This window comes from Oncorhynchus clarkii, chromosome 1 (assembly GCF_045791955.1).
Source record: "Oncorhynchus clarkii lewisi isolate Uvic-CL-2024 chromosome 1, UVic_Ocla_1.0, whole genome shotgun sequence".
Classification (NCBI taxonomy): domain Eukaryota; kingdom Metazoa; phylum Chordata; class Actinopteri; order Salmoniformes; family Salmonidae; genus Oncorhynchus; species Oncorhynchus clarkii.
Window position 1 is genome coordinate 19114901 of NC_092147.1, and position 70768 is coordinate 19185668.

At 42.4% G+C, this 70768-nt stretch overlaps 5 protein-coding genes across 12 annotated transcripts in view; 1 reads left to right on the forward strand and 4 right to left on the reverse strand.

Annotated features, from left to right (window-relative positions):
* Nucleotides 1-1469: 1469 nt before the first annotated feature.
* LOC139379644 (heterogeneous nuclear ribonucleoprotein M-like) lies at nt 1470-8237 on the reverse strand. Of its 2 annotated transcripts, XM_071122496.1 has the most exons (15): nt 7986-8237; nt 7028-7203; nt 5319-5371; nt 4648-4655; nt 4463-4556; nt 4086-4346; nt 3776-3979; nt 3612-3672; nt 3358-3462; nt 3231-3275; nt 3031-3099; nt 2845-2946; nt 2178-2743; nt 2023-2074; nt 1470-1854 (listed from the first exon to the last, which is right to left on the reverse strand). In XM_071122496.1, exons 1-15 carry the CDS (start codon nt 8024-8026, stop codon nt 1691-1693), a joined length of 2001 nt encoding a protein of 666 aa, XP_070978597.1. In that variant the 5' UTR covers nt 8027-8237; the 3' UTR covers nt 1470-1690. The 2 variants fall into 2 exon arrangements, with proteins under 2 accessions (XP_070978597.1, XP_070978588.1); XM_071122487.1 differs by lacking the exons at nt 3231-3275; nt 5319-5371; nt 7028-7203; nt 7986-8237 and having other exon boundaries at nt 4648-4921.
* A 23-nt stretch (nt 8238-8260) lies between these two features.
* On the forward strand, nt 8261-16931 carry LOC139379883 (ras-related protein Rab-11B-like). Of its 4 annotated transcripts, none has more exons than XM_071122508.1 (5): nt 8261-8320; nt 14997-15192; nt 15330-15523; nt 15625-15705; nt 15818-16931. In XM_071122508.1, the coding sequence occupies exons 1-5, from the start codon at nt 8275-8277 to the stop codon at nt 15958-15960; spliced, it is 660 nt and encodes a 219-aa protein (XP_070978609.1). In that variant the 5' UTR covers nt 8261-8274; the 3' UTR covers nt 15961-16931. The 4 variants fall into 4 exon arrangements, with proteins under 4 accessions (XP_070978609.1, XP_070978724.1, XP_070978665.1 ...); XM_071122623.1 differs by lacking the exon at nt 8261-8320 and adding an exon at nt 8508-8525; XM_071122564.1 differs by lacking the exon at nt 8261-8320 and adding an exon at nt 8646-8845.
* An 810-nt stretch (nt 16932-17741) lies between these two features.
* Nucleotides 17742-30181, reverse strand: LOC139380938 (E3 ubiquitin-protein ligase MARCHF2-like). Its single transcript, XM_071124152.1, has 5 exons — nt 29843-30181; nt 24197-24465; nt 23692-23887; nt 22940-23149; nt 17742-22817 (listed from the first exon to the last, which is right to left on the reverse strand). The coding sequence occupies exons 2-5, from the start codon at nt 24370-24372 to the stop codon at nt 22659-22661; spliced, it is 741 nt and encodes a 246-aa protein (XP_070980253.1). The 5' UTR covers nt 24373-24465; nt 29843-30181; the 3' UTR covers nt 17742-22658.
* A 2474-nt stretch (nt 30182-32655) lies between these two features.
* Nucleotides 32656-35113, reverse strand: LOC139380215 (ras-related protein Rab-11B-like). The gene is made up of 5 exons (XM_071122758.1): nt 34966-35113; nt 34038-34233; nt 33707-33900; nt 33518-33598; nt 32656-33376 (listed from the first exon to the last, which is right to left on the reverse strand). Exons 1-5 carry the CDS (start codon nt 35003-35005, stop codon nt 33234-33236), a joined length of 654 nt encoding a protein of 217 aa, XP_070978859.1. The 5' UTR covers nt 35006-35113; the 3' UTR covers nt 32656-33233.
* A 13165-nt stretch (nt 35114-48278) lies between these two features.
* The window catches only part of LOC139380279 (phosphatidylinositol 4-phosphate 5-kinase type-1 gamma-like), an 87675-nt gene continuing 65185 nt past the window's right edge, over nt 48279-70768 (reverse strand). The window contains exons 11-18 of one of the 4 annotated variants that reach the window (XM_071122964.1): nt 68857-68941; nt 68396-68557; nt 68077-68221; nt 67787-67819; nt 65902-66015; nt 63865-64102; nt 59552-59638; nt 49338-49421 (exon numbers count right to left, since the gene is read on the reverse strand). In XM_071122964.1, coding sequence (XP_070979065.1) covers nt 49419-49421; nt 59552-59638; nt 63865-64102; nt 65902-66015; nt 67787-67819; nt 68077-68221; nt 68396-68557; nt 68857-68941 — 867 coding nt within the window. In that variant the 3' untranslated portion in view covers nt 49338-49418. Of the gene's footprint in view, nt 49422-59551; nt 59639-63864; nt 64103-65901; nt 66016-67786; nt 67820-68049; nt 68222-68395; nt 68558-68856; nt 68942-70768 lie in introns of all 4 variants that reach the window. The other 3 variants (XM_071122885.1, XM_071123130.1, XM_071123047.1) reach the window with 3 other exon arrangements.

The window sequence follows — 70768 nt, forward strand, 5'->3', positions numbered from 1 at the left end:
TGTCTTGGCCCAAGCAAGTCATCTTATTGGTGTCCTTAGGTAGTGGTTTCTTTGCAGCAAATCGAGGCATGAAGGCCTGATTCACACAGTCTTCTCTGAACAATCAAATGTATTTATAAAGCCCTTCTTACATCAATGTCACAAAGTGCTGTACAGAAACCCAGCCTAAAACCCCAAACAGCAAATAATGCAGGTGTAGAAGCACGGTGGCTAGGAAAACCCCCCTAGAAGGCCAGAACCTAGGAAGAAACCTAGAGGAACCAGGCTCTGAGGGGTAGCCTGTCCTCTTCTGGCTGTGCCGGGTGAAGATAACAGAACATGGCCAAGACGTTCATAGAAGACCAGCAGGGTCAGATAATCAGTGGTTGTAGAGGGTGCAACAGGTCAGCACCTGAGGAGTAAATGTCAGTTGGCTTTTCATTCAGAGTATCTCTACCGCTCCAGCGGTCTCTAGAGTTGAAAACAGCAGTCAAGCAAGCACCAGGACCATATCCTAAAGTTGATTCAGCTGCAGATCAGGGCACCACCAGTACAGAGCTTGCTCAGGAATGGCAGTAGGCAGGTGTGAGTGCATCTGCACGCACAGTGAGGCGAAGACTTTGATAGCCTGGTGTCAAGGGCAGCAAAGAAACCACTTCTCTCCAGGAAAAACATCAGGGACAGACTGATATTATGCAAAGGGTACAGGGATTGGACTGCTGAGGACAAGTCATTTTCTCTGATGAATCCCCTTTCCGATTGTTTGGGGCATCCGTAAAAAAGCTTGTCCGGAGAAGACAAGGTGAACGCCACCATCAGTCTTGTCATGCCAACAGTAAAGCATCCTGAGACCATTCATGTGTGGGGTTGCTTCTCAGCCAAGGGAGTGGGCTCACTCACAATTCTGCCTAAGAACACAGCCATGGTACCAACACATCCTCCGAGAGCAACTTCTCCCAACCATCCAGGAACAGTTGTGACAAATAATGACTGTTCCAGCATGTAGCACCTTGCCAATAGGCAATCGTGATAAGTGACTCGGGGAACAAAACATCGATATTTTGGGTACATAGCCAGGAAACTCCCCAGACCTTAATCCCATTGAGAACTTGTGGTCAATCCTCAAGAGGCGGGTGGACAAACAAACCCACAAACCCTGACAAACTCCCAAGCATTGATTACGCAAGAATGGGCTGCCATCAGTCAGGATGTGGCCCAGAAGTTAATTGACAGCATGCCAGGGTGGATTGCAGAGGTCTTGAAAAAGGATCAACACTGCAAATATTGACTCTTTGCATCAATGTCATGTAATTGTCAATAAAAGCCTTTGACACTTACGAAATGCTTGTTATTATACTCCAGTATTCCATAGTAACATCTGACAAAAATATCCAGACACTGAAGCAGCAAACTTTGTGGAAATTAATGTGTCATTCTCAACTTTTGGCCACGACTGTACATGTCAGTGGCAAGGAAGACAGAAAACAAAATTCCAATGGTGATATTTATTATCAAAACACCTTATAGAGCAAAGGCAATGAAGTGAAGCATTACAGGTAAAATATAAAGAAATTTAAATTTGGTCACAAATTATGCAGGGACGAGAACTAACTAAAAATACACTTGCGCAGTTACAATTGCCTAAAAAACAAGACATGTGGAAAGGTCGATACAGGGCTGCAAATATCAGGGCCATAATGACACCGGACGATTACGCATTTCTGTCGATTCTGACATCGATCTCTCTTCCATTCAGCCTGTAGCCATTCATGGTGCGACAGGCTCTCTCTGCAGTCTCCGGGTTGTCAAAGCGAACCACGCCACAGCCCTTGGACTTGCCATTCTCCATCTTGATGTCAGCATATTGGACAATACCTACAGTAGAAAGCACATTAAAGCTGTTAGCCAAAATATTTTGGCTGAAGTGCCAATTTAATTTTGGGTCAGAAAGACTTCCATGAATTAATGAATTTAAAACATTCTATTTTTGATAAGTTTGTGGGAAATCCCCACATCAATGAAATGAGTGGGTTATGTTCTTACCGCATGTATTGAAGTTATCCTTCAGCATTTTCCAGGTGAAGTCAAAGGGCAGCTACAAAGAGAGTCAAATCAATAAGTTTACAATAGTCTGTGTTGAATACAACCGCCAACCACACATTTGGGGACAGTTGATCATTATTTATATAAAAGCTTACATTTCTGACAAAGATCTGGCAGCCCTTCCTGGCGTTGGCTCCAGGACCTCCGGCCCCCCCAAAGCCATTTCCTCCAAAGCCCCCACGCTCCATCTCAGCTGGCCGGTCAAACTGGCCACCAACACCGACAGCGCCCATGCGGTCCATGGAGGAGCCCATGCGGTCAAGCCCGGTGGCCGGGAAGCGGTCAATACCGGCTGACCCCATGCGGTCAAAGTTGGTTCCCATCCTCTCCATGCGGTCCGCCATGCCCATGGGAGAGGGGAAGTCCAGGCCAGCAGGCATACGTTCCAAACTGGACGGACCTAGGCGGTCAAACCCAGCTGGGCCCAGGCGGTCCACACTGGAGCTCATACGGTCCAGCCCAGAACCAAGCCTGTCCATACTGGGCCCCAGCCGGTCCAGCCCAGAGCCCATCCTGTCAAAGCCAGACCCCCCTAGCCTGTCCAGATCAGACACGCGGTCCATCCTCTCCATCCCCATGCGCTCCATTCCACCCAGACGGTCCATTCCACCACCCAAGCGATCCATGCCAGAGCTCATGCGGTCCATGCCCAGTGAGCTACCTGTAAGTCAAGGAAAAACAACTAGTGAGACATTTCAGGTCCTGTGAGAAATCAGCGTCAGACGTGTTAGGAAGAATTGCGCAAATCCTAAAAGTACTAACCCATTCCTCTTTCAAAGGATTCTCCAAAATTATTGCGAGACATGCCCATATCATTTCGACCAAACTCCCGGTCAAAAGAACCACCAAGCCCACGGTCCATGTCTGACAACGCAAGAGATTAAACTATTAGAAGACAAACTAATGTTTCACGAACACGTGAATCTGGTGTGAATCTAATTTCCTTACCATTCATCCTGCCCATTCCAGATGGTCCAAAACGCTCCATGTTGTTCATTCCACCAAAGTTATCCATGCCTGGGAGAAAATTATGGCAAGAAAGTTAAATCTACAATATAGTGTATTAGAGAAAAAAGGGCAGGAAAAACACGATGCAAAAATATGTTAAACTATACCCATTCAATGGACGCTGTACAAAAAGTACATACCTCCCATTCTACCCATGCCACCACCAAAGCCCATGCCATCCATGCCTACAAACCAAACAAACAGTGAGTGACTGAACCAAGCCAAATGAAATTTCCACTGCAGAGGATCACAAAGACAGCTCCATACCCCCAGGTCCCATGTTGCCCATTCCTCCACCTCCTCTGTTCAGTGCGGTGGCGTCAATGGGTTGGCCACCAGGCCCAAGTCCAAGCCCGATGCCACTAAGGCCACCTGAGGGAAAAGAAATGGACGATTGAGAGAAAGAAACACAACAGACCCTATTGAAGATTTTGTGGAAGCTAGCCTTGAACATCAAAATGTGTTGGACAGACTTCTCTTTACATTTGGGGGGGGGGGGGGGGGGGGGGAATTGTACATACGGGGTAGTGCTGGGGGTCTCTCGGGTGGTGCAAAGTCTCCTTTTGGCAAGGACTTCTCATCCTGAAATATCCAACAAGTATCAGTTAAAATACATTCAAAAATGTGTACAAGGAATATACCATTTGTTAATATTAGTGTGCGCACACACTAATATGTTGCTCACCAGCTTGACATGCATGACCCGGTTGAAAAGCAGTTGACCGTTGAACATACTGACGGCTTGGACAGCTTCAATAGGCATGTCAAAGGTGACGGTGCCCATGCCCCTGCTATTCCCATCTTTGTCCTCCAGGATGTCAGTGCGCACCACCACACCTGCCATGCCAAACACCTCCTTCAGCTTCTTCCAGCCAACCTTGTAGTCCAGCTGGACACAAAACAGTGTTAACTTGGTTAAAATACTTGCAATATCATAATTTAAAATGATACCAAAAACGATGTATATTGGGCATACTGGACTACAATCAACTTACATTAGCTACAAAGACAGTGCTTCCAATCTTGCCAGCCTGCAGCCCGTGGATGATCTCATTGGGGATGTTGGAGTTGTTCATGAGGCTGGGGGGGATGTTGACCATGGGTGGCGCGCCCGGTCCTGGGCCCATGCGGTCCATGTTCATTCGCTCCATATTCATGCGATCCATGCCCATGTTCATTCCACCATGGCCACCGGGGGGTCCACCACCCCCCTGGGACCTGTGGGCATCCCTCTGGGCAATCACACCATCTGGGTCCTGAGGAAGAGAGACATGGACAACATCACTAAACAAGGGAAAAAAGGCTTAGTGGTAGATTTTTGTTCTTCTGGTGGTAACAAGTGCCAGTAGCATCTTAAAAACAGACTGCTCACCTCTTTGACCTTCAGGGGCCGCCCATTCAGGTTGTGCTTGTTGACCTTCTCCACAGCCTTCTTCATCAGTTCCTCAGTCCTGAACTCAACAACCCTGTTCACACAAACATCGTGATGACCACCAGGAACTTAGAATAACCTTCAGACACCTATTAGAATCAAGACAGAATGACGAAAATACTTACGCGCAACCCTTGGTTGATTGAAGACCACACAGCAGCATCATTGAAGTAGAAAAACAACATTCAAGTTAGTAATCAGTTGTGGCACTGTAGAGAACAATGGTATTCAGGGGGCTGAATTACTCTTATGAAAGGGCCAAACACATTCTACTCACTTGTATGGCCATAGCCTTGAACAGTCAGTTACTCTTCCAAAATTATTAGACCGCTTAAAAGCTGGTCACCAGACAATATAGCAAATACAGAGGTTGTCTGGTGAATCTAAACCCTTAACATTGTACACAAAGGCAGAAGTCCCAGACAAAATGCACTCCTTTGAAGGAAATATCTGTTCCACAAAAACAATTACATGGGCTCAAATCTATTACATGTAACAGCCATGTTACAACCTCTTGGGGGGCTGGGCCCCATTTTAGATTAAGTCCCAGATGAACAAATCCACAGCAAAAGGGGACTTTCCCAGCTACTGCAATCACATGGGATTGGCTACAGAAACCCGAATTCCCAATCAGACACCAAGATGACCTCTTTCAGTGCCACAGACTGCACCATGTTTTCTGTCCAGTGTCACCCACTTGACACGTTCATCAAAACTCATCCAGGTTTGAACATCCCCCACAATGAAAGAAAAGATAACTCAAGCTGACAAACACAGGTTCGTCTATTGCACTTACCCTCGATTTGCCTTCTCCGTCCATTAAGTGTTCCACGTACGTTACCTCACCCACTACAAATCAGATTCCAGACGACACACACCAGGGGAGAGAAGCCGAGAAAACAATGGGGGTTTAGAGCAGACAAGCGGTTGGTGACCGTGAGCTCGGCCTGCTACTCCAGAGCCTCCCCCCCAGCACCTCAATTCTGGTACAGGTCTACAAAAGACAAGCTCTAACTGGATCTTAAAATGACTTCTTAGCCTGTCCTTGTAGAGTCCCCAAACACCAAGAGCAATAGATTGAAGAGAACAATCGTCAAATAGCTAACAACATCTAAATCGGATGAGTTATCATAAAGGAACCATTTTCGAAGTGAGGATAAAGTTGACAGAATGACAGTTACGTTTGCAGAGTCATTTGAAACCCTGAGTCCACCCTTCCAAAATACATGTTCCTTGTTAAATGTATTTGGAACCACTGACTGATACAACTGTTCGGACGCACCTTTGAACATAAACTACACTAAAAACGAAATTGTACCAACTCAACTAACGCCAATGTCTGAAGAACATTGACGTTTTTGGAAAGCTGTACAGACATTGGACCTGGAGAGGCACAACAGTGTCCAAATGTGTTTTTAACTAACAGAGGGACAACCATGGCTAATTCCAGCAAATGAGTGCGCCATAAATGGACAGGAACCAATCCTCAGCTGAAACAAGGACAGCCGCGAGAAGCTGCTTCATTTTGTAGACCTGTACCCCAAGAAATCCCAAGCACACATCTGTAATTGGTACAACATGGAGATCTGCGGAAACGACAAACCTAAAAAAGAGAATGCAATTTAACGCCACATTCAATTATTATATCCAAACACTAAAAACTGTTTCTGAAAGGCATTGGTAACCTCTCAGAACACCCATGCTTTATCATGATTAAAAGCAGGTGCTATTTATTACATTAGTGCTAACTTATATTATAGCTTTGCCAAAGCCATGTAAACCACCATTTAAACTTCGATAAACAGTACACCGTTCCTTTTGTTGCAGGACTCAATTTGAAGACAAAAAGAAGTCGAGGACAACTAGCCTATGCTGCAAATTAACATTAAATAGAACCAATTAAACATTTCTTATTTTGACATAATTTCCAAGAAAATGATAACGCAAAGAACATAAGACCAGCTTTAATAATTGTAGTATGGGCACCTGAGAGAAATTCAGTATGTCTCAAGGCAATGCGGACCGTTTTCCTTTTTCAGCTATATACACACACAAACCACAAGACCCAACACAACGGTGCAATTGATGGCCCATACACTATAAGCCATGTACCTAATTTGAAGACCTCCCTTTAGGTTGTATAGTCCCATTGTTCAAGCAAGTGTAGCTGCAGTGATCAAGGACTCCAAAATGAAGTACAAATTCATAATGCTATTCACAGCACTATAAAAAAATGACTAGCCGAAGGCAGAAATCACAGAGAACTATTCTGAAATCTAAACCATCCAAGATTTAGGACACAGGCCAATCCATGGAAAGGCCACCCAGTCTGTATACCAAGAACCTCATAGCTATGAATTGCAACCTAGGCCCTTTACAGATTTGCCAGATGCCTTCCAGTGAACAAGGTGAAGTGGTTCAACGCAAATGACCTGTTATGGGAGGTTTTATTAGCCTTGATGGACTCCATATCTATAACGGATCTAACTTAATTTAACACCATACCTTTTTCTTTCATTAGGTCTTTGAGTGCCTGCCATTTCACATCATATGGAATGTTGCTGACAAACACACGGTATCTCTTTGATGGGTTTCCATAGGGTTCAAAGCGACCACCTCCACGCTTCTGGGGCCTTTCCTTCCTGACACTGGGTTCATGCTTGGCCTTGCCGTTAATTTCCCTTAGGGAAAAAAGAACGGGAAGTGATTAATGGAGTAACGATAATACGCCGGTCTGATGAAAAAAAGGTTGACGTCCACTAACAAAAAAAAAATACGTAGGCAAGTAAACGTTACATTTTTAGACCGCAGTACAAAAGGGCAACTAGTTGTAAATTACTAGCTAGCTTCGTTCTGTAACTAACTTTAGGCATGTATGTTAACGATTCTAACTTTTATTTTGTTTACAGATCGTTTAATATAGCTAAATGTTAACTAATACAAATGCTTAGTTACCGGACGAAGCTACACCAATCAAGAGTTTGGCTAAGACTAAGACTCCCATATTACAAGCCAACTTGTATTAGCTAACGTTAACTTCCCTTTCTCCCATTTTCAGACACGCGATATATCATATAAAAAGGTAACTAACTAACGTTATTCCGTATTTTGTGAATAGTTGGCCAGTACACGAGCTTAGTTAACCAAAACAGCAAGTGATGGCGTACTAAACAAAAAAATGGGGGGAGAGGACAGGTTAGGTAACGTTAGCAGACTAGCTAATTTGCTAATCTCATGCGGTGTGGTGGCACTGGTGCACGCACGTAGCTCACATTGTGGCTAGCATAGCAAGAATAATCCATTGTTTAGCTATTTTAGTGATTAGCTAGGTAGGTTATCAATTTAGCTGTTAACTTCTCAAAACAATAGACTAAAAATATACGAGAACTTGGCGAGTGGAAAATGTAAAGAAAGGTTACTGCCAGCCAAAAAAAAGAATTCATGAAATAAATCAAAACGTTACCCCTGGCCTGGTTTCTCCGGAGCAGCGGCCTCGGTCGACATCTTCTTGCGCAGTTAGCTAATCCTGTTTCGTTACGGAATAAATTTTTGGTCAATAGAATACCTCAACAACGCTGATAAAATATTGTCTAAATTTGACAGTGTTCCTTCACTTTAGCAGTATTGAATAAATAACTGTTTTAATGTATTTTTGGAGCGACGGGCTGCAAGTCAACAAGCTAACGTTGGTGAAATGGCGGATGAATACACCCGTTTCAATTTATTCGCTGGGTTGCCAAGGAGAGTGAAGCATGCTGGGAATTTGGCTCTGGCGACCGACGACAGCTCAGAATCAAAGTACAATTATATATATATTTTTTGATTGAATATATATAAATCCGTTACCAGTTCGAAACATGGAAAAATGTTTCAATTTCAATTTTGTTTACACTGTTTTTTTTTATCATGGCAAAGAAACGGAGTTTCTAAACCCAGAGACAACATCACGAGACTTCCGAGAACGCGTTTGAAACAGACCAGGCCGGGGTTTGGAGTTTGAGAAGTGAAAAACATTTTTTGTTGCTGTTCATTTGCTCGACATCTAAAAGGTATAACCTAGATTAGAGCCAATGTCTTAAGTAGTTGAACATGTTACTACTCTAACCTTGGAAAAGTGGTAAACTGACAGGTTTTTCACATTTTCGTCAAAAAACAACATTACATAGGAGTGCCTTTGCTTTAAAGGGATGCACATGCGCAGTTTGGTGCGATAGACCCGATGACGTGTATGCGGATGACTCAACACTATACATGTCAGCTACTACAGCAACTGAAATGACTGCAACACTTAACAAAGAGCTGCAGTTAGTTTCAGAATGGGTGGTAAGGAATAAGTTAATCCTAAATATTACAAAAACTAAAAGCATTGTATTTGGGACAAATCATTCACCAGACCCTAAACCTCAACTAAAACTTGTAATGAATACTGTGGAAATTGAGCAAGTTGAGTAGACTAATCTGCTTGGAGTAACCCTGGATTGTAAACTGTCATGGTCAAAGCATGTTGATTCAACAGTAGCTAAAATGGGTAAAAGTCTGTCCATAATAAAGCACTACTCTCAACACTCAACAAGGCAGGTCCTACAGGCCCTAGTTTTTTTCGCACCTGTACTACTGTTCAGTTGTTTGGTCAGGTGCCACAAAGAGGGTCTAGGAAAATTACAATTGGCTCAGAACAGGGCAGCACGGCTGGCCCTTAAATGTACACAGAGAGCTAACATTAATGATCTTTTTTATTTTTTATTTCACCTTTATTTAACCAGGTAGGCAAGTTGAGAACAAGTTCTCATTTACAATTGAGACCTGGCCAAGATAAAGCAAAGCAGTTTGACACATACAACAACACAGAGTTACACATGGAGTAAAACAAACATACAGTCAATAATACAGTAGAAAAACAAGTCTATATATAAATCTGCATGCAGTAGTGATTTTAGCATGTACATCTGTATGGAAGAAAAGTCATAACACTAAACAATACATTAATTGCACTATAACGGTGTTAACCGGTGCCCACAAACTGTTAGCGCCTACATAATGCTGTCCCAACACCTTACCACTGCTCCACCTGGCTATCAGCGGAGCCTTGTCTGGCAGTGAAATAGTTCATTCAGCCTCATTTACTGCCTTAAAAAAACATAACTAGTATGACTGACTTGCTTAAACAAATGTGGTTTCTACTGACAATTGAGATGTACAAATATGGCATAAGGGCGGATAAGAGGCAATCCGTGATTTCGACTAAGACATTAATGAGCGAGTGACGACGGACATAATCAATATAACTAACTATATGTTCAGCACTTTTGAAATGTACAGCGACAGAATTTAGACAATGAAAGCTCTTACAATATTCAATGATTACATTTCTCTAAAACAGGTTATAGGCTACATGTGCACCACCAAGTTAGAACAGTAGGCAAAATTAAGAGGTGAAAATAGACCAAATTATTAGGTGAGGCACATTGAACATAGTTTGGGTCTTTGCGTGTCAAAAAAGATACACGTCAAATAACACTTTGATGCATTAAATGAGCTTTTAATTTGACACGTCAGATAACACAATTCTATTATAGAATGTTGTGTGTGCTGAATTTGCACATGCAAGCCAAGTGCCACCACTACTATCAGTAGCATTGTCAAAGCTGTACAAAAAAAAGTCTGCAAACAAGCACACACCGGCCACGAACAATGTGTTTACAATACCGCGTTGGTGAAAATAGACCAAATTATTAGGGTGAGGCACATGTGCTACTAACAGCTTACTACACAGCATACACTTAGCATTACTTTCTTAGCTACAGTATACAGTGGCAAGAACAAGTATGTGAACCCTTTGGAATTACCTGGATTTCTGCATAAATTTGACATAAAAGTCACAACAATAGACAAACACAGTGTGCTTAAACTAATAACACACAAATTATTGTATTTTTCTTGTCTATATTGAATACATACTTTTTCCAACCTACACTGAATGTTTAAAGTATGTGTACCCATATGCTAATGACTTCTCCAAAAGCTAATTGGAGTCAGGAGTCAACTAACCTGGAGTTGAATCAATGAGACGAGATTGGAGATTTTGGTTAGAGCTACCCTGCCCCATAAAAAAACACTTGAGTTTGCTATTCACAAGAATCATTGCCTGATGTGAACCATGCCTCCTTGAACAAAAGAGATCTCAGAAGACCTAAGATTAAGAATTGTTGCCTTGCATAAAGCTGGAAAGGGTTACAAAAGTATCTCTAAAAATCAGTCCACGGTAAGACAAATTGTCTATAAATGGAGAAATTTCAGCACTTGTTGCTTCTCTCCCTAGGAGTGGCCGTCCTGCAAAGATGACTGCAAGAGCACAGCGCAGAATGCTCAATGAGGTTAAGAACAATCCTAGAGTGTCAGCTAAACCTACAGAAATCTCTGGAACATGCTAACATCTCTGTTGACGAGTCTACAATACGTAAAACACTTAACAAGAATGGTGTTCATGGGAGGACACCATGGAAGAAGCCACTGCTGTCCAAAAAAAACATTGCTGCACGTCTGAAGTTGGCAAAAGAGTATCTGGATGTTCCACAGTGATACTGGCAAAATATTCTGTGGACAGATGAAACTAAAGTTGTGTTGTTTGGAAGGAACACACAACACTATGTGTGGAGAAAAAAAGGCACAGCACACCAACATCAAAACCTCATCCCAACTGTAAACTATGATGGAGGGAGCATCATGGTTTGGGTCTGCTTTGCTGCCTCAGGGCCTGGACAGCTTGCTATCATCGACGGAAAAATGAATTCCCAAGTTTATCAAGACATTTTGCAGGCGAACGTAAGGCTATCTGTCTGCCAATTAAAGCTCAACAGAAATTAGTTGATGCAGCAGGACAACAACCCAAAAGACAGAAGTAAATCAACAACAGAATGGCTTGAACAGAAGAAAATATGCCTTCTGGAGTGGTCCAGTCAGTCCTGACCTCAACCCAATTGAGATGCTGTGGCATGACCTCAAGAGAACGGTTCACACCAGACAGCCCAAGAATATTGCGGAACTGAAACAGTTTTGTAAAGAGGAATGGGCCAAAATTCCTCCTGACCGTTGTGCAGTCTGATCCGCAACTACAGAAAACTTTGTTTGAGGTTATTGCTTCCAAAGGAGGGTCAACATGTTATTAAATCCAAGGGTTCAAATACTTTTCCCAATCTGCACTGTGAATGTTTACACCGTGTATTCAATAAAGACATGAACAATTATAATTGTTTGTGTGTTATTAGTTTAAGCAGACTATATTTGTCTATTGTTGTGATTTAGAGGAAGATCAGATAACATTTTATGACCAATTTATGCAGAACTCCAGGTAATTCTAAAGGCTTCACATACTTTTTCTTCCCACTGTACATATCTCCCTTGCATATTACATCATTTATGCAGCAGCATAACGTTACAAGACATGTTTGGACTCACCTTGCGCTGTGCTCACTTAAACAGGAAGGTGGTGCGGCGGTCCTTTTTCGGCAAATTTTGTCATCAAAGCATTCTCTGGAAGCACACAGCCACTCCTCTGAATAGCAGGCTAGTGGTTGCTTTGCAATGCTTGCAGTTAGCCACTGATTCCTTCCATACCACTCATTGTTGAATTTTCAGTTTCCAACTTGTTGTGTAATGTTAAAGTCCAATAGCCGATGAGCACCGATACGTTTTATCTATATTTTTTCTTTATTATTTATTTCATATGACAAGCATTAAAAAGGATTTGCCAGTAGATTGTCGACTTGATTGATGATGATGACTGCTAGCTAAGATTTTGAAAGTAAAACGTTGACATGATCAGTCCAATCAAAGCTACTGTACATATAACGCGATTTGACGCCATTTTATTTGTGGCCAATGACCTTGAGCCTTCTTCGAAGGGCTCTTCTAAATGTAACTCTATGGCAGGACCCGAAGGGCTTAAATGTTTGATGTCTACTCTTACTAAGGATTTACACTTGACCTGTGACATAGTGTCCCCATGAGTGACAGAACACTGAGCCAATCGCGGCGCAATGCTCCTATTTTCTGCTGGTTTGCCCCACCACCACAGAAAGCACTGAGCTAGGCTGAAACACCTGCATTTTGGAGCTGCCTTACTCAAGAAAACAAAAAAGAGACCATGTTTGTATGCAGCTTTATTAACTCTCCACTATATGCATGTCAATCTCTCCTGGCTCAAAGCGGAGGAGAGATTGACTTAATCCTTACGTGTTTTTGTAAGAAGTGTTGACATCCTGAATGCACCGAGCTGTCTGTTTAAACTTCTAGCACACAGCTCGGACTCCCATGTATACCCCACAAGACATGCATAAATTCCCAATCTGGCCCTCAAACCATCACGGTCACCTAATAATCCCCAGTTTACAATTGGCTCTTTCACCCCCCTCCTCTCCTCTGTAACTATTCCCCAAGTCGTTGCTGTAAATGAGAACGTGTTCTCAGTCAATATACCTGGTAAAATAACGGATAAATAAAACAAATGCCACCAGAGGTCTCTTCGAAATCCCCAAGTTCGGAACAGACTATGGGAGGTGCATTGTACTACATAGAGCCATGACTACATGGAACTATATTCCACATCAGGTAACAGATGCAAGCAGTAGAATCAGATTTAATAAACGGATAAAAATACACCTTATGGACCAGCGTGGACTTTGAAGAGGCACACACAGGGCTAGCACACGAACTCTACCCACGTACATTGTGGTATTGTTGTATGGTGGTATCATGCATTTTGTGTTGTTGATATGTAGTAGTGTAGTGATGTTATATAATGTACTGTTTTATAATATGTGTAGTGTAAGTGTCTTGATGCGTTTGGACCCCAGGAAGAGTAGGCATTTGCTAATGGGGATCCCTAATAAAATACAGTTTACATGGGCGCCAGTGAACTCCTCCCCTTCTGCAGAGTCAGGAAGATTCCGTTTTCCTGCGGTCAGTTGGGGACTGAAAAAACAGCGCATTGTCTCACACATTGGGTTATAGAGAAAACACTGCAACTAACTTCAGAAACGCTAGACCAAGAATATATCGCAATTAAATTGGAATTGGACTATTTTTAAGACATGGGCAACAGAGATGATGAATACGATTTCTTGTTCAAAGGTAAAATAACTATCCATCTAGCTGTAGCCAGCTGCCTCTTGGTGGTAGCTACAACAAATATGATTTGTGTCTCATTCTGTCAATTATGAAGGTACCTTGTGAAGCTCCCACAATGTATTTTATTCTAAGATCACTTTAGAATGTCCAGCTACATTAGGAATTGATAGCCTCCATCTGATCTGGTGACTTGCTAAATATAATGATGAGTTTAAGGGGTTTGTCGCATTGTGTTGAGCAATGCCCAGCTCTAACTTAGCTAACAACAGAGGTTTTCTTAGGTTGCTTTATAACACCAATACCATAATCCTCAAAGGTCCTGGTTTATAGCCAGCAACATGTCGGGTTTTATACAATTAATATAGCTAGGAGGATCCTTCAAACAAGTGTACCAAAGGGTCAAATCTGAAATGATTCACAGTAATTTTTAATTAGTTGTAGCCTACAATTAGCCTGCTATGATTCATAGGTAGACCTAATACTCATACAGAATTAGCCTAATATACATACTCAATCATAAACAGTTGTTTACATTATAATGTGACTTGCTTTATGATCAATAGTAGCTGAACATGCTCATAAAATACTGTCCTAATTGTATCAGATAAGGATGGGATAATGAGCAGGAAGGAAGTTCCCAGTGGGTCACCCTCTTGATAGTCTGACGCTCTGACCATTCCATAATCGATTCCACTCAATATAGCACAAGAAAACACATTTGTCAAAATCTTACAGATCCCAATTTATAACCCTATTGATGAGCTACTGTTAGATGTTGTGTTTCAAATCAATCCCACAGAAGCACACCTCACCCGTTACCCAATCTAGTTTAGTGTACAGCAGTCTATAAAATACATTCCAAATGACACTTCAAACATAACAGAAAATGTGAAAAAGGGGCAGTGTGAGAACAAAGAGGATTTCCAAGGGAGAATGACTGAAGGAGACGATAGGAAGGGAAGCCCTCTGAAAAGTGTCAACTCAGGATTCGCAGCAGGAGCTGGTTCTCAGCTTCCTGCACCATGACTCCAGAAGGACAAAGTTCAAATCCTTTTCCCCCTCTGAAGAGGCAGGGCAGCACTTTGTACTCATATAGCCACTTTATTTCTGAGTGTTTTTCTGTTGTCTCAGTCTTCAGCAGTATTCAATCAATGAAAATATTGTCTTTCCAAAGCTTTAAAAAAAGTCAGACATGCAAACCTCAGGTTATGATAAGTAATCCACTTGGTATAACTGTAATTGGTTGACTGTACTATATGTGATCTCATATTTTTGACTGTACTGAACTGCACATACAATGGCAGCCTGTCATTGCAGTGCTAATGTTGTCTGTGTGTTTTGTTGCCAGTGGTGCTGATCGGAGACTCTGGTGTGGGGAAGAGTAACCTGCTGTCCCGTTTCACACGGAATGAGTTCAACCTGGAGAGCAAAAGCACCATCGGTGTGGAGTTTGCCACCCGCAGCATCCAGGTGGATGGCAAGACAATAAAGGCCCAGATCTGGGATACAGCTGGACAGGAGCGTTACAGAGCCATCACTTCAGCGTGAGTGGAGGAGGGTGCTCGTCTTCCTGTAACCTGCCCTTTACGGAACCAACGCATTTGGATAGTGTTGAAACCATCCTGAAAAAATGCTTCTGTGAATCGCACAACCTTTGACCTGCTTGCTCTGTCCCAATCAGGTACTACCGGGGGGCAGTGGGGGCTCTCCTAGTGTATGACATCGCCAAGCATCTCACCTATGAAAATGTGGAGCGCTGGCTGAAGGAGCTCCGGGATCATGCTGATAACAACATCGTTATCATGCTGGTGGGCAACAAGAGTGACCTGCGCCACCTCAGGGCAGTGCCCACAGACGAGGCTCGTGCCTTTGCAGGTAAACAACAACCACTGCAACAAGCTCACTCGGGGGACAGAGATGGTTAAATATTCACCCATGTTTGTCTCAATTCAATATTTTCTCTTTTTCTCCCTCAGAGAAGAATACGCTATCATTTATTGAAACATCAGCTTTGGATTCCACTAATGTGGAAGAGGCATTCAAGAACATCCTCACAGGTAAGAAGAGGGATCCACGACACACCTCACAATACTGGAAACTAGCTGGTCTATAAATGATGTATTATTGGCACATTTTCTTTTCAGTAACTGTCTCTTCCTTTTCCTACAGAAATCCACCGAATCGTATCACAAAAGCAGATAGCTGACAGATCAGCACATGACGAGTCTCCAGGCAACAATGTAGTGGACATCAGTGTCCCCCCCACCACCGATGGGCAAAAAAACAAACTACCGTGCTGTCAAAGCCTGTGACTCTTACAACTCCTGTGACTCCCTTCACCCAACCCCACTCCACTTCCACCATCACTCTGTGTTATCCTGTACCGCCCATTCTGTCTTTGTTCCCATATGTGACGACGCCCTGCTTTCCCCTCCCTGTCTGTATACAAAACATCCTTTTTATTACATGTGCTCTTCTGCCATGAAGTGAAACTTTAAAAAGCCTTTCTGTCACTTTGTCAGTCATTCATGGAGTCAATATTGAGGTTCCTGCATTGTAGGAACAGGGCAGTTTTATTTTAAATGGATTGAGCTATACAGGTGTAGGATCTTAATTTGACTTATATTGTCATAGCAAAACAATGTTTAGTCCATAATCTGGTCTAAAGTAGGCTACATGAAAAGTGCAATACTGTTAATACAACCGTGTTTTAGTGTGGGTTTTCAGTGAATTTATGTAAATCACAAAGCTCATCTGCGTTTCCTGCGATGCAGGAAAATTCTCAGCAACATAAGAGTGATCAAATTAAGATCCTACACCTGTACTTGAAGTGCTATAGAGCAGGGTTTCCCAAACTCGGTCCTGAGGTCCCCCCTGGGTGCACGTTTACTTTTTTGCCCTAGGACGACACAGCCGATTGAAATAACTAACTCATCATCAAGCTTTTGGCAAAACCAAAACGTGCACCCAGGGGAGGGGGGGCACCATGACTGAGTTTGGGAAACCCTGCTATAGTGTGCTTGACTAGTATATTTGAACAATGACCAATAGATGGTGCTGTGTAAATAGCCACTCACAGTTGCTCATGAATAAGGCAGTATTATGACATTGGTATATGTATGCATTTGTCTTTTAAGTGGCTCTTACTTTTCATCCAGGCAGTTATCATGCCCAGAATTAACCTTATTGTGTATTTATTCAAATATATTTGGCTCACCTTTTCATTGTTTTATTTTCCATAAGCACTGTAAGACTTTTCAATAAACTCCTTTAAACACAGTAATACGTAAGTAATTCATTCATCATTAACATATCATTTCTCAGGGCACTACACAGTATTGAAATTGAAATTGCTCAACCATAGATGTATGTGGGTAGAATATGTGAGATGTCTCCTGTGTACCTGTTCGGAGGTTATGGGGGCTTGCTGTGGTAGAGGCAGGGGTCTAGAAAGATTGTTCTTGCTCTTCCATGCCCAGCCCTGTTCCTCTGACCCAGGACAGCACCACACCCCATGAGAGCTAGCCTAGTGGTGCAAAATGTGGTGCTGAATCAGCATATGGAAAATATTTCACCAGTGTTTATTCTAAGCCTCGTATAGGTCTATCTGCCAGTCATTGGGTGTGAGTGAGACATTCTTTAGGTCCAGGAACTGTTACATTCAATATGTCCCCCCTCCCATTAGTTGTTTAGTTTGGTGTAGCCAAGAGAGAAATATAGGCCAGTGGTGGAAAATAATTATCGCATGACATGACCCTCTCATCTTTGGTGGTCTATTTTAAGTGGATTTAGAAACAAGCCTAATCTTAGATGGAGATGATGGGTTTTATAAATTGAGAATGTAACCAGTAAATTAACATGAGACATTTTGACATTTAATACATTACCTTGTGTTGATGGGTCCACTCCCCTCTTGTTGAAAGGTGAGTGACTGAAAACGACTTTTAAGGCCAAGCAACATTTTGTAAAAAATAGATTTTTGACCGAACGTGATAAGTGATACAGACAACCGTAAAGTCTGAAAGAACATTCAATGAGGGGCCAGTGTAGTACATGCAAGAGTCCGCATAATTAAGAAAACAAAAAGGAGTGATTGATGTTTATCCATACTGTGGCTTCATTTATTATTTTCTTTGCACACTTTCGTGGCTGATTGCAAGCACCAACATATTTTGGGTTTAGACATCTTTCTTTTTCCACTGCACAACATAAACATTATAGTTAAAGCTGGAATCCTTAATGGTGGAACTGCCACGTCCGTTTGCGATATTACAACAACAAAAAACGAACACTGTTTTTTCCCCAACAGACATCATTGCACCTGCGATAGAAGAGCATAACTTGTTTAACCATGCTGTGCGACTCTCCTCAGCTTCTGTGGATTCCATCTCTCAGAGTGATTAAAAACCCTGTGCTTAATGAATAATTGAACAAAAATTACAACTGATACACACATCAGCATGTTAAAAACAGTGGCAAAATTAACAAGAGATTAAAACATTATCAAACAAAAACAAGTCTACAAATCTGGTATGTTGCTCCTTCCACATACAAGCATGAGAATGCCCAGGGATCTTTGTTGCGTCTTCAAATCAAAAACAACATCTGAGGAGCAATATCCAAACACCAGAAATTGGAAAATTGTACTATATCAGTAATGCTTTTAAATCCCTTTCAAAGTCAGTGTTAGAAGACTATAGAAACAACCAAACTGTATTGATTTCCATGATAGTTTTGTGAAAGTGCCATTTGATATATAAAACAAGAATAAATGCATCTTTGGAGAAAATGACCTGTTTGAGTTAACGGTTATATAAAAGCTGGAGTAATGTGGCATGTATGTCTGAGCTGCCTTCAAAGGGAGCAGTGTTGCATATTGTTGGCAACTCACAGACTCACTTAGCAAAAGAAAACATCCTATCGTGGCCCTCTCAGACTGCACAAGTGAGCAAACTGCTATGATCCTTCATATGCACTAGCTTCTACATTATATTTCTGATTTCATTATGTATTGTTACGGTTATAGGTAAGCATTGCATTGTAAAGTTATCAAATTGCACACTTGCTGTAACTACACCCTACTTTGCAAAGTCTCCATAGCTCCAAACATGTCAGGTAGAGGCAAAAGCACCAATCAGAGACAGCATGAGACAGGGCAGTGGCCCATCACTGACAATGTAGATAAGAACTCTCTCCATGCTGAAAGATCCTGAAAGCTGTTCCACTCCACAACACACATTGACATACAGGAAAATAACCTCCAACTAAGCTCTAGTATTATTATTTAACAACAAATAGATTTTCCAGACAAGAGGATTCCTTTAGAGGTCAAATCAACACTTTACAACAACAACAAAAAGTGGAGGATACTTTATTTAAAAAAAGGGGTCTCCCAACAGGACACCACTGAACTTGGCTGACTGTCTGTCTATGCTGTTCAAGTTTAGAGGATGACTTTCCTATTTCGTTTACTGTGACTGGAGATCACAATTTTTCAGGTTGAAACTGATTTCAGAAAGTCACTCCCATAACCAGGATTCTCACAGCTGCATAACACTTATACAGCTTAGCTGTCCCACTGCAAAGCCCTTAAGGTGATAAACCCTCAGTCAAACCTATGCATGAAGCCTACAGGTACTGGAAGAGTTGAACCTGCACCTACAAAATAAGCAATACACAGGAGTATGATTGCCATGAAGGGATTATAACAAATACTACTATCATAGAAATAAATTAGCGTCAAATCTAGGCCTAGGTTTTTGGCTTCTGTGGACCATAATTTGAGCTTTCTACTGAGGCTATTTGCATTCAGTCTCTCTCCTATTCAGGCCAGTTAACATTCAGGGTCAATACTTTTACGTTCAACCATGGACAACACTATGATTAACAATATATATATATATATATACACAAATGTGCAGAAATTAAGCTGGGCTAAGACAAAGGGGGTTCTGAAGCGACCATACAGTGTACAAGGAAGAAAGTAAAATATATAAACTGAACAAAGAGGAACTCAAACCAAACACCCATACACAGTTGAAGTCGGAAGTTTACATACACCTTAGCCAAATACATTTAAACTCAGTTTTTCACAATTCCTGACATTTAATTCTAGTAAAAAATCCCTGTCTTAGGTCAGTTAGGTTCACCCCTTTATTCTAAGAAAGTGAAATGTCAAAATAATACAGAGAATGATTTATTCAGCTTTTATTTATTTCATCACATTCCCAGTGGGTCAGAAGGTCACATACAGTCAATTAGTATTTGGTAGCATTGCCTTTAAATTGTTTACCTTGGGTCAAACGTTTCAGGTAGCCTTCCACAAGCTTCACACAATAAGTTGGGTGAATTTTGGCCCATTCCTCCTGACAGAGCTAGTGTAATTGAGTCAGGTTTGTAGGCCTCCTTGCTAGCACACACTTTTTCAATTCTGCCCACAAATTTTCTACAGGATTGAGGTCAGGGCTTTGTGATGGCCTCTCCAATACCATGACTTTGGAAGTATGCTTGCGGTCATTGTCCATTTGGAAGACAAAGCTATAACTTCCTGATTAATGTCTTGCGATGTTGCTTCAATATATCCACATCATTTTCCATCCTCATGATGCCATCTATTTTGTGAAGTGCACCTGTCCCTCCTGCAGCAGAGAACCCCCACAACATGATGCTGCCACCCCTGTGCTTCACGGTTGGGATGGTGTTCTTCGGCTTGCAAGCCTTCCCCGTTTTCCTCCAAACATAACGATGGTCATTATGACCAAACAGTTCTATTTTTGCTTCATCAGACCAGAGGACATTTCTCCAAAGAGTATGATCTTTGTTCCCATGTGCAGTTGCAAACCGTAGTCTGGTTTTTTTATGGCGGTTTTGGAGCAGTGACTTCTTCCTTGCTGAGCGACCTTTCAGGTTATGTCGATATAGGCCTAGTTTTACTGTGGACATAGATACTTTTGTACCCGTTTCCTCCAGCATCTTCACAAGGTCATTTGCTGTTGTTCTGGGATTGATTTGCACTTTTCGCACCAAAGTACGTTCATCTCTATGAGACAGAACGCGTCTATTTCCTGACCGGAATGACGGCTGCGTGGTCCCATGGTGTTGTACTTTTGTTTGTACAGATGAACGTGGTACCTTCAGGCGTTTGGAAATTGCTCCCAAGAATGAACCAGACTTGTGGAGGTCTAGAATTTTTTTTCTGAGGTCTTGGCTGATTTCTTTTGATTTTCCCAAGTAAAGAGGCACTGAGTTTGAAGGTAGGCCTTGAAATACATCCACAGGTACACCTCCAACTCAAATGATGTCAATTAGCCTGTCAGAAGCTTCTAAAGCCATGACATAATTTTCTGGAATTTTCCAAGCTGTTTAAAGGCACAGTCAACTTAGTGTATGTATACTTCTGACCCACTGGAATTGTGATACAGTGAATTATATGTGAAATAATCTGTCTGTAAACAATTGCTGGAAAAATTCCTTGTGTCATGCACAAAGTAGATGTCCTAAATGACTTGCCAAAACTATAGTTTGTTAACCAGAAATTTGTGGAGTGGTTGAAAAAAAACGAGTTTTAATGACTCCAACCTAAGTGTATGTAAACTTCTGACTTCAACTGTATATTCATGAAAAGATCCAAACAGGTGATAGTAACATGGCCAGCCCTATAAATCTGTGTTTTTGCATATCTCTCTTGTCCAGAGGTCAACTCATGCATTTTAATGCTGTGGTAGATGGGTGAGAACAGTGCCTACACTGGTCTTGCTCCACACACTAGGTTCTACTGTCAAGGTACAGTTGACATCTGTAGACGTCTGAGACGAGACATCAGTCTGGTCGCCTGCATATCAGAAAGGGAATGCAACTGCTACAAAACATGAAGTAACATCAATTAACCAATCTATGCTCTTGCTGCATGTGATTACTAGCAAATGTTATGACTACACAAAAAAACACATAATATTTAAAAGCATTTCATTGGTCTATCGTCGTAGGAGAGCAATGAACTAGCTATTGAAGAGTGATCTTGACCTGCGCTACTACTTACTTTCCGTCAACCACAAAAAGTTTGAACTTCATGTTGGTGGAATATACATTTCCATAACGTTATTTTTTCTCTCATCAGTGGCGTGTAGACCTACCTACCTAGATCAGCTCACTCTATGTGGTGCTAATAGTATGAGAGACCTCTATACTCTAGGGAGGAAACCCAGTTCAACATACTAACTAGTAACACCAGATTAATGGGAGCTCAACCAACCTCTCGTACAATCCCCCCCACCATAAAAAATGAACAGTACATGCATGCAAAACTGTGCATGTTGGTAGCAGTCTCATCACGTACTGTGAGAGGAAACCGTGTCCAGTGTTTTATTGCACAATCTCCATCTTTATGAACAAAATTCCTGCTCACACCAAGGAGGAAAACAGATGAAGCTGAATTGAAGGGAGTCAACTGGCTTGCGTAGCAATGTCATAAGCATCTATAATCCCCCCAGTCTAATAGCCTTTGGCTGGTAAACAGGAATGAAAGCTTTAAGCTTCTTACTTCTACACTCAGTGGTTAGGGAACCAACCGCTGGATGGATCGCCGTAGATCAGCATCAACGATCCATGCTACACTTTTAGAGACGGCTGTGAAGGAAATTAGGGAGGAGAAAGTGGGAATTGTCCACTTAAACACTAGAGGGTTTGGTCTTAAAGCTTGAATCCTATGTTGTCCCTTTGCAGCGCACAGCGGAGACCCATCCAATCAACTGCCCTTTTCCAAACCTTCAGAAACACCATACTGCACGGTAATCACTGGTCTCTTAAAATACTGGTTTCTTTACCAGATCACAAAAAAAACCACCATCAGAGGCTCAGACAACAAAATAAAAAAGAAGTGCTGACGATGATGACACACATAGGTAAAACGGATTTTAGAAAAGGAGCTTGGGCTCTGGATGGAGACGTGCTTTTTCATTGAGAACCTCCAGCACCCAAAGAACACCAACTTCAAATCTTCCCACCTTTGACCTCATACTATAGTCTCGTCTGCTGTTTTTTTCAGCAGCTTGGTGGAGAGCAAGGAATGCTGGTTAGAATGCCGCCCCTTTGCGTCGGGAAGGAGGAGGCGTACTTTCTGATGGGTTCGTCTCCACTCAGAGTAGAGCTGACAGTGGTAGCGGAATGATACCTGCAGGAGAGAAGGGTAGAGAAGAGGATAGACTAGAGAATATTAGTGTTCATCCAAGCTAAAAACAAAGTTAAGGTTAGGATTTGGGGAGAGCAGCTGATCCTAGATCTGTGCCTACTCACCAGAGTCCAGAGGACGTAGATTGTGAAAAGGGCGATGGTGAGGGCGATGAGGCCCAAGGCCTCCAGTCTGCTGTTGAAGTGCAGGTGATCTTGGGCTCCCCTCAGACACAGCCAGCCAGAGATGGCTGCCAGGGGCGTGATTAATAGGAAGCACACCATGTCACAGAACAATGTGCGCTTCTCGTTACGAGGGCCCGGGTCCCGCAGCCACTGTGGAAAGAGAAGCGAGGACAGAGAAGAAAGAGAAATATGTACTGAGCCTACATGAGCACTGAGTATGCACATGCACTATAGCCAAAACAGGGGACACTGGAGGACTCTGCTTTTCTTCTTCTTCAGGATTTGGTTTATTGAGATAGCCATTAGTAGATCAAGGGTTAAACTTCCTGGGTTTCTTCATCATTCATTACATAAACACATGATGGCACATAACAAAAAAATAACAAAGAATCCCTAACCCTCCCAAACTACATTTCTGTTGACATATTCAGGATGTAATATGCATGAGTAATACACAACTAAGTCAACAGATCTACATGTTGGTGACCCATGAGCAAGGCCAGAAATTATATTTCAACACATAAGTATTGCAGCTACCAACAAACACAATTTTTGCATTGAGGAATCTACACAAGCAGAAAGAGAAAAAAAAGTGAATCATGCTCATGTGTTTTGACATAACATAAGCAGAACCACACACACAGAGGCAGGCAGAGGAGAACAGACAAGCTAAAGGCATTGACCTTTGTTACCTCTGTGAGGGGCTTGGGCCTGCGCTCAATGGTGAACTCTGTGTGGCACAGCTCACAGTAGCTGGTGTTGGAGGAGGAGAGCCACTTCTCCAGGCAGCTCTTGTGCACCGTGCCCAGAGTCCCTGTGCAGTTGCAGGGGGACAGAAGCCCCTCGCCGTTGGCCCCCTCGTGGCAGATCCGGCAAATTGGCCCATCGCTGGAGGAAACAGGAAGAGAGAGGTCCTGAACAGGGTACTCTGACTGGGTTTACTTACTACAGCTTGCTGGATGCCACTTGGGCTAACATGTCACTGTCTTAACAGCTAAGCTAATTCTCATACATGCCGAGGACAACTGTGAGAGTGAGACATTATCTTTCTGGTAACACCCACACTCTGACACATACTCGCATACACTTTCACGGGTTCCAGATATGACTAGGATTACTACTATAAAAGCCCTGAATATTTCATAAATGCTTAATTCTGAAAGTAAGAATTTGTTCAGGAGTTTTCAGTCATAGTACCTCTGTGTGCTCAAAGGTTTGATGACGGTGGAGAGCAGCCGCCCATCTTTGGCTGTGACCTGGGTGACATACTGCGCTCTGCAGTTATCCGACTCCTCCACGCTTTTGGACAGGCCAGCGTTGCCAGTGCAGTCGCACAGGGAGCCCGGGAGGTGGCAACAATCCCCCGTCGTCATGGTTACACCGTCCAGGGGTCAAAAGTCAGGGGTCAAAGGGATTATGGGGGAGCAGACTCAGCTCCCTCAGGTGAGAGCAGTTAGGCCCAACGACTGAAGAGCGATAGGATGGAGTTAGGACCTCATTCACCATACAATACACTACAGGTTACTTTACAGAACTTATTATGAGACAAACAGTGAGAGTTATAATATATACACTACCGGTCCAAAGTTTCAGAACACCTACTCATTCAAGGGTATTTCTTTATTTTTACTATTTTATACATTGTAGAATAATAGTGAAGACATCACCACTATCAAATAACACGTATGGAATCATGTAGTAACCAAAAGAAGTGTTAAACAAATCAAAATATGTTTTATATTTGAGATTCTTCAAATAGGCACCCTTTGCCTTGATGACTGCTTTGCACACGCATGCAATTCTCTCAACCAGCTTCACCTGGAATGCTTTTACAACAGTCTTGAAAGAGTTCCCACATATACTGAGCACCTGTTGCCTGCTTTTCCTATAACTCTGCGGTCCGACTCATCCCAAACCATCACAATTTGGTTGAGGTCGGGAGATTGTGGAGACCAGGTCATCTGATGCATCACTCTCCTTCTTGGTCAAATATACCTTACACAGCCTGGAGGTGTGTTGAAGCATAGTCCTGTTGAAAAACAAATGATAGTCCCACTAAGCCCAAACCAGATGGGGCGGAAGGTAGCCTAGTGGTTAGAGTGTTGGACTAGTAACCAAAAGCTTGCAAGATCGAATCCCTGAGCTGACAAGGTAAAAAAAAAGGCCACTGTTCCTAGGCCGTCATTGAAAATGAGAGTTTGTTCTTAACTGACTTGCTTAGTTAAATAAAGGTAAAATGTTTAAATGCTGTGGTAGCCATGTGCTTTGAATTGTAAATAAATCACAGACAGTAGCACCAGTAAAGCACCCCCTGCCACGATTGAATGGACCAAGGTGAGTGTACATTTTTCTTTATTTGCAAATGTCGCCAACAAAACAATAATACAATGAAAATGAACTACCAAAAGGAAAAAAGGCTGCCTAAGTGTGATTCCCAATCAGAGACAACGATAGACAGCTGTCCCTTATTGAGAACCATACCCCGCCAAAACATAGAAACAAACAACATAGAATGCCCACCCTGACCTAACCAAATAGAGAAATAAAACGTCTCTCTAAGGTCAGGGCGTGACACCCCCACACCATAACATGCTTTCCTCCTTCATGCTTTACAGTGGGAAATACTATGGTTTTTGCAACTGCACTTGAATAAACTTTAAAAGTTCTTCAAATGTTCCATATTGACTGACCTTCATGTCGTAAGTAGTTTCTCTTTGCTTACTTAAGCTGTTCTTGCCATAATACGGACTTGTTATTTTGCCAAATAGGGCCATCTTGTGTATACCACGCCAACCTTGTCACAACACAAGAAATTCCACAAATTAACTTTTAACAAGGCACACCTATTATTTGAAATGCATTCCAGGTGACTACCTCGTGAAGCTGGTTGAGAGAATGCCAAGAGTGCGCAAAGCTGTCATCAAGGCAAGGGGTGGCTACTTTGAAGAACCTCAAATATAAAATATATTTTGATATGTTTAAAACTTTTTTGGTTACTACATGATTCCATGTGTTATTTCATAGTGGTGATGTCTTCACTATTATTCTACAATGTAGAAAATAGTAAAAATAAAGAAAAAGCCTTGAATGAGTCGGTGTTCTAAAACTTTTGAACGGTGGTGTATAATAATAATTTTCTTTGACCAACATTAGAACACTGAGCTGTATGAGGCCTAAATGATGGCAACATGAAATAGAATCTAAACATTTTTCAAAACAGTGATAATTTTTTTTGAATATAGGGGGAAAATAATGATCTTCTTGTGTGAAAATTCAGTTGAGCCAATTTGCCAAAACACAACACAGCTACTTCTAAAGAGCAACCTCTGTATGAGCAGCAGGGCACAAGAGAGTGATAAACAGCTGTCATCATACAGTGCATTCAGAAAGTATTCAGACCTCTTCCACTTTTTTCACATTTTGTTACATTACAGACTTATTCTAAAATGGATTAAATAAAACAAATTTACTCATCAATCTACACACAATAACCCACAATGACAAAGCAAAAATGTTTGCAAATGTATTAAAAATAAAAAACAGAAATACAGTGCCTTGCGAAAGTATTCGGCCCCCTTGAACTTTGCGACCTTTTGCCACATTTCAGGCTTCAAACATAAAGATATAAAACTGTATTTTTTTGTGAAGAATCAACAACAAGTGGGACACAATCATGAAGTGGAACGACATTTATTGGATATTTCAAACTTTTTTAACAAATCAAAAACTGAAAAATTGGGCGTGCAAAATTATTCAGCCCCTTTACTTTCAGTGCAGCAAACTCTCTCCAGAAGTTCAGTGAGGATCTCTGAATGATCCAATGTTGACCTAAATGACTAATGATGATAAATACAATCCACCTGTGTGTAATCAAGTCTCCGTATAAATGCACCTGCACTGTGATAGTCTCAGAGGTCCGTTAAAAGCGCAGAGAGCATCATGAAGAACAAGGAACACACCAGGCAGGTCCGAGATACTGTTGTGAAGAAGTTTAAAGCCGGATTTGGATACAAAAAGATTTCCCAAGCTTTAAACATCCCAAGGAGCACTGTGCAAGCGATAATATTGAAATGGAAGGAGTATCAGACCACTGCAAATCTACCAAGACCTGGCCGTCCCTCTAAACTTTCAGCTCATACAAGGAGAAGACTGATCAGAGATGCAGCCAAGAGGCCCATGATCACTCTGGATGAACTGCAGAGATCTACAGCTGAGGTGGGAGACTCTGTCCATAGGACAACAATCAGTCGTATATTGCACAAATCTGGCCTTTGTGGAAGAGTGGCAAGAAGAAAGCCATTTCTTAAAGATATCCATAAAAAGTGTCGTTTAAAGTTTGCCACAAGCCACCTGGGAGACACACCAAACATGTGGAAGAAGGTGCTCTGGTCAGATGAAACCAAAATTGAACTTTTTGGCAACAATGCAAAACGTTATGTTTGGCGTAAAAGCAACACAGCTCATCACACTGAACACACCATCCCCACTGTCAAACATGGTGGTGGCAGCATCATGGTTTGGGCCTGCTTTTCTTCAGCAGGGACAGGGAAGATGGTTAAAATTGATGGGAAGATGGATGGAGCCAAATACAGGACCATTCTGGAAGAAAACCTGATGGAGTCTGCAAAAGACCTGAGACTGGGACGGAGATTTGTCTTCCAACAAGACAATGATCCAAAACATAAAGCAAAATCTACAATGGAATGGTTCAAAAATAAACATATCCAGGTGTTAGAATGGCCAAGTCAAAGTCCAGACCTGAATCCAATCGAGAATCTGTGGAAAGAACTGAAAACTGCTGTTCACAAATGCTCTCCATCCAACCTCACTGAGCTCGAGCTGTTTTGCAAGGAGGAATGGGAAAAAATTTCAGTCTCTCGATGTGCAAAACTGATAGAGACATACCCCAAGCGACTTACAGCTGTAATCGCAGCAAAAGGTGGCGCTACAAAGTATTAACTTAAGGGGGCTGAATAATGTTGCACGCCCAATTTTTCAGTTTTTGATTTGTTAAAAAAGTTTGAAATATCCAATAAATGTCGTTCCACTTCATGATTGTGTCCCACTTGTTGTTGATTCTTCACAAAAAAATACAGTTTTATATCTTTATGTTTGAAGCCTGAAATGTGGCAAAAGGTCACAAAGTTCAAGGGGGCCGAATACTTTCGCAAGGCACTGTACCTTATTTACATAAGTATTAAGAACCTTTGCTATGAGACTCGAAATTGAGCTCAGGTGCATCCTGTTTCCATTGATCATCCTTGAGCTGTTTCTACAACTTGATTGGAGTCCACCTGTGGTAAATTCAATTGATTGGACATGATTTGGGAAGGCACACACCTGTCAATATAAGGTTCCACAGTTGAGAGTGCACGTCAGAGCAAAAACCAAGCCATAAGGTCGAAGGAATTGTCAAATCTGGGGAAGAGTACCAAAAGAAATGTCTGCAGTGTCCAAGGTCCCCAAGAACACAGTGGCCTCCATCATTCTTTAACGGAAGACATTTGGAACCACCAAGACTCTTCCTAGAGCTGGCTGCCTGGCCAAAATGAGCAATTGGGGGAGAAGGGCCTTGGTCAGGGAGGTGACCAAGAACCCAATGGTCACTCTGAAAGAGCTCCAGAGTTCCACCTTCCAGAAGGACAACCATCTCTGCAGCCCTCCACCAATCAGTCCTTTATGGTAGAGTGGCCAGACAGAAGCCACTCCTCAGTAAAAGGCACATAACAGCCCGCTTGGAGTTTGCCAAAAGGCACCTAAAGGACTCTCAGACCATGAGAAACAGGACAAGCCTATGAATGTCCTTGAGTGGCCAAGCCAGAGCCTGGATGAGAACCCAATCGAACATCTCTGGAGAGACCTAAAATAGCAGTGAAGCGACACTCTTCATCCAACCAGACAGAGCTCAAGAGGATCTGCAGAGAAGAATGGGAGAAACTCCCCAAATACAGGTGTGCCAAGCTTGTAATGTCATAACCAAGAAGACACTGGGCTGTAATCACTGCCAAAAGTGCTTCATTAATACTAGGTTTTGAATATTTACGTACATGTGATCAGTTATTTAATTTAATACATTAGCAAACATTTCTAAACCTGTTTTTTCTTTGTCATTATGGAGTATTGTGTGTAGTCTTTTCTCAATTTTAGAGTAAGGCTGTAATGTGGAAAAAGTCAAGGGGTCTGAATACTTTACAAATGCACTGTAGCTATCCTCACCCAAATAGGCTCGCTGTCTGTATGGGATGAGTCTTCACTACTAAGAAATGCACTGACATGACCGAATTAGATTTTTTTTTTGTTTAACCATTTCAATTTGTACTGTTGATCTCAAAGCCAACATTAAAAGCTCGAAAACCATTGCATTTTTACAGTAGACACCATTGTCTAACTCTAAATGAGTTGGAGTATTCAAGTCTAACAAATAGCAATATATTTTTTTGTAAATCAGGAATAATAATCCTGATTTGATAAATCAATTAGTGGTTACTACAAGCAACCCGAGCTAGGTACATAATGCTTGGTGTCGAATCCCGACAACACTGAAATACAGACACAAACCCCCGACAGGACACATCTGGATCATTTGGTCAACCAGCTGTTTAACTTGCTACAGTAGCTTGCTAGCGCAATATAGACCACACTAGATACCATACTGCTTGCTACATGGAAAATTACGATTATGATTGCATGTGTTCACATCAGTATCGTTGATTTAAGCTAATGCCTTAACGTTACTATGAAAATTGTCTAACGTTATTCGGCTAGCTTTATCATGTTAGCTAGCCAGTTAGCTATTTATGTTAGGCAGCCGATCGAGACGATATAAAAAAATGTATTACTCACAGCATTCCTCCTTTTTTCATTTTAACATGTAATATGTGGCGTTGTCAATATATAAAATACTCATTGGTACTTCCTTTCGGATAGCTAAGTATCTTTGCCAGTTATCGTCTTGCTGACAAACGACAACAATAGCATTTTCTTTGGTAGCCTCCTCACGGTCGTCACACAGCCACAAAGTCATAAACCCCGCCTATTCTACAATTTGTTTTCTTAAAATCAGATGTTAAACCTAACATTAACCACTGCTAAAGGTATGCCTAATCCTAACCTTAAATTAAGCATGTTTTAGTTCTGGATTTTGAAAATATAGCCAATTTCGACTTTAAGGCTGTGGTAACTAGTGGAAACCCTCCACCGACGGCGTTTCCGCTCAACAATACAGGGGTGCGTTTGTAAATAAACTTTGGAGTGCCAGAGAGCGCTCTGGGCGTCCAGAGTGTTGTCAGATTGTCGGTTCGGAAATTCAGAACTCGCACTGGACGCTCAGGCGGAGGAGTAGGGTTGATCCGAGCGTCCTGACCTCAACGGCAGTCAAGCACCCAAGCTAACTGGCTAACGTTGGCTAGCTTGCAAGTTACTTCCAGACACATGAATGAACACCTCACTCTGACAATTCCCCATACAGTATTTATTTATCTTGCTCATTTGCACCCCAGTATCTCTACTTGCACATCCATCTTCTGCACATCTACCATTCCAGTGTTTCAATTGCTATATTGTAATTACTTCGCCACCATGGCCTATTTATTGCCTTTCTCCCTTATCTCATTTGCACTCACTGTACATAGACATTTTGTTTTCTTTTGGTCTGCTGTATTATTGACTATGTTTTGTTTATTCCATGTGTAACTCTGTTGTATGGGTCGAATTGCTATGCGTTATCTTGGCCAGGTCGCAGTTGCAAATGAGAACTTGTTCTCAACTAGCCTACCTGGTTAAATAAAGGTAAAATAAAAAATACGTTTTTACTCCCCCTAGAGCTGGTTGGGGTGTTTTCATGTGATCTAGAGCGTTGGTGACTGTAACTGTGCTACTGGCAACAATTTAATTACGCTTTTTTTGCCTACGTTTACTGACACCGGCCATATTCTGTCTAGTTAAAGGTGAAATAAAAACATTATTCAACTGGTGTTGAACGTTCGTAAATTCATCAATTATTCAGCGCCCTGGCACGCAGACGAACGCTCTGAAATCGGCAAAGATAGCCAGAGCGAATTTACGAACGCACCCATAGTTACCTTCCTCGCCAATTTGGCTTGTTTTCTGCTCCCGATTGATAGGCTACAAAATGTAACATATAGAAAAATATCTCACCCATTTGTATGTGAAATAAAACAGATTGATGTACAGTTTTTTTTTGTTCCATATGGAAGAGACCTTTATTTAGTCAAATATACATTAACACCAGACGCAAGCACATATTTTGTATGACAATGTAGGCCAACCCACGTTGAATTCACCCCGAACAAAAAGCGACGTAGCTATATTTACATAGTGGATTTAATTAAACTAACACCTTTAAAAGACCTGCTGGGATTCAGTATGTCTTGTATGAGAGTAGTTGAATGGGGGGTATCGTTCATGTGCATAAATCATGGAAAAAAACTATTTTGAATGATTAATTGAAAGTAATTAATATAAAGCTAATCAGGCATATCGTACAAAAATAAAATTTCAGACATTTTTTCAAAGTTGCACAATATCTAATGAACACTTCTGGTGAGCATATACAGTATAAGTAAAGTATTCAACGTTGCATAAGGCTACCATTACATTTCAGTGCACTTTTTTTTGGCATCCGTGCATTCAATTCTTCAAAATCTGTAAATAAGTCTCAAATTGCTCTATAAAGTTGGATTTGAGATGATATTGGTCCTCCTACTGGTAGGAGATATGTAAACATGCATTTCTGTATCAAGCTTTCAATGGTATGCTATACATACACCACTAGAAATTATGTAGGACATTTTCAGCACTTAATTACAAGACTTGAGGAGTTATTTTTGTTCAAAGAAAATGTCTGCCAACATGACATGAATTTGGTTTATTTCCATTTCAGTGTTCCTTGATGAAAAGGCAGATGAACCAATTTGTTTGATTTAGAAGTTGGATGTGACATAAAATTATATACGTAACCACACTCCAAAAAGGCAATTCTACTAGAAAGGGGAGATAAGGCATTATAGCCAATCATACAAAGGCAACCTTTTCATAAATTCCACTGTCAACTCAATTTGACTAGAGAGAAGCAATGAGAGCATCCTCCACCCTAGATATTGCAGTGTTTTATTAGAACCCCCCCACCCAAACAAACCAAGCTAAGTGTTGGGATTTAAAGATGTTAGTCATTCAGAATCAGTTTACATGGCGAGTTGCATTGAAGTGATCGACAGGACAACCTTCATATTCACTTTGAATTGTAGTCTGACTACTGGATCAGGTCATAGTATAATCTAATGACAGAGAGAACACTTTGAATTGTAGTCTGACTACTGGATCAGGTCATAGTATAATCTAATGACAGAGAGAACACAGTGAATTGTAGTCTGACTACTGGATCAGGTCATAGTATAATCTAATGACAGAGAGAACACAGTGAATTGTAGTCTGACTACTGGATCAGGTCATAGTATAATCTAATGACAGAGAGAACACAGTGGCTGCAGCTAACAGTGAAACAAAGCACATGAAACATGATCCCGGATTGGTAAATCCAATCTTCACCAATGTGCGTCTCTGCAAGTTTATCTTTTAGATCGTTTCAGATTTAAATTGATTTCAGCCACACTTTGGTGTATCTGTGAACCACAGGCTTAACAAAAAATAAAAATTCACAATTTTCTGAAATGTATCAGATCAGACAAACTTTGTCACTACCCACATCCCTGTTATTGCTCCTTTCAGGCCACACTCAAGACAGGGACTCTAAGGACAGCAACCAGAAGCTTGTTTTATCTAAAAGGGATACAGCTTGTCAAAATTTACTTTTTGTAACAGGTTAGGAGAATTGGGTTAAGGTTTTAAGAAAGGGGTTAGATAAAATGCTAAATATTTCAACCTTTGATGTCAATTGACAAGCTGTAGCTTATCTTGATATGACCCAGAAGTTCAGGACAATCTGATCCCTCACCAGTCCTTCTACAGGATTGGGTCACATGATCAGAGCCTGAATAAAAAAAACAAAATCATATCACTTAGTAAAAGACAAGTTGAGGTTAGAGGATAGCATACAGACAAACATGAGAAAAGTGAAAAAGGAATGTTATCTAGAAAGTCAAGGTTTCTAGGAGACTTCTAAAACACATGGAGGAAGAGACAGCAACAGCACAACACCCAGGAGAAAAGCAGATGAAGAGAGTGAGGAGTGGATGTAGGATGGTGGTATTGAGGGTCACAGGCTTTGACAGCACGGTAGTTTGTTTCTTTGCCCATCGGTGGAGGGGGGGACACTGATGTCCACTACATTGTTGCCTGGAGACTCGTCATGTGCTGATCTGTCAGCTATCTGCTTTTGTGATACGATTCGGTGGATTTCTGTGCAAAAAAGGAAGTTTCCATTACTCATTAAATATTTACCTAATACAGCACCTACTGCATTCATTCGTTAGAAATCACACAATTTGACTTAAAACAAACTAATGTAAATAGTCTTGAATAGTGGCTCCTGTCGCTTACCTGTGAGGATGTTCTTGAATGCCTCTTCCACATTAGTGGAATCCAAAGCTGATGTTTCAATAAATGATAGCGTATTCTTCTCTGAGGGATAAAAATACAAATATTGAGTTGAGACAAACATGGGTGGCTTTTTAACCATCTCTGTCCCCAGAGTGAGCTCTCTCCTCCAGTGGTATTGTTGCAGTTTACCTGCAAAAGCACAAGCCTCATCTGTGGGCACTGCCCTGAGGTGGCGCAGGTCACTCTTGTTGCCCACCAACATGATAACGATGTTGTTATCAGCATGATCCCGGAGCTCCTTCAGCCAGCGCTCCACATTTTCATAGGTGAGATGCTTGGCGATGTCATACACTAGGAGAGCCCCCACTGCCCCCCGGTAGTACCTGATTGGGACAGAGCAAGCAGGTCAAAGGTTGTGCGATTCACAGAAGCATTTTTTCAGGATGGTTTCAACACTATCCAAATGCGTTGGTTCCGTAAAGGGCAGGTTACAGGAAGACGAGCACCCTCCTCCACTCACGCTGAAGTGATGGCTCTGTAACGCTCCTGTCCAGCTGTATCCCAGATCTGGGCCTTTATTGTCTTGCCATCCACCTGGATGCTGCGGGTGGCAAACTCCACACCGATGGTGCTTTTGCTCTCCAGGTTGAACTCATTCCGTGTGAAACGGGACAGCAGGTTACTCTTCCCCACACCAGAGTCTCCGATCAGCACCACTAGCAACAAAATAGAAAAAACATAAGCACTGCCGTCTCACAGTGGAAAAGATGAGGGTTCAGCAGTGACTAGTACAGGATACATTTGTTTAGATTCAACAATGTCTAAATGAAGCCCAAAACTACTGAGCAGGTTTCTCCTGGTAGCTTGTCTGATGATTGGTGCTGATACTTAGGCAAAGTTATTTGAATCTAAGACAGAGATAAGTCGTCAGTCATAATTGTTATTCATGTCAGACAAGTGGTGACCAAGCTAACATTGCACAAGAAACGGTCTGCAATCTTTGGTCAGCTGGTGGTAATGGATAGCCTAGTTAACACAGTGCCAGCAGTGGCTTTGGCTTATACCATCCCAGCTGATTGTCAGACATTACATTAGCTAGCTAGTTAATTAGTTAGCCATTTGTTTTCAACTCCATGATATTAAAACTAACCATCTACAAAACGTTGAAAAGTAGTTAGCTTAGTGACTTTTTCTTTACATTGTCTGAGTGTAGCTAGCTAGTAAACTAAAGGGTGATGAGACGTTTAGCAAGCTACCGATTATGCCGCAGATAACCGCTTATTTGATAGCTAACAGGTTACATAGTTGGCTATCAGCTAGCTAGTTTGGCTAACGTGAACGTTAGCTAGCTAGGGAGACTTCCTCTCCTTTCAACTTCAACTAACGTTACTGCGAAAACATGTACATGTAAACTTTGACTACTACAACACATGTGGGGCGTGTCTTACCTTTGAAAAGATAGTCGTATTCGTCGTCTCGGGTTCCCATTTTGAAGATTTCCCACTTTATGAAAGTACTTTACTACAAAAGAGAGCCTCCTAAATCCGTCTCGACCACTGCTCCGACCGGCAGTAAAACAGCCTCCAAAGGGAATATGCACATGAGCTGAGGGACAACTGCTTTGACCAATTAGAGGTGTATCTCTGTTAATTGATAGATACATTGACAAGTAATATCCTTCTCCATTTAATATTGACCAATGGCCATAGGTAGGGCCGTGATCAGAGGAAAACTGATAGCTTCCCATCATAGGTATTTATGAAATCTACATTCTAAAAAATGTGGATTGAGCAATAATCTTTTCCACCTTGTGAGTATTTCTGTCCATACATGCATTTGATGGTTTATGAAGGAGAGCTTATTATTGAAAATACAAACTAACAAAAATGGACTAGAATCAATTATTTATTTGCCATGAAATCATTCTGATTATTTTAACAATTCTCATATTGTCAGGTACTGGGATTTCCCTCAGTTGTACAGTAATTCAGTGGTCCCAAATATTTTAGCTGCTGTTGCTATGACGTCCGAAGTAAACCCTTGATACTCCTCTGGAATTCAACTAAGAGAAACAAAAATTCATAACTTACAATTTAGTGAAGAGTTCAGTTCATAGCTAGTCTAACATTATTAATCAAATAATTTGGTCGGACAAAAAAACAGAACAAGAAAGGGGAAACACTGGCCTACTTCTGTCACAATGAAGGCTCTAGGCTTTGATTGTGTCAAAGGCAGAAAGCAAAACAACAACAGGATATGATGCCATACAATTAGTAAAATATTCCTATTTTTAACTCAATGGTCTCTTTTATAAGTTGGTGAAATGTTGTCCTATTAAAAAGTTCCATTGTTTTTCAGGGCATTTCTACAAAGATGGTCAATGGACATCTACATACGATTTTCTTTGTGATAGCTTTACATGATTGGTTTTTACCTGACTGGAGGTTCTTCAGTCTTTTTTGGACTGTTAGTAAATGCTGCATGCCTTCAGAATCCTTCAACCCACAATGGGCGCTATGCCTAATCTTTTTCTCCCGTCCTTCAACCCACAAACGGTCTACTACAACTAAGGGAGCGTAACAAGACTAGTAGCAATACATTGAATATTGATAATTTTTAGTCTGAGTAACAGTGCCGTGAGCAAAATATACCAATGTGTACTGGTCATCAATTGTACATGATTTACAATAAAACAAAAGGATGAGTCTCACCAGTTTTTATGCCTTTTTCTCCCATTCCTTGCTCTTGTCTAACACCTGCATCCAGTCTTGCCTCCTCTGGTCATCTCTCCCAGCCTCCTTCTCCAGGACGAAGTGCATGTTAGTTCTCAGGTTGAAGAACCCCTCCTTCAGGCCACCCATGTGGGGGGTGAAGTGCTGCGGTTCCTTCTCCAGGCCACAGACCAGTCTGTACCTCAGAAGGTCTGCCTTTATGTGGTGCTGTACATCTGCCAGGTCCTTCTGATGCATCCTCAGGCTATTCAGGGCAAACTCCCTCTACTCAATTTGGGTTCTCAGCTTCTTTCTGTCAGAGTGGAGAGAGAGGGGATATAAGGGAGCTATATCATGTACAATCAGGGGCGGCAGGTAGCCTAGTCGTTGGAGCGTTGGACTTGTAACCGAAAGGTTGCGAGATAGAATCCCCGAGCTGACAAGGTCAAAATCTGTCGTTCTGCCCCTGAACAAGGCAGTTAACCCACTGTTCCTAAGCCGTCATTGAAAATGAGAATCTTCTTAAAACTGACTTGCCTCGTTAAATAAATGTACATTTGATTTTTTTTATCATTGGCTAGGGTCACTGTTGTATCTTCATTGTTTTAATCTGTTTTTATTTGTATCAATAAAGGACAGTGTGTGTGTGCTTATGTTAACCTGAGATCCTTGATAGTGTCTTGCAGCTCTTTCTCATATCTAACGGATCTCTCAAGCTCCTTGTTTGCTTTTGACTGCTCCTCCAACAATTGAGTGTTCAAGGCAACAACTAACAAAGCCAATATGAAATCAGGATTATACAGTGACAGGGAAACATCTGATATAATCTTCAACATTATGCACTCACTCTGGCTGTGCAGCTCCTGCTCTGTTGAAGACAATTTCTTTGTAGCTCTGTTCAGTTTCTGTTGAAGCTTCCCCACCTCCTTTACATGCCCAAACTCAGTCTTGTCCAGTGCATCCTGCAGAATCTCCACTTTCTCCCTGGCATTCTGAAGACCTGAGGGTCTGGATGTTCTTCTCAAAGGAAGCCAGGTTCTGTTGCAGAGACTGGGTCCTCTCTTGGGAGTCTCCAAGGATTTTCTGCAGACTTTGGCCTCTCTTCTCAGACTCCTCCAGGTCCTGCTGAAGGGACTGGAGCTTCTTGTCAGAGACCCAGAGGATTTTCTGCACACTCTGAGTCCTCTCATTGGAGCCCATGAGATTGTGCTGCAAAGACAGGACCTGTCCCTCAAACTCCTTGAGTTTCTGCTCCATGGAGTATACCTTGTCCTCAGACAGCCTGAGGCTCTGCTGGAATGTGAGCTTGGAGCTCTTGTTCTCCTGCTTAGCAGAATGGAGGGACAGGTGGAGGCTCTTGATCAGTCTCTTGTCGGCTCTTGGTATCTCTGAACTCCAATGTTATGGCATTGTTCTCAGAGAGTAGGCGCGTAAGGTCGGATGAGATCAGGTAGCTCTGCACGTCATCCTTCAGTCAAACACAGCACAAAGAATAAATACAGGATCGTCACACATGACTATGAATATTATCCTCCGGCGCCGACAGAGATGGCCGCCTCGCTTCGCGTTCCTAGGAAACTATGGAAACTATGCAGTTTTTTGTTTTTTTACGTGTTATTTCTTACATTAGTACCCCAGGTCATCTTAGATTTCATCACATACAGTCGAGAAGAACTACTGAATATAAGATCAGCGTCAACTCACCATCAGTACGACCAAGAATACGCTTTTCGCGACGCGGATCCTGTGCTCTGCCTTACAAACAGGACAACGGAGTGGATCCCATGCAGCGACCCAAAAAAACGACTCCGAAAAAGAGGGAAACGAGGCGGTCTTCTGGTCAGACTCCGGAGACGGGCACATCGTGCACCATTCCCTAGCATTCTTCTTGCCAATGTCCAGTCTCTTGACAACAAGGTTGATGAAATCCGAGCAAGGCTAGCATTCCAGAGGGACATCAGAGACTGTAACGTTCTTTGCTTCACGGAAACGTGGTTTACTGGAGAGACGCTATCCGAAGCGGTGCAGCCAACAGGTTTCTCCACGCATCGCGCAGACAGGAAAAACATCTTTCTGGTAAAAAGAGGGGCGGGGGCGTAAGCCTTATGACTAACGTGACATGGTGTGATGAAAGAAACATACAGGAACTCAAATCCTTCTGTTCACCTGATTTAGAATTCCTCACAATCAAATGTAGACCGCATTATCTACCAAGAGAATTCTCTTCGATTATAATCACAGCCGTATATATCCCCCCCCAAGCAGACACATCGTTGGCTCTGAATGAACTTTATTTGACTCTTTGCAAACTGGAAACCATTTATCCGGAGGCTGCATTCATTGTAGCTGGGGATTTTAACAAGGCTAATCTGAAAACAAGATTCCCCAAATTTTATCAGCATATCGATTGCGCAACCAGGGGTGGAAAGACCTTGGATCATTGTTACTCTAACTTCCGCGACGCATATAAGGCCCTGCCCCGCCCCCCTTTCGGAAAAGCTGACCACGACTCCATTTTGTTGATCCCTGCCTACAGACAGAAACTAAAACAAGAGGCTCCCACGCTGAGGTCTGTCCAACGCTGGTCCGACCAAGCTGACTCCACACTCCAAGACTGCTTCCATCACGTGGACTGGGACATGTTTCGTATTGCGTCAGACAACAACATTGACGAATACGCTGATTCGGTGTGCGAGTTCATTAGAACGTGCGTTGAAGATGTCGTTCCCATAGCAACGATTAAAACATTCCCTAACCAGAAACCGTGGATTGATGGCAGCATTCGTGTGAAACTGAAAGCGCGAACCACTGCTTTTAATCAGGGCAAGGTGTCTGGTAACATGACCGAATACAAACAGTGCAGCTATTCCCTCCGCAAGGCTATCAAACAAGCTAAGCGTCAGTACAGAGACAAAGTAGAATCTCAATTCAACGGACTACAGGAAGAAATCCAGCCCAGTCACGGACCAGGATGTCCTGCTCCCAGGCAGACTAAATAACTTTTTTGCCCGCTTTGAGGACAATACAGTGCCACTGACACGGCCTGCAACGAAAACTTGCGGTCTCTCCTTCACTGCAGCCGAGGTGAGTAAGACATTTAAACGTGTTAACCCTCGCAAGGCTGCAGGCCCAGACGGCATCCCCAGCCGCGCCCTCAGAGCATGCGCAGACCAGCTGGCCGGTGTGTTTACGGACATATTCAATCAATCCCTATACCAGTCTGCTGTTCCCACATGCTTCAAGAGGGCCACCATTGTTCCTGTTCCCAAGAAAGCTAAGGTAACTGAGCTAAACGACTACCGCCCCGTAGCACTCACTTCCGTCATCATGAAGTGCTTTGAGAGACTAGTCAAGGACCATATCACCTCCACCCTACCTGACACCCTAGACCCACTCCAATTTGCTTACCGCCCAAATAGGTCCACAGACGATGCAATCTCAACCACACTGCACACTGCCCTAACCCATCTGGACAAGAGGAATACCTATGTGAGAATGCTGTTCATTGACTACAGCTCGGCATTCAACACCATAGTACCCTCCAAGCTCGTCATCAAGCTCGAGACCCTGGGTCTCGACCCCGCCCTGTGCAACTGGGTACTGGACTTCCCGACGGGCCGCCCCCAGGTGGTGAGGGTAGGCAACAACATCTCCTCCCCGCTGATCCTCAACACTGGGGCCCCACAAGGGTGCGTTCTGAGCCCTCTCCTGTACTCCCTGTTCACCCACGACTGCGTGGCCACGCACGCCTCCAACTCAATCATCAAGTTTGCGGACGACACAACAGTGGTAGGCTTGATTACCAACAACGACGAGACGGCCTACAGGGAGGAGGTGAGGGCCCTCGGAGTGTGGTGTCAGGAAAATAACCTCACACTCAACGTCAACAAAACTAAGGAGATGATTGTGGACTTCAGGAAACAGCAGAGGGAACACCCCCCTATCCACATCGATGGAACAGTAGTGGAGAGGGTAGCAAGTTTTAAGTTCCTCGGCATACACATCACAGACAAACTGAATTGGTCCACTCACACAGACAGCATTGTGAAGAAGGCGCAGCAGCGCCTCTTCAACCTCAGGAGGCTGAAGAAATTTGGCTTGTCACCAAAAGCACTCACAAACTTCTACAGATGCACAATCGAGAGCATCCTGGCGGGCTGTATCACCGCCTGGTACGGCAACTGCTCCGCCCTCAACCGTAAGGCTCTCCAGAGGGTAGTGAGGTCTGCACAACGCATCACCGGGGGCAAACTACCTGCCCTCCAGGACACCTACACCACCCGATGTCACAGGAAGGCCATAAAGATCATCAAGGACATCAACCACCCGAGCCACTGCCTGTTCACCCCGCTATCATCTAGAAGGCGAGGTCAGTACAGGTGCATCAAAGCTGGGACCGAGAGACTGAAAAACAGCTTCTATCTCAAGGCTATCAGACTGTTAAACAGCCACCACTAACATTGAGTGGCTGCTGCCAACACACTGACACTGACTCAACTCCAGCCACTTTAATAATGGGAATTGATGGGAAATGATGTAAATATATCACTAGCCACTTTAAACAATGCTACCTTATATAATGTTACTTACCCTACATTATTCATCTCATAGGCATACGTATATACTGTACTCTATATCATCGACTGTATCCTTATGTAATACATGTATCACTAGCCACTTTAACTATGCCACTTTGTTTACATACTCATCTCATATGTATATACTGTACTCGATACAATCTACTGTATCTGCCTATGCTGCTCTGTACCATCACTCATTCATATATCCTTATGTACATATTCTTTATCCCCTCACACTGTGTACAAGACAGTAGTTTTGGAATTGTTAGTTAGATTACTTGTTGGTTATTACTGCATTGTCGGAACTAGAAGCACAAGCATTTCGCTACACTCGCATTAACATCTGCTAACCATGTGTATGTGACAAATAAAATTTGATTTGATGATTTGATTTGATTTATCCTATAGCAGGGATCATCAACTAGATTCAGCTGCGGGACAATTATTTTTTTTAAGCTGATTTCCTGATGTTTTTTTTACAGTCTATTATGTCGAACAATGAAAATTCCACACACATTTCTTTCTCCAACTTTTTTATTTATTATTTTGCTCAGAAAACTTGGCTGGCCAAATAAAACCATTCTGCCAGTTGGGGAACCTTGTCCTATAGCCTTACATCATAGGGCGGCGCACAATTGGCCCAACATCATCCGGGTTAGGGTTTGGCCAGGGTAAGCCTCCATTGTAAATAACAATTTGTTCTTAACTGACTTGCCTAGTTAAATAAAGGTTAAATAAAATAAATTTAAAAAACATCAAAAACCACAGTCCTAAATCAAAAAGGCAAACACTTCAGTACCTACCCAGTTTTTTGTAAACGCTCATTTCAAAAGGAACTCTTGGAGGGAGGGGGTATGTAAGATAATGTGTTTGTCCTGCTGGTCTTTCCTGTGACAGCTATCCTCCAATGCTGATGACTTAGTCACCAATTTGCATGCATCTGAATGAATTTGATCCAAAATAGGCTGAGAACATAAAACATAACACGCTATTGTTTTTCAGGCAGATTCCCACAGCAGATCACAGAGCCATGGCCAACTAATGAATACTAAAACCATAAAAACAATTTAAACAGTGATTTGCAACTATGCATCATCAATCATTATCATACTGCACCTTCATGTGGGCATGGACCATGGCTTCAACTTCTTTGTATGACATTTTGGACCTGTCTATTTCATCATGAAGCTGTCTTGTTATAACATTGTAGAATTCTAGAAAATAAAAGAGTGAATTACACCCTTTAATATTTTAGAAAAAAGAAAAATAGGAATTTGTTGAACCTGTCTCCAAAAAAAAGGCCCAAATCAAGACAGTGTTTGTCCTACCACTGGGTTGATTTCTCTCATCACTAAGAACTCCAGATGCTGGACTTGAGCATCTACTATTGCCTTCATTTGACATTTTGTCTCCAAGACCCTGGAACAAACCAGACACAGTTAAATAAGATATTTGCTACTGAACATGAGAGGACAACAAACCTTGCAAGACAGGTCCTCCCATGTGGGGAGAGTTTTAGTGAAGTCTCCATTGTCCATCATCATGTCAAAAGAGGGTGAAAAACCCTCACTATAGCTATAGATTAAAAAATGTGACTTATAAATCATAATTTTTAAACAAATAATGGATGTGCTAGATTTCAGTATTAAATGTGCTAGTCCTCAGTGGCGGTTCTGAGGACTAGCACATTAGAAGTTATTGATGTCATCGTTTTCTTCACTGCATTGCAGACATTAGCAAGCAAAAGACCATGTTCAAAATCATCATCTTTGCCACTGTCTAATAATGGATGTAAAAAAAGAACAATAGCAAAAATCAGTTATGTAAAAATTATTTCATACTCCACATTTAGGGGGGGGGCACAAGGGGGTCCAAAATGGTTGTCCACAGTGCCCCTGACATCAATAACTTCTAAAGTAATTGGCCCCTCTAACAGTACAACCCCCCCCCCCCCCCGCCACTGCTAGCCCTATAAATCATAAAATATAATTAGCTAGCTAACCTTTCAAAACGTAGCTCTGTTGTTCTCCAAGGGAACCCGACTTACGATTTGAGCGTTCTATTCGTTCATTCCCGCCCTCTGGCTCTGGCACTTTGATCATGAGAACGTCTCAGTGATATTAATAGACACGTTGGTATTCGTATTTTTTTTATTGACATGTAAATTAAGAGAATGACATACAATTGAATCATCCCAGCACTTTGACCGTTTATTTTAGTTACATTTTAGTAATTTATCAGACGCTCTTATCCAGAGCGATTTACAGTAGTGAATGCATTGACATAAATAGACATGTTGGTATTCGTTTTAAAAATAATTTAGTTTTACTTAATTTGTTTTTCCGCAACTTTTTATTGACATATAAATTAACAGAAGGACATACAATTTGAATCATCCCAGCGCTTTGACAGTTTATTTTGGTTACATTTCAGAAATTTATCAGACACTCTTATCTAGAGCGATTTACAGTACTGAATGTATACATTGTCTTACTGGTCCCCCGTGGGAATCAACCTAAAACCCTGGCGTTGCAAGCCGCATGCTTTACCAACTGAGACACACGGGACCAGACATTTGACAAGACATGTTAATGTCACTGGTCTCAGATATATAGCTCAATGTTTTAATGAAATGGCACTGTCACAGGGCATATTTTCTCTTATGTAAAACATTCAAGCAAAATACCAATGAGAAAATTCAATTTAAAAAGACAATCAAAATAAAGATTATATAGCCACAATATGGGCAGGTAACGGTGCAAACAACTGTTGAGAACATGTATTACGTTTCACTAGAACAGACAAATGAAGGATCAATACATGTCAAAATATTTCATAAGAACCTCATAATTTTGACATAATAAAACCATGATTGCATAACATATTTCAACACTTTCCTACTATTCAAGTGTATCGTTATAGCTGTAGGCCTCCTACTTAGAAGTGTAACCACCAGTCTAGCAATGAACTTCATTTGTGGTTTAGCATTATAATCAGCTCAGTTGACAAGTGACTCACTGGTAACCTCAGAAACGTTTCTGCAGTGATGAGGACCAACTACAGTAACATTTTCCTGAGTGTTGTTATGAAACATGTCCTTTACCTCCCTCATTCACCAGCACTGCTCAGATAAGATGTCATAAATCAAATATGTTTTTAGGTACTGTGCCTTGAACATCATGTTGCTATTCTCACCAGTTGAAAAGTTGAATTCTATACTAATCAGGTCAATATGCTTCTCTTAAAATGTATCTTCTGTGTGCTTTATTGCAAGCTAAGGGGAAAAGGCCACACGAAAATCAAGCACATCACAATGAAGATTGTTTTTCACAGCATACGCTGAACAGTAGCACGAGAGACACATGGAGGGAATTCCCTGCTTGCCAACATCAGCTATATAGACATGGAATTACACAGACACACATAACTTTGGAAACATGGGCAAATACTCTATTTCATAGACATATAACTGCTTTATTGAGTCCAAACATACAGTCCACTCACACACACACACACACCTATTTATCCTCATGTATAAATAGATGAATATACACAGATATACAATGCATTTGGAAAGTATTCAGACCCCTTCACTTTTTCCACATTTTGTTACGTTACAGCCTTATTCTAAAATTGATTGTTTTTCCTCATCAATCTACACACAATACCCCATAATGACAAAGCATAAACAGGTTTCGACATTTTAGCAAATATATTAAAAATAAACAGAAATAACTTAAGTATTCAAACCCTTTGTTCAAAATTCAGATCAGGTGCATCCTGTTTCATTGATCATCCTTGAGATGTTTCTACAACTTGATTGGAGTGACCAAGAACCTGATGGTCACTTTGACAGAGCTTCAGAGTTCCTCTGTGGAGATGGGAGAACCTTCCAGAAGGACAACCATCTCTGCAGCACTCCACCAATCAGGCCAGACAGAAGTCATTCCTCAGTAAAAGGCACATGACAGCCCGCTTGGAGTTTGCCGAAAGGCACCTAAAAGACTCTGACCACGAGAAACAAGATTCTCTGGTCTGATGAATCCAAGATGGAACTCTTTGGCCTGAATGCCAAGCGTCACATCTGGAGGAAACCTGGCACCATCCCTACGGTGAAGCATGGTGGTGGCAGCATCATGCTGTGGGGAGGTTTTTCAGTGGCATGGACTGAGGGACTAGTCAGGATCGAGGGAAAGATGAACGGAGCAAAGTACAGAGAGAGCCTTGATGAAAACCTGCTCCAGAGCGGTCAGGACTTCAGACTGGGGGCGAAGGTTCACCTTCAAACAGGACAGCCCTAAGCACACAGCCAAGACAACGCAGGAGTGGCTTTGGGACAAGTCTCTGAATGTCCTTGAGTGGCCCAGCCAGAGCTCGGACTTGAACCCGATTTAACATCTCTGGAGAGACCTGAAAATAGCTGTGCAGCGACGCTCCCCATACAACCTGACAGAGAGGATCTGCAGAGAAGAATCGGAGAAACTCACCATATACAGGTGTGCCAAGCCTGTAGCGTCATACCCAAGAGGACTCAACGCTGTAATCACTGCCAAAGGGGCTTGAACAAAGTATTGAGTAAAGGGTCTAAATAATTATGTAAATGTAATCATTTTTTTTTATTTTTATAAACTTGCAAAAATGTCTAAAAACCTGTTTTTTTCTTTGTCATTATGAGGTATTGTGTGTAGATTGAGGGATACATTTTGAAAAATATATTTTAGAATAAGGCTGTAACGTAACAAAAAGTGGAAAAAGTCAAGGGGCCTGAATACTTTCCCAATGCACTAGACATATTTCTGATATGCATATTCATTTTTAAATCATGCTGTCTCTGTAAAGGACTCTCCCTAAGTGAGGGCACATAGCGATTTGAAAACACACACACAAATACAGCTAAACTGTTGGAAGAACCCCTACTGATGTGCATGTACAGTAAAACTCTTCAGTTACAGATATCATACAGAGACAGCAGTGATTTATACACCATAAATAGAGCTGCATTTTGTCAGCTCATTAAAACACATGGTACAGTAATTCATGTGTTGCTCTTCATCTTTTCTTGCCGGCAGCAAAAAATGTAATCAAATAAAAATAATATTCTCCAATTCAAATTGAAAATATATTTATATCTTTATATATGTATTTATAATTCTATATACACATTCTCAGGAGCACAACCACGGGATTGAACAAATGACTTGAAATTAATAAATACAACAGCACTAGAATGAAAAATCAAATCCATATTTTAATTTTAATGTCTATTTAAGGCAATTAAAAGTAACTTTACAACTACTGCACTGTAGAAAATATTGCTGCTATGGTTTCTTGATGACATTAACAACTGATTACAACTGGCCACTGCACATAAGTATTTTAGTTCTGACACCTTGCCTCACACACAGACATACAAACACACCAACTTTAATTTAAACAGCCAAGTGTGAAACAGAAAAAGAGCAATAAAACTGTTAAAAATGTAACTTAAATCTTAAAACATGTAATCTACATAAAGACTAAAAAACATGAATCCTATGCCAGAGGATTGTGATAAAGACGTCACTTTCACATCTAATGATGGTTAATACAGTGCCTTGCGAAAGTATTCGGCCCCTTTGAACTTTGCGACCTTTTGCCACATTTCAGGCTTCAAACATAAAGATATAAAACTGTATTTTTTTTGTGAAGAATCAACAACAAGTGGGACACAATCATGAAGTGGAACAACATTTATTGGATATTTCAAACTTTTTTAACAAATCAAAAACTGAAAAATTGGGCGTGCAAAATTATTCAGTCCCCTTAAGTTAATAGTTTGTAGCGCCACCTTTTGCTGCGATTACAGCTGTAAGTCGCTTGGGGTATGTCTCTATCAGTTTTGCACATCGAGAGACTGAAATTTTTTCCCATTCCTCCTTGCAAAACAGCTCGAGCTCAGTGAGGTTGGATGGAGAGCATTTGTGAACAGCAGTTTTCAGTTCTTTCCACAGATTCTCGATTGGATTCAGGTCTGGACTTTGACTTGGCCATTCTAACACCTGGATATGTTTATTTTTGAACCATTCCATTGTAGATTTTGCTTTATGTTTTGGATCATTGTCTTGTTGGAAGACAAATCTCCATCCCAGTCTCAGGTCTTTTACAGACTCCATCAGGTTTTCTTCCAGAATGGTCCTGTATTTGGCTCCATCCATCTTCCCATCAATTTTAACCATCTTCCCTGTCCCTGCTGAAGAAAAGTAGGCTCAAACCATGATGCTGCCACCACCATGTTTGACAGTGGGGATGGTGTGTTCAGGCTGATGAGCTGTGTTGCTTTTACGCCAAACATAACGTTTTGCATTGTTGCCAAAAAGTTCAATTTTGGTTTCATCTGACCAGAGCACCTTCTTCCACATGTTTGGTGTGTCTCCCAGGTGGCTTGTGGCAAACTTTAAACTACACTTTTTATGGATATCTTTAAGAAATGGCTTTCTTCTTGCCACTCTTCCATAAAGGCCAGATTTGTGCAATATACAACTGATTGTTGTCCTATGGACAGAGTCTCCCACCTCAGCTGTAGATCTCTGCAGTTCATCCAGAGTGATCATGGGCCTCTTGGCTGCATCTCTGATCAGTCTTCTCCTTGTATGAGCTGAAAGTTTAGAGGGACGGCAGGTCTTGGTATATTTGCAGTGGTCTGATACTCCTTCCATTTCAATATTATCGCTTGCACAGTGCTCCTTGGGATGTTTAAAGCTTGGGAAATATTTTTGTATCCAAATCCGGCTTTAAACTTCTTCACAACAGTATCTCGGACCTGCCTGGTGTGTTCCTTGTTCTTCATGATGCTCTCTGCGCTTTTAACGGACCTCTGAGACTATCACAGTGCAGGTGCATTTATACGGAGACTTGATTACACACAGGTGGATTGTATTTATCATCATTAGTCATTTAGGTCAACATTGGATCATTCAGAGATCCTCACTGAACTTCTGGATAGAGTTTGCTGCACTGAAAGTAAAGGGGCTGAATAATTTTGCACGCCCAATTTTTCAGTTTTTGATTTGTTAAAAAAGTTTGAAATATCCAATAAATGTCGTTCCACTTCATGATTGTGTCCCACTTGTTGTTGATTCTTCACAAAAAAAAACAGTTTTATATCTTTATGTTTGAAGCCTGAAATGTGGCAAAAGGTCGCAATACTTTCGCAAGGCACTGTACATAAAGTGCAGCCTGAATTCCCTTTCTGATTAACCCTTACTAAATAACAGAAGTATGAATTCATTCTGGCCATGATATGATATTGTTATTTGTCCTAAGTAATCCAATCCATTAGCCTAAGGTCACTAGCCTGGCTGATCCGACTCAAGTGACTCACAGCAAGGGAGAGCTGTGACACACTGGTCTGGAAAGGAGGCCATTGTAAATGCAGTATTTGTGCAGAGATGTGCTCCTGAATGTACTGAGTTTTGATTGGGTCTCTCAAACTTTTTTTTTCTTTCTTTTTTTTTCCTGGGGAGGTTGAGCCCTCGTGTTGTTTGGATTTGAAAATTCAACAGTTGTATTGGAGAGCTGTGAATGGCTGTCCATGTGGGTGTTGGAATGAGAAAAATACAGAAGAGAACCAATCAGTAAAACAAGCACATCCCCTTCCTTATCGTCGCATCGTGCCGACGTCAAAATAGCCTTTCCAGACTCTGAAGTCAGGAGGACTTTGAGTTAGCCTACTAGCCTGGCTAATACCCATGTCCAGCAGAGCTCAAATCCAGAGACAAAGTTTGATTGCTAAACTGTTGGCATTTCATTTCATATTAAGAGAACTCAATAACTCATTATGCTTGGAATTTTTTGTTGTTGTTGCATTTATCCAAAAGCTGGGTGGTCCTGGAAGACATTGTAATGATGTAGGATTCTGAAATGATAGACAATGTCTCAACATTAGTTAGTGTTGCAATGATCTGGTTTTGAGGCTTGGAGACTCATGAGAGGTGCATTCAGCAGGAGTGTATGGGAAGTGTAGCAATACTGTGATAGAAATGTCAAAATAAATACTTGACAACTAAAAAATAAACCTGTAAAATAATACAGTAGGCTTATAAATATGCACAAAATCATGTTTTGTGAAACACAGTCTAGCAATATTTTTTTCTGTTTATGAAAATAAATAAAGTGGTGAAAAAAGTTCAGAAAATAAAGAAACTAAACTAAAAACAAAGAAAAAGCAAACAATATAAATTAACATGATATCAATAAAATACGTGACCATTTGACTTAATCAACCGTTGGGAATGTGTGGCGAGTAACAGAGACGACTCAACGCCCCTGTTCTCATGGGGCATGCTAGACGTAGCATAGCCATTTGAGGCCCTGTTTTTATCGTGGTAGGGTCATTTTTGGTTGAGGTGGGGGTGAAAGGAGAGGAATGGATCATATCATCAACATAATGATAACGGGATGTCTAGGGGGGTTTCCTCACAGTATTTCGTCTGTTCTGCTTTTGTATCCATGGTTTAAAATACAGGTCGGGACTGGAATCATTCTGCTGCCTGCCACTCAAAGGCCTGGGGATCAATCTGATGGCTCCTCTCTCCACAGAGTCATTCTCCTCTCAGCTCTATGGAGGAGTGTTTACTGTTGGAGAAAGAAAGAAAGAAAGAAAGAAAGAAAGAAAGAAAGAAAGAAAGAAAGAAAGAAAGAAAGAAAGAAAGAAAGAAAGAAAGAAAGAAAGAAAGAAAGAAAGAAAGAAAGAAAGAAAGAAAGAAAGAAAGAAAGAAAGAAAGAAAGAAAGAAAGAAAGAAAGAAAGAAAGAAAGAAAGAAAGAAAGAAAGAAAGAAAGAAAGAAAGAAAGAAAGAAAGAAAGAAAGAAAGAAAGAAAGAAAGAAAGAAAGAAAGAAAGAAAGAAAGAAAGAAAGAAAGAAAGAAAGAAAGAAAGAAAGAAAGAAAGAAAGAAAGAAAGAAAGAAAGAAAGAAAGAAATAGAGGTTGTGAATATTTGGCATATATTCATGTCAATAGTGTTAAATAAAATCTATTAATTCCCCCACAGCACTGTATAACTAGGGTATAACCCTTATCAAAGTACATTTATTTATCAAAGGTCTATATCAACAATTCACAAGGCAGGCAAGGGAGGACATAAACACATAAAATAGAGGGTAGAAAGAGAGAAATTTAGTATTTTTCCTTTTCATGAAGATCAGCTCAACAAAACATTTTCATGACTGTTTTTACATTTTGTATTCATCTATGTCGAGACAAACCCTAAGAGACAGTCTCCTTCCACTAGGCACTGTAATGCCATGTCCCACAGGCTCTGCTTCCACTCATTCTGCTGGCAGTGGCAGCTCCTGTCTCATGGTGAGGTGGAAGTGACAGTTGTATGTGTGTGTGTGTGTGTGTGTCTTCTCTATGGGAAATAATGGGCCAGGGGTGGAAGTGACAACTCCATTCATAGCTACTTTCTCCTTACCATAAACCAGTGCAGTGGACTTTGACGAAGGGTCAGCCAGCCTGCTACAGCTCTGAGCTTCTACTACTACTGCAGCTTAGATTTCTTAAAATACCCTGGACTAAAATCAAATCAAAGTGTATTTGTCACGTGCCCCGAATACAACAAACCTTACAGTGAAATGCTTACTTACAGGCTCTAACCAACAGTACAATTTTTAAGTAAAAAATAGGTATTAGGTGAACAATAGATAAGTAAGGAAATAAAAAACAACAGTAAATAATAACAGTAGTGAGGTTATATACAGTAGTGAGGCTATATACAGTAGTGTAGTGAGTCTATAACAGTAGTGAGGCTATAACAGTAGTGAGGTTATATACAGTAGTGAGGCTATATACAGTAGTGAGGCTATATACAGTAGTGAGGCTATATACAGTAGTGAGGCTATATACAGTAGTGAGGTTATATACAGTAGTGAGGCTATATACAGTAGTGAGGTTATATACAGTAGTGAGGTTATATACAGTAGTGAGGCTATATACAGTAGTGAGGCTATATACAGTAGTGAGGCTATATACAGTAGTGAGGTTATATACAGTAGTGAGGCTATATACAGTAGTGAGGTTATATACAGCAGTGAGGCTATATACAGTAGTGTAGTGAGGCTATAACAGTAGTGAGGCTATAACAGTAGTGAGGTTATATACAGTAGTGAGGCTATATACAGTAGTGAGGCTATATACAGTAGTGAGGCTATATACAGTAGTGAGGCTATAACAGTAGTGAGGTTATATACAGTAGTGAGGTTATATACAGCCGTGAGGCTATATACAGTAGTGAGGTTATATACAGTAGTGAGGTTATATATAGTAGTGAGGCTATATACAGTAGTGAGGCTATATACAGTAGTGAGGCTATATACAGTAGTGAGGTTATATACAGTAGTGAGGTTATATACAGTAGTGAGGCTATATACAGTAGTGAGGCTATATACAGTAGTGAGGTTATATACAGCAGTGAGGCTATATACAGTATTGAGGTTATATACAGCAGTGAGGCTATATACAGTAGTGAGGTTATATACAGCAGTGAGGCTATATACAGTAGTGAGGTTATATACAGCAGTGAGGCTATATACAGTAGTGAGGTTATATACAGCAGTGAGGCTATATACAGTAGTGAGGTTATATACAGCCGTGAGGCTATATACAGTAGTGAGGTTATATACAGCAGTGAGGCTATATACAGTAGTGAGGTTATATACAGCAGTGAGGCTATATACAGTAGTGAGGTTATATACAGCAGTGAGGCTATATACAGTAGTGAGGTTATATACAGCAGTGAGGCTATATACAGTAGTGAGGTTATATACAGTAGTGAGGCTATATACAGTAGTGAGGCTATATACAGTAGTGAGGTTATATACAGCAGTGAGGCTATATACAGTAGTGAGGTTATATACAGCAGTGAGGCTATATACAGTAGTGAGGTTATATACAGCAGTGAGGCTATATACAGAAGTGAGGTTATATACAGCAGTGAGGCTATATACAGAAGTGAGGTTATATACAGCAGTGAGGCTATATACAGCAGTGAGGCTATATACAGTAGTGAGGTTATATACAGCAGTGAGGCTATATACAGTTGTGAGGTTATATACAGCAGTGAGGCTATATACAGTAGTGAGGTTATATACAGTAGTGAGGCTATATACAGTAGTGAGGCTATATACAGCAGTGAGGCTATATACAGCAGTGAGGCTATATACAGCAGTGAGGCTATATACAGTAGTGAGGTTATATACAACAGTGAGGTTATATACAGCAGTGAGGCTATATACAGTAGTGAGGCTATATACAGTAGTGTAGTGAGGCTATATACAGTAGTGTAGTGAGGCTATATACACTTGTGTAGTGAGGCTATATACAGTAGTGAGGCTATATACAGTAGTGTAGTGAGGCTATAACAGTAGTGAGGCTATATACAGTAGTGAAGCTATAACAGTAGTGAGGCTGCATACAGTAGTGAGGCTATATACAGTAGTGAGGCTATAACAGTAGTGAGGCTATAACAGTAGCGAGGCTATATACAGTAGTGAAGCTATAACAGTAGTGAGGCTGCATACAGTAGTGAGGCTATATACAGTAGTGAGGCTATAACAGTAGTGAGGCTATAACAGTAGTGAGGCTATAACAGTAGTGTAGTTAGGCTATATACAGTAGTGAGGTTACATACAGTAGTGAGGCTATATACAGTAGTGAGGCTATATACAGTAGTGAGGCTACATACAGTAGTGAGGCTATAACAGTAGTGAGGCTACATATAGTAGTGAGGCTATACACAGTAGTGAGAGGCTACATACAGTAGTGAGGCTATAACAGTAGTGAGGCTATATACAGTAGTGAGGCTATATACAGTAGTGAGGCTATAACAGTAGTGAGGCTATAACAGTAGTGTAGTGAGGCTATATACAGTAGTGAGGTTACATACAGTAGTGAGGCTATATACAGTAGTGAGGCTATAACAGTAGTGAGGTTACATACAGTAGTGAGGCTATATACAGTAGTGAGGCTATATACAGTAGTGAGGCTATATACAGGCACCGGTTAGTCGGACAAATTGAGGTCGTATGTACATGTAGTTATGGTTAAAGTGACTATGCATATGCTAAACAGAGAGTAGCAGTAGCGTAAAAGAGGGGTTGGCGGGTGGCAGAACACAATGCAGATAGTCCGGGTAGCCATTGTGCGGGGGCCCCGGTTAGTCAGGCAAATTGAGGTAGTATTTACATGAATGGAAAGTGACTATGCATATACGATAAACAGAGAGCAGCAGCAGCGTAAAAGAGGGGTTGGGGGAGGGAGCACACAATGCAAATAGTCTGGGTAGCCATTTGTGATTACTTGTTTAGGAGTCTTACAGCTTGGGGGTAAAAACTGTTGAGAAGCCATTTGGTCGTAGACTTGGCACTCCGGTACCGCTTGCCATGCGGTAGTAGAGAAAACAGTCTATGACTGGGGTGGCTGGGGTCTTTGACAATTTTTAGGGCCTTCCTCTGACACCACCTGGTGTAGAGGTCCTGGATGGCAGGCAGCTTAGCCCCAGTGATGTACGCACTATCCTCTGGCCGAGCAGTTGCAGTACCAGGCAGTGATGCTCTCGATGTTGCAGCTGTAGAACCTTTTGAGGATCTGAGGACCCTTGCCAAAACTTTTTAGTTTCCTGAGGGGGAATAGGCTTTGTCGTGCCCTCCTCAAAACTGTCTTGGTGTGCTTGGACCATGGACCAAAACTGTCTTGGTGATGTGGACACCAAGGAACTTGAAGCTCTCAACCTGCTCCACTACAACCATGTCGGTGTGAATTGGGGCGTGCTCTGCCATCCTTTTCCTGTAGTCCACGATCATCACCTTTGTCTTGATCACATTGAGGGAGAGGTTTTTGTCCTGGCACCACACTTCCAGGTCTCTGACCTCCTTCCCATAGGTTGTCTCATCGTTGTCGGTGATTAGGCCTACCACCGTTGTGTGGTTGGCAAACTGAATGATGGTGTTGGAGTCGTGCTTGGCCACACAGTCATGGGTGAACAGGGAGTACAGGAGGAGACTAAGCACGCACCCCTGAGGGGCCCCTGTGTTGAGGATCAGCATGGCATTGAGGATCAGCATGTGTTGTGGCCTACCCTTACCTGGGGCGGCCCATCAGGAAGTCCAGGATCCAGTTGCAGAGGGAGGTGTTTTGTCCCAGGGTCCTTAGCTGCGTGATGAGCTGAGGGAACTATGGTGTTGAATGCTCAGCTGTAGTCAATGCACAGCATTCTCACGTAGGTGTTTCTTTTGTCCAGGTGGGAAAGGGCAGTGTGGAGTGCAATAGAGATTGCGTCATCTGTGGATCTGTTGGGGCGGTATGAAAATTGGAGTGGGTCTAGGGTTTCTGGGATAATGGTGTTGATGTGAGCCATGACCAGCGTTTCAAAGCACTTCATGGCTACAGACATGAGTGCTATGGGTCGGTAGTCATTTAGGCAGGTTATCTTGGTGTTCTTGGGCACAGGGACTATGGTGGTCTGCTTGAAACTCGGCCAGGGACAGGTTGAAAATGTCAGTGAAGACATGTTAGTTGGTCAGCACATGCGCAGAGTACACATCCTGGTAATCCGTCGGCCTTGTGAATGTTGACCTGTTTAAATGTCTTACTCACATTGGCTACGGCAAGCGTGATCTTCCAGTTGTTGGGAACAGCTGGTGCTCTCATGCATGCTTTAGTGTTGCTTGCCTCGAGGCGCGCATAGAAGTCATTTAGCTCGTCTGGTAGGCTTGTGTCACTGGGCAGCTCGCGGCTGGGCTTCTCTTTGTAGTCTGTAATAGTTTGCAAGCCCTGCCACATCCGACAAGCATCCGAGCCGGTGTAGTAGGATTTAATCTTAGTCCTGTATTTACGGTTTGCCTGTTTGATGGTTCGTTAGAGTCCTGCTTCTTGAAAGCGGCAGCTCTACCCTTTAGCTCAGTGTGGATGTTGCCTGTAATCCATGGCTTCTGGTTGGGGTATGTACATACGGTCACTGTGGGGACAACGTCATCGATGCACTTATTGATGAAGCCGGTGACTGATGTGGTATACTCCTCATTGCCATGGGATGAGTCCCAGAACATATGTGCTAGCAAAGCAGTCCTGTAGCTTAGCATCTGCATCATCTGACCACTTCCGTATTGAGCGAGTCACTGGTACTTCCTGCTTTAGTTTTTGCTTGTAAGCAGGAATCAGGAGGATATAATTATGGTCAGACACGCGGCTCTGTGTGTGGAGTAAAGGAAGTTATTTTTTTTTCTGATTGCACATGTAACATGTTGGTAGAAATGTGGTAAAACGGATTTAACTTTCGCTGCATTAAAGTCCCCGGCCACTAGGAGAGCCGTCTCTGGATGAGCATTTTCTTGTTTGATTAAGACCGCAGCTTGTTGCGGTCTAAGTACCAGCATCGGTTTGTGGTGGCAAATAGACAGCTGAAAAAAATATAGATGAACTCTCTTGGTAGATAGTGTGGTCTACAGCTTATCATGAGATGAGGTTTTGTTCGCCTGAGGTAGAGTGTCTCATGATAAGTTGTAGACCACACTATCTACCAAGAGAGTTAATCTATATTCTTCGTAGCTGTCTATTTACCACCACAAAACGATGCTGGCACTCTACCTCAGGCGAGCAAAACCTCGAGACTTCCTTAATATTAGATTTTGCGCACCAGCTGTTATTGACAAATAGACACAGACCACCACCCCTTGTCTAACCGGAGGCAGCTGTTCTGTCCTGCCAATGCACCGAAAACCCAGCCAGCTGTACGTTATCCACGTCGTTGTTCAGCCATGACTCGGTGAAACATAAGATATTACAGTTTATAATTAATTACCTGTTGGTAGGATAGTCTTGATCAGAGCACATCCAGTTTATTATCCAATGATTCTACATTGGCCAATAGGACGGATGGTAGAGGCGGGTTACCCACTCGCTGACGAATTCCCACAAGGCACCTGGACCTGCGTCCCCTGTATTGGAGTCTTTTCTTCATATTAATGATGGGGATTTGGGCCTGATTTGGTATCTTGAGTAAATCTTTCGCTTTTGAAACGCTAAAGAAAAATCTTTGTCCAGTACGAGGTGAATAATCACTGTCCTGATATCCAGAAGCTCTTTTTGGTCATAAGAGACGGTGGCAGAAACATTATGTACAAAATAAGTTACAAAAAATGCAAAACCCTCCCACAAAATCGCACAATTGGTTAGGAGCCCGTAAAATGGCAGCCAGCTCCTCCGGCGCCATTATGTGTGTAGATTGATGAAGAATATGGCTGTAACATAACAATATGTGAAAAAAGTCAAGGGGTCTGAATACTTTCCGAATGCACTTTACGTACCAGCATCGGTTTGTACCAGCACCGGTTTGGGCGGCAGGTAGCCTAGTGGTTAGAACGTTGGACTAGTAACCGAGAGGTTGCAAGATCAAATCCCCGAGCTGACAAGGTAAAAATCTGTTGTTCTGCCCCTGAACAAGGTAGTTATCCCAAGTAGGCAGTCATTGAAAATAAGAATTTGTTCTTAACTGACTTGCCTAGTTAAATAAAAGGTTAAACAAATGTGTGGGGTACAGAGATGAGTCAGTCATTAAAAAATCATGTTAAACAATATTTATTGCACACAGAGTGAGTCCATGCAATTTATTTTTACTCCTAAACTTATTTAGGCTTGTCATAACAAAGGAGGGGAATACTTATTGACTCAAAACATTTCAGTTTAAAAAAAAAAAAATTGTAAATCCACTGACATTATGGGGTATTGTGTGTCGGCCAAAAATCTAAATGCAATCTATTTTAAATTCAGGCTGTAACAAAATAAAATGTGGAATAAGTTAACGGGTATGAATACTTTATGAAGGCACTGAATGTGTACTAAAGTAGTCAAAAATGTAGTATTTGATTCCATATTCCCGAGCATGCAATGTGGTTCTACAAACTTGTTGGATATATTTGCTGTTTGTTTTGGTTGTTTCAGATTATTTTGTTCCCAATGGAAATTAATGGTAAATAATGTATTGTGTCGTTTGAGTTACTTTTATTGTAAATAATAATATGTTCCTAAACACTTCTACAGTCGTGGCCAAATCTTTTGAGAATGACACAAATATTAATTTTCACAAAGTTTGCTGCTTCAGTGTCTTTAGATATTTTTGTCAGATGTTACTATGGAATACTGAAGTATAATTACAAGCATTTCATACGTGTCAAAGGCTTTTATTGACAATTACATGAGTTGATGCAGAGTCAATATTTGCAGTGTTGACCCTTCTTTTTCAAGACCTCCTCAATCCGCCCTGGCATGCTGTCAATTAACTTATGGGCCACATCCTGACTGATGGCAGCCCATTCTTTCATAATCAATGCTTGGAGTTTGTCAGAATTTGTGGGTTGTTGATTGTCCACCCGCCTCTTGAGGATTGACCACAAGTTCTCAATGGGATTAAGATCTGGGGAGTTTCCTGGCCATGGACCCAAAATATCAATGTTTTGTTCCCCGAGTCACTTAGTTATCACTTTTGCCTTATGGCAAGGTGCTCCATCATGCTGGAAAAGGCATTGTTCTGCTCCAAACTGTTCCTGGATGGTTGGGAGAAGTTGCTCTCGGAGGATGTGTTGGTACCATTCTTTATTCATGGCTGTGTTCTTAGGCAAAATTGTGAGTGAGCCCACTTCCTTGGCTGAGAAGCAACCCCATACATGAATGGTCTCAGGATGCTTTACTGTTGGCATGACACAGGACTGATGGTAGCGTTCACCTTGTCTTCTCTGGACAAGCTTTTTTCCGGATGCCTCAAACAATCGGAAAGAGGATTCATCAGAGAAAATTACTTTACCCCGGTCCTCAGGAGTCCAATCCCTGTACCTTTTGCAGAATATCAGTCTGTCCCTGATGTTTTTCCTGGAGAGAAGTGGTTTCTTTGCTGCCCTTCTTGACAACAGGCCATCCTCCAAAAGTCTTTGCATCACTGTGCGTGCAGGTGCACTCACACCTGCCTGCTGCCATTCCTGAACAAGTTCTGTACTGGTGGTGCCCCGATCCCGCAGCTGAATCAACTTTAGGAGACGGTCCTGGCGCTTGCTGGACTTTCTTGGGCGCCCTGAAGCCTTCTTCACAACAATTGAACCGCTCTCCTTGAAGTTCTTGAGGATCCAATAAATGGTTGATTTAGGTGCAATCTTACTGGCAGCAATATCCTTGCCTGTGAAGCCCTTTTTGTGCAAAGCAATGATGATGGCACGTGTTTCCTTGCAGGTAACCATGGTTGACAGAGGAAGAACAATGATTCCAAGCACCACCCTCCTTTTGAAGCTTCCAGTCTGTTATTTGTACTCAATCAGCATGACAGAGTGATCTCCAGCCTTGTCCTGGTCAACACTCACACCTGTGTTAACGAGACTGACATGTTGTCAGCTGGTCGTTTTGTGGCTGTGCTGAAATGCAGTGGATTTTTTTTGGTTAGGGGATTCAGTTCATTTGCATGGCAAAGAGGGACTTTGCAATTAATTGCAATTCATCTGATCACTCTTCATAACATTCTGGAGTATATGCAAATTGCCAACATACAAACTGAGGCAGCAGACTTTGTGAAAATTAATATTTGTGTCATTCTCAAAACTTTTGGCCACGACTATACATTAAGGTGGATGCTACCATGAGTGTGGATAGTCCTAAATGAATTGTGAATAATAATGAGTGAGAAAGTTAGACGCACAAATATCATACCAAGAGATGCTAACCCTCTCACCATTACAATAAAGGGGGGATATATTTGTGCGTTATTGGCGTTCAAGCAGGCATATATTTGTCCGGTATGACGTAGCACTGTGATAAAGTCTCTCACTACAATGGAAGTTAATAGGAAAACGACTTTTACATCACGAAAACGTCTATCATACATGTCATATTTTAATACTGGCTGATATCATACCTCGGGAGGAGATCTTCTCTCGAATTAGACATGGATCATATTTTTTGCAATATTCCTACCTCGAGAAATGTGTAATTTAATGGAGGGTCTAGCACATTTTTCCTATTTGTCTGCCTCTTTAGTCCAGGGTGCATTGCATGGTTCCGTTGTCAGAGATATTATACAAAAGAGATAGGAATCCAATGAAAAAATGAACATATAATGCCCCACCGAGCAGACTGTCGACCAATTGCGTTAAAGTTGTCATGCTGCATCACGCGGTTGCTAAAATAATCATCACGCAATCCCTTCTCAAAGTCAATGTAAATGTCAAGAGAAACGTGCCTATTTTCCTCAAAGAAAACACATTATTGTGTTTCAGAGAGGAACTGTACAAATCAAATGTAATAGCTATTTATTTGCTTTACTTATTTGCCATTCACCTGACCAACTGCTTTTTACTGTACATGTCAAAGCACAGGCTTATACTGTATTGTTGGTCAGTTGTTTCAGAAAAAAAAATAGTGATATTGGCAACAGTAGCTGTGCGTGTCTGGGATCTGATAATGGTGATGCATGAGCCATGAGGTGAAGGAGACATGTGCCAAGTTACCAAACTACATGCAACCAGCCAGCCAGGCCTACAGACTGAGAGTATGAGGCCGAGGCACCACAGTGAAAAAACTGAGCAGCATGCAGTGAGAGTTGGGGGTTGCATGGTGAACGGAGAGGGAACCAAATGGTTGTAACTGGCACGGCCATATTCAGTGGGCACGACGGGTGGGCCGGCCCATACACACACTGTACTGGATACTGGAGGTGTAATTCTCACTACTTACTGTCTCGCTCTCCTCCCCATCCGGCAAGGTATTAGACTCACTGCCATAGTGCAGAGGGGAGTACACCCAGGTCCTGTCCTCTGGGGGCTGTCGGTGCACAACCGACACAGCAGAGGGCGTCAGAGAGAGGGAGAGAGCGGGGGCCATTGGACGCACACAGAGAAGCAGAGGCAGGCAAGAGAGATAGACAGGACAAGGCAGGCCAGGAAAATTAAATCAAATTAGAAAATGCCAGGACAGAAAGTGTGAGCTTGGAATATAGATTAGCCTAACTGCAGGGGAAATAGGGAAATCCTATTTGAACAGAACACAGTGTAGAGGGTTAGTGTAATGAAATATGAACATTTCCTTCAATAGAATGTTAGTCTTTTCCCATTTCCTGCTATCACTGTCAAAAGTCTTCAGTTTTAATGCTGGCTGGTATGCATCACGTGCCTAAGAATGGCTTTCTATGACTATGCTATTTCTATTTGATTAACACCTCATCAATCTCAAAAGCCAAGGTGAAGTGGACAAGGAAAAAGGATGAATGTACATCAGCCAGACAACAGGGTGGGAGTGGGTGGTTGGCGACGGGTGGAGGGTGGAAAGCGAGGGAGCCAGCACTGCCAACAAACAAAATGACATCTTCTCTCAAAGCATCCCCCCCCCCCCCCCCTTCATTCTCAATAAAGAAAAGTGCTCTTAATGCATTTACTATTAGGTGCATTAAGTATTTGGCCGGGACAGCACCTCAGTACTGCTCTGTCTCTGAGGCCACTCAGGTAGAGACAGAGGGAGAGACTGAGAAGTAATTTGAGAGAAGGAGAGAGAGAGAGAGAGACAGACAGAGAGAGAGAGAGAGACAGAGGGAGAGACTGAGAACAAATTTGAGAGAGAGAGAGAGAGAGAAAGAGAAAGAGAAGAGAGAGAGAGGTGGGAAGACAGGGAGTGGGAGCGGGAGGAGAGAGACAGATGGCCTCAAATGAGAAGCCAAGAGCCTCCTCCTATAACTTAGCCACCTCATCCCTTCTTTCTCCTCCTTTCCTGCCCCATCACTCCCCCTCTCTCTCTACAGGGAGAGTCTTCTCCAGCCGTTTGATTTGATTCAACATGAAGAGGAGCTCCAAGCGGAGGATGAGGTGGATGAATAACATTAAAGCTACAGTCTGCTAAAAGAAAAACAACAAAATGATATAAAGATTTGAAATGACTATTGAACAGATTTCCAGATTGCAGACTGAAGCTTAACAAAAAAGGCCATGTCCCTTTTTGTTCAAATGATATAAAACACATGATGAAATAAAAATGATCTGTAACAATAAGTAAAGCATGTAATGTGTCATGTCCTCTTACCCATCAAGGCACCATAAAGCATCCTCGGAGAAAACATGCTAGTCAAGGGAAGTCAGTTTATAAGTCATTTGTTTGAGATCTTGGGCATGTCTTTTCATTCGGATCCGTCTAGTTCAAAGTCTGAGGATCAACTGAGGAATCACTACAGATAGAGCACTAAGACTCTAAGTAAGCAGACTGGAGGACTAAGCTACAACAACTCCATCCACAGCTATAGGCCATTGATATCCTTATAAACATCCTTATAAACATGACTGAAGCATTGACTAGGCATGAGAGCTTGGGACTATAAGGTTCTATCTGCAAAAATATGATTGTGAGATATTTGGCTTTAAAGTTCCGAACCCTCATTGGTTTGAATGGTGTCAGCTATTTTTATCTTCTATTCTTTTGAACTTAACACCATGAACTGGGGTATTCAGAGTACTATATAAGTAGAGAGCATTGAACAGAACAAGGATATGTCAATAACATTTGTTGACAAAAATGCAGATAGATGCCTACTACGTGATCTTGGGACTATGAGCTGGGAGCCATAGAGAGTCCTACTAACTTACACTGCAGCTTTCTCCTCCGACAGGACAGGAGAGAACACCCAGGTTCTCCCGTCTGCAAGCTGACAGCACACCCCCACAGAGAAGGGGGGGGGGGGGGGGGGGGTGGAGAGAGAAAGAAGAAAGAGAGAGGAGGGAGAGAGAGATGGGGGAGAATAGAGGGGTGAAAGGGATGGAGGACAGACAGATGAGACGAAGAAGGAACATGGATGGAAATGAAAGGTTCATAGAAGAGATGGTTGCTATTTTGACTTTGATGGTGAAATGTGAATCAGGCATGATGATGAATGGATTTACAGGTCTGGTGCCCTCCCTCTCCTCTCACCCCCCTTTCTCCTTCCTCTCACCACCCGGAGCCTCTGTCACAGCTTCAACAGATAAATCAGAGGAGAGAGGGAGTGTGGAAGAGAGATGGCGTGAAGGAGAGAGGAAGATAAGGGAAACAGAGCGAGGGATAGGAAGGAGACAGAGCGAGGGATAGGAAGGAGACAGAGCGAGGGATAGGAAGGAGACAGAGCGAGGGATAGGAAGGAGACAGAGCGAGGGATAGGAAGGAGACAGAGCGAGAGGGTGAGACAGAAACACAGAGAGAATGAGTGTAAAAGGGAGGTGGCGACTGCTGATGATAAATTAATAATTCAGGCTGTAGCCACTCAACAGGAGCTGGTGAAGTGCTTCTCTGCCATCTCCCCTGGGCCTGCTCTGACAAGAACAATCACTTCAGCCCTCTCTCCATGACCTCTCAAAGTAATATCCGCTCCATCTCTCAGGACTGGTACAATATCCCACACATTGCTCTGATGAAGAGTCATGTCTACTTTGACCAGTCAAATCCCAGAAGACAATAATCTTTTCATGCAGTTTACTGGTATGTGCTTTGAGATTGCTTTACACATGATGAGATGACACAACCATACAACCCATAAAATGAAACCGTTTAGAAGCACTAAATTAGCAATTCAATTTAGAATGTTATATGACCTAATACGGGTCTTCGGCTGGCTAAATGACCACAGGTGCATGGATACAGAGAGACACAGTGGTGATAGTGGTTGTTTAAAAGTGTTGCCTCTCTGTTTCTCCTGAACTGCAGCATGAGAGTAGAGAGGCAGAGCAGGTCTGGTGAGTTGAGCTGGTCATCCGATGACTAAGAGCTCTCAGACAGACAGACCTACTGACCCTCAGAGGCTCCAGGGTCACAGTGTGAGGTGTTTCATTGCAGGAGACTGTCCCACCCGTCAGAGCAACGCCAGAGGAAACTTTCCTATCAGGACTTTTCATCACGTCTCACCACAGACTCGTACATCAATGTATGGCTCTGGCTCCGAACTCAGTGTCGTAGAGCCCAGACTTCTACAATAACACCTGTCAGATCAAAGTCAGGCTGTCTGAAGAGAAGTAGTCTGTTCAGGAGGACACGGGCCATGCAGTTAAGAGAGATGTATGTACAAAAGAGAGAATAACTTTACTTCACCATCTGCTGATGTCATAGCCTGAAGTACTGTCCTATTTGTCTGGGCCCACATTCAATTATGTTTAGTGCCAGATTGAGATGACATAAAGTGCTTAGGATAAAGCAGAAGTGAAGCTTCAGGGAGATGGACTGACTAAATTAACCCTTAAACACCTCAAATCCCAGTCTTAACACTCCACCCCAACCCACTCTGAACATCCCAGAACATTCTGAACACTGCAATCCAACCCACACTGAACACCCCAGAACATTCTGAACACCCCAATCCAATCCAACCCACACTGAACACACCAATCCAACCCACTCTGAATACCCCAGAAAATTCTGAACACTCCAACCCACTGTGGTGTCTTCTGGTATAACACACGCCCATGCAGGTGTCTCACCTCACTCTCTCTCTCTGCTCCCTCTGGATTCCTACTGTCAACGCTTCTGTAGAAAGGCATGACAGCATCCAAATCTGAGACTCACACACCCTCCCATGACCCAACACTAATAACACACACTGACCATCTGCATTACGATAAGATAAGTTACACACACATGGACAAACAATATTTAACAAATCAAAAATGGAAATGATGGCCAATGGAAATGATGGGAGCTAGCTGTGTATAGTCTAGTGTCTGCTGTTGTCTGTTTCATGTTCTGCTGTATGCCTATCAACTGACGTAGATTTAAACCTAGGAGATATTTAGCAGCTAGGATACTGTAGTATACTGTAACTGAGCTGTATGCCTATAGACATGGTAGCAGTTGGTATTTAGTATCTATCATAACTGTGCCTTGTGTGCCCAGGGTCCTATTCATTAGGCACTAAATGGATGAAAACAAACTGAAACAGGGAGAAACAGTTTTGTTTTTGTTACAAAGTGTTTTAAAACGTTTTCCTAAGGAATACGATCCAAGTGTGTGTGCATGTATGTTGTGCCAATGAAAGCACAACTTACAAAGTAGATGTCTGTGATTTTTACATCATCCTCGTCGTCCTGGGAGGCTTGGCTGGTGCAGCCGGACCCTGACACCATGCTGCCCCGGCGGTCCCCCTCAACCTCCACCACCACCAACTTGGAACTGGCAGGGGCCTCTGGGTCAGGGTCCTCAGCAGCAGAGGCCTCAGGAGCCGGGGGAGAGGTGGAGGGTGGGGCAACAACATCAGCAGAAGCCTCAGCTACCTCTGGTATCTCACTGAGAAGATAAAGGGGGGGGGGTCAGTCACACACACACACACACACAAATTACTGTACACACCTGCTCTCACACATTCTCTCTCTCCTTCTCCCTCTCACTCCTTCTCTCTCTGAAACCAGCCCAGAGCTGAGACTGACTGATTAGATCAATGGGAACAGAGAGGCCACTAACCAAGACTTACACTACCAGATGGCACAGTGCCACCACAATCCCTCTATTGTCCAGACCCAGATCATTAACTACTAGGAATGACTTAAGCTTATCCCAGATTGCTTTCTCAGCTTGTGTGTTTAGATAGAGAGACATAAATGTGAAGCCTTGCATTCCTAAAGAACAGTGACAGCATCTCAGACTCAGAGAAGGACCTGTTTGTTGGGAAATAAGTATTTAATGGGGGTGAGGGGCTGGTGTTGTAGTTGCCATGCAACCAGGGACCTCAACTCTCTTTCTACCTCTGTCCCTCTCTTTTTCTCTCTTGCTCTCACCTCTCACCAAGTAGGTGAGCCTGAGGCAGCTTTGAGGAGCAGGGTCTCCAGGTGGCTAATCTACCCCGTCTCCTCCATCCTTCCCCTACTACCCCACCCAGCTCCCCGAGGCCATATGTCTAACTTGGGTCTCAACCCCCCCGAGACCCATCTGACACAGTTCCACTGCCCGGCCACTCCATAACTTTCCCCATGCATTCCTGTCTTTCTGTCTCACCCTTTTACAGTCACTGTGGTCTCACCCTACTACCCTGTCTTTCTGTCTCACCCTTTTACAGTCACTGTGGTCTCACCCTACTACCCTGTCTGTCTGTCTCACCCTTTTACAGTCACTGTGGTCTCACCCTACTACCCTGTCTGCCTGTCTCACCCTTTTACAGTCACTGTGGTCTCACCCTACTAACCTGTCTGTCTGTCTCACCCTTTTACAGTCACTGTGGTCTCACCCTACTACCCTGTCTGTTTGTCTCACCCTTTCACAGTCACTGTGGTCTCACCCTACTACCCTGTCTGTCTGTCTCACCCTTTTACAGTCACTGTGGTCTCACCCTACTACCCTGTCTGTCTGTCTCACCCTTTTACAGTCACTGTGGTCTCACCCTACCTCCCTGTCTGTCTGTCTCACCCTTTTACAGTCACTGTGGTCTCACCCTACTACCCTGTCTCACCCTTTTAGTCACTGTGGTCTCACCCTACTACCCTGTCTGTCTGTCTCACCCTACTACCCTGTCTGTCAGTCTCACTCTACTCCACTCCACTCTCTTAACCTAATTAGATGGCTGCTCCAGAGAACATCCAGAGGCAGCAATGATCTGTACATAACAAGGGACTTAACAGCATAGCAACAGGCCACAGCCACCCCAATAACCAAATGGGACCTAGAGTGAGGTGTAAGGTGGGGACTTAATATCACCGCCAAATGGGAACATGGCATCCCCACTTCCCAGAGCGGAGGGTTTGATAACCTAGGTGATAGCCTGTCCCAGGTGAGACGTTTTCAGGTTAGTTTTAGTAAAAAGTGCCGTAGCAGCAGCGGGTTCCCGGGTTCCTATTGGGGTAAGAGCAGCCCCATCAGAGGTGGGATCTGAAACACTGACTTTACACTTGGGATTCCCGGAGTTACAGTGAGCACTGACAAGTATGTTAAGTATACCAACATGATGCCCGTTGAAATGTTAATAACTCTGTAAATGCATGGCTCTGGTTTCAGTGTGTTGGATACTGGGTGTGCTGCTCAGTAGAGTTGAGCCTGCTCTCAGGGATTTGTGTAATACATCTTGATCTATGTAGAGTAAGGTTGAGGCTGTGTACCTGGTCTCTGGAGATGGCTGTGGGGCCGTGATGATGGGCTCGCTGTCATGTCTCTTCACCTCCACCTCCACCGTGATGGTCTGCTGCTCCTCCTCACGCACCTCCTCCTGGGTCCTACACACACACAGATGTGCAATGTAAGTACACACACGTTAAATGTACAGTACCAGTCAAAAGTTTGGACACACCTACTCATTCCAGGATTTTTCTTTATTTGTACTATTTTCTACATTGTAGAATAACAGTAAAGGCATCAACACTATGAAATAACATATATGGAATCATGTAGTAAACAAAAATATATATATTTGAGATTCTTCAAAGTAGCCACCCTTTGCCTTGATAACAGCTTTGCACACTCTCATCCCAAACCATCTCAATTGGGTTGTGTCGGGTGATTGTGGAGGCCAAATAATCTGATGCAGCACTCCATCACTCTCCTTCTTGGTCAAATATACCTTACACAGCCTGGAGGTGTGTTGGGTCATTGTCCTGTTGAAAAACAAATGATAGTCCCACTAAGCCCAAACCAGATGGGATGGTGTATCGCTGCAGAATGCTGTGGTAGCCATGCTGGTTTAGTGTGCCTTGAAATCTAAATACATCACTGACAGTGTCACCAGCAAGCACCCCCACACCATCACACCTTCCACATCATCATGTGTGGGAACCACACATGCGGAGATCATCCGTTCACCGACTCTGGGTCTCACAAAGACATGGTGGTTAGAACCAAAAATCTTACATTTGGACTCATCAGACCAAAGGACAGATTTCCACCGGTCTAATGTTCATTGCTCGTGTTTCTTGGGCCAAGCGGTCTTTTCTTCTTATTGGTGTTTCTTTGCAGCAATTCGACCATGAAGGCCTGATTCACTCAGTCTCCTCTGAACAGTTGATGTTGAGATGTGTCTGTTACTTGAACTCTGTGAAGCATTTATTTGGACTGCAATGTGAGGTTCAGTTAATAGCCTATTTCTGAGGCTCGTCACTCTAATGAACTTATCCTCTGCAGCAGAGGAAACTCTGGGTCTTCCTTTCCTGTGGCGGTCCTCATGAGAGCCAGTTTCATCATAGTGCTTGGTGGTTTTTGCAACTGCACTTGAAGAAGCTTTCAAAGTTGACTGGCCTTCATGTCTTAAAGTAATGATGGACTGTCATTTCTCTTTGCATATTTGAGCTGTTCTTGACACAATATAGACTTGGTATTTTACCAAATAGGGCTATTTTCTGTTTATCACCCCTACTTTGTCACAACACAACTGATTGGCTCAAACGCATTAAGAAGGAAAGAAATTGCACAAATTAACTTTTAACAAGGCACACCTGTTAATTGAAATGCATTCCAGGTGACTACCTCATGAAGCTGGTTGAGAGAATGCCAAGAGTGTGCAAAGCTGTCATCAAGGCAATGGTTGGCTACTTTGAAGAATCTCAAATATAAAATATATTTGGATGTGTTTAACACTTTTTTTGGTTACTGCATGATTCCATATGTGCTATTTCATAATTTGATGTCTTCACTACTATTCTACAATGTAGAAAATAGTAAAAATAAAGAAAAACCCTTGAATGAGTAGGTGTGTCCAAACTTTTGACTGGTATTGCAAGTACACTCACACACACACATGTGAATAAGCACACACGCACAAGCGTAAGCACACAAGCAGGCACACACACGCAATACAACTCAGCGACAGGAAGGGTGGTCACATCCATAAAAACAGACCGATAGAGTGACTTGACACACCCTAGCCTATTGGCCTTACTCATTGGTCAGGGCCGGAATGACTAGCGCTGTAAGAACACCCAACTACCAAGTCCTTTATGCAACGGAATAAGTTGTGCATTCAAACAGGCCATGTAGGCACAGCATTGTTGTTACCTCCCGTCATGGCTGACAGACTGGGTGTGCCTCCTGCAGAGAAACACACAGAGAAATTAACGTGTTGTAAACCTGGGTAGGGTACATCAATTAGGTTCTGTGGCTCTGACAGTTTAACACAACCAGGGTTTTTCTTATCCAGTTATGAATATGGTATAGCCATTATATTATACATTTTGACTTCTGTTTTAATTCTCAATAAAAAAAGGGCACACTCCATGAATACATAGTCCATAAATAAGCCATTGTGTCCATAGCGGTACCTTCTCTCAGAGCTGTTGTTCTGGTACCTGTAGCGGGGGTTCTCTGCTCCAGCATCTGAGGGAGACCTCTCTGGGATGGACAGAGAGGTGGTGGAGGAGAGCGTGGTGGCGATGGAGGCCGTGGTCGCCTCCTCAAACGACGGAGGGGTGCAGGGTAGAAGGTCTGGTCGCCCTGAGAGAGAGAGAGAAGAGACAAGGGGGAGATGTGGGGAGAGAGAATCAGAACAGGTTATCAAAACACCTGCATTCAGTCTCCGTCAACAGCGAGGATAAAATGACACCGCTGCGTGAATGTGGAGTGTGTGAATTTGACGGTGGGGTTATTTATATAATCTAGGTCCCCTACCCTCGTCCTCCAGCGTGGGGAAGCTGCGTGCTCCTCTCAGGTCGTATATGTTATCGTCTCCCTCCGAGGGCAACTGGCTGGCTGACCAGGCGGCTCCAGGGCCAGTGTACTTAGGCACCGTCAGGCCCACACGACCCTTCTTAATGGGAGAAGACTTCAAGGCTGAGGAACACACAGATAAATAACATCACTTGTCCTCTTACCACCAAAGGGAACACAGTCCTATGTGTTTTTGAGTGTTCAATATCTTTCATATTTTCTCATAATGTTTCACCTCCCAATACAAAATACATAACAGAGGATTTGCAGCGAAAAAGTACATCATTCAAAAGAGATCAATTTAAATACATCAAGTTCAAAACCAAGATTCAAGCATAACACTAGGTGAATTGAGCAGGTCTTTGTTTTCCTGGAACCGTGTGTGTGTCAGTCTGACTGGTAGTCTAGTCTGGCCTACTCACAGGAGCTCTTCTTGAACACATTGCTGCTCATGAATTTGAAGAACCTGTCTGCATAGAAGCCAGGCCGATGGACTGATACGGTGTCCTGGGGGGGTATGGGAAGATAAAGAAAGCAAATGAGAGAGAGGTAGCAAAAACAGGAGAGAGAGACACACAGTGAGAGAAAGAGAGAGGGAGAGAGAGAGACAAAGAAAGAGGGCAAGAGAGAACAACACATTCACTTTAAATACAGTCCATCTCTCCAGAGAGAGGCCATTCTTAGTTGCTGCACGCCTCACTGTATGGCCTAGTTTATTCATCCTTTCTCTCTAGAGTAGGACAGGCCAAACGACCCAGGACACACACTCTCTCCAACTCATTACACATGCACCAGTGGGCTAAGATCACATGGCTGGACAGGACACACAACACTCGGGTGTTTGGTTCAGTCTGACCCAGAAAGAGAGGGTGCGAGACTCCTGCTGTTGTTGCCCGACCCTCCACCTCTCCCCCAGACCCTGATACTCCTGGAGCCCCTTCTAAACTCTCTGCTGCTCAAGCCCCTGGCCCGGAGTACACTGCTTCGGCCCCGGAGGCCCCTGCCAATCTTTAAGGTGGTGGTGGTGGAGGCTGAGCGGGACCGCTGGGGCAGCATGGTGTCAGGGTCTGGATTCACCAGTCAAGTCTCCCAGGATGACAACAATCACAGACATATACTTTGTAAACTGTGCTGTCATTGGCTCAACACACATGCACACACACCCGAGAGAGAGAGATGTGGTATAACCCCATTACTCAGTCATTATGCTGGTTTCCCAACACGTCACAGTCTTGTTAAACCATGTCAGGGGGGAGAGAGAGAGAAAGAATAGTTTTACAGTGCCGTCAGAAAGTTTTCACACCCCTTGACTTTTTCCACATTTTGTTGTGTTACAGACTGAATTTAAAATTGATTACATATTGATTTTTTGACACTGGCCTACACACAATACCCCATAATGTCAAAGTGGAATTATGTTTTTCAAAATGTTTACAAATTAATAAAACATGAAAAGCTCAAATGTCTTGAGTCAATAAGTATTCAACACCTTTGTTATGGCAGGCCTACATAAGTTCAGGAGTAAAACATTGCTTAATAAGTCACATAATAAGTTGCATGGACTGCATGGAATAATAGTGTTCATCTCTGTACCCCACACATACACTTACCTGTAAGGTCCCTCAGTCGAGCAGTGAATTTCAAACACAGATTCAACCACTAAGACCAATGGAGGTTTTCTAATGCCTCGTAAAGGGCACCAATGGTAGATGGGTAAACAACCCCAAAAAAAACAGACATTGAATATCCCTTTGAGCATGGTGAAGTTATTCATTAATGGCTGTGATAGGAGAAAACTAAGGTTGGACAACATTGTATTTACTCCACAATACTAACCTAACTGGTATTGAGTGAAAAAAAGGAAGCCTGTAAAGAATACAAACATTCTAAATCATGTTTGCAACAAGGCACTAAGGCAATACTGCAAAAAATGTGGCAAAGCAATTACCTTTTTGTCCTGAATACAACGTGTTATGTTTGGGGCAAATCCAATAAAACACATTACTGAGTACCACACTCTATATTTTCAAGCGTAGTGGTGGCTGATCATGTTATGGGTATGCTTGCAATCGTTAAGGACTGGGGAGTTTTTCAGGATAAAAAAACAAATGGAATGGAGGACAGGCAAAATTCTAGAGGAAAACCTGATTCAGTCTGCTTTCCAAAAGACAATGGTAGATTAATTCACTTTTCAGCAGGACAATAACCTAAAACACAAGACCAAATCTACACTGGAGCTGCTTACCAGGAAGACAGTGAATGTTACGGAGTTTCCGAGTTACAGTTTTGACTTAAATCTAATTGAAAATCTATGGCAAGACCTGAAAATGGTTG

What these genes read in the sequence shown, in the direction of transcription:
- LOC139379644 (XM_071122496.1), bottom strand. Translation starts at nt 8,026, where the DNA reads ATGTCGACCGAGGCCGCTGCTCCGGAGAAACCAGGCCAGGG. An exon ending in GGCCCCTGAAGGTCAAAGAG is followed by an intron (nt 4,347 to 4,462) that starts GTGAGCAGTCTG and finishes TCTCTTCCTCAG; the next exon opens with GACCCAGATGGTGTGATTGC. An exon ending in GGGTCATGCATGTCAAGCTG is followed by an intron (nt 3,673 to 3,775) that starts GTGAGCAACATA and finishes TGGATATTTCAG; the next exon opens with GATGAGAAGTCCTTGCCAAA.
- LOC139379883 (XM_071122508.1), top strand. Translation starts at nt 8,275, where the DNA reads ATGCTGGGAATTTGGCTCTGGCGACCGACGACAGCTCAGAATCAAA. An exon ending in CGAGGCTCGTGCCTTTGCAG is followed by an intron (nt 15,524 to 15,624) that starts GTAAACAACAAC and finishes TTTCTCCCTCAG; the next exon opens with AGAAGAATACGCTATCATTT. An exon ending in ATTCAAGAACATCCTCACAG is followed by an intron (nt 15,706 to 15,817) that starts GTAAGAAGAGGG and finishes CTTTTCCTACAG; the next exon opens with AAATCCACCGAATCGTATCA.
- LOC139380938 (XM_071124152.1), bottom strand. Translation starts at nt 24,372, where the DNA reads ATGACGACGGGGGATTGTTGCCACCTCCCGGGCTCCCTGTGCGACTGC. An exon ending in GGCCCAAGCCCCTCACAGAG is followed by an intron (nt 23,150 to 23,691) that starts GTAACAAAGGTC and finishes CTCTTTCCACAG; the next exon opens with TGGCTGCGGGACCCGGGCCC. An exon ending in TCTACGTCCTCTGGACTCTG is followed by an intron (nt 22,818 to 22,939) that starts GTGAGTAGGCAC and finishes TCTCTCCTGCAG; the next exon opens with GTATCATTCCGCTACCACTG.
- LOC139380215 (XM_071122758.1), bottom strand. Translation starts at nt 35,005, where the DNA reads ATGGGAACCCGAGACGACGAATACGACTATCTTTTCAAAG. An exon ending in ATACGACTATCTTTTCAAAG is followed by an intron (nt 34,234 to 34,965) that starts GTAAGACACGCC and finishes TTTTGTTGCTAG; the next exon opens with TGGTGCTGATCGGAGACTCT. An exon ending in ATTCAAGAACATCCTCACAG is followed by an intron (nt 33,377 to 33,517) that starts GTAAGCGACAGG and finishes TTTTTTGCACAG; the next exon opens with AAATCCACCGAATCGTATCA.